Below are 72089 nucleotides of genomic sequence, written 5' to 3'. Positions count from 1 at the left end.
TATCCTTTCCCAGAAGAATGGAAATCCCAGAATTGTGGTGTGCTCCTGTTTTGTATTTCATACTGGAAGAAAAACAAGCAGGTGCCTCAGGTACTGACTGAGTGCGATGAATCTGACCGATATCATGTGAAGTGAAAGAAGTCAGACACTAAAGAGCAGATACTCTATGTCCCCATCTAGATGATGGACAAGAGCAGGCAAAATTGTCCCAAAATGACAGGGGGGTAGAACAGTGGTTACCTTTGATGGGGGAATTAGCTGGGAAGGAACACAGAGAACTTTCTGGAAGAGTAGAAGTATTGCATATGTAGATCATAGTGGTAGTTATTTGGAAAGTGTGTGTGTGTGTGTGTGTGTGCATGTGTGCATGTGTGCATGTGTGCACGTGTGCATTTACACATGCGAATGTACTGTTCTGGAGCTTGAACTAGGCCCTGGACACTGTCCCGAAGCCTTTATGCTCAAGGCTAGGTGCTCTACCACTTGAATTACAGTTCCATTTCAGACTTTCCTGCCTGAGCTGGAAGTGCACTTTAAGATGAGTTTGCTTTATGTAATATGTATCTCAATAAAAAGTAAATTGATGTATGTAATCCCAACATTCTACTGAAGCAGAAGAATCTTAAGTTCAAGACCAACCTGGGCTATCTAACAATACCTTGTAATTAATTAATTAATTAAAAAGTCTTTTCTTTTTCAAGAGTAGAATGGCAGTGATATGTTATTTTCCATAGGAAGACATTTGATACAGGTGGGAGGAAATCATTTGAGAGATATAATATATATATATATATATATATATATATATATATATATATATATCTTTATAAAACTTAGAAAGACTCATCCCACAAGCCAGTATTTTCTCATGTAGAAATTTACCTTAAGGAAGCACAGGTACTTTTTTGAGGATGTTTATCACTTCATGCTTTATAATGACAAAGAAATTTGAAATACTGAGTGTACCACAAGGAAGGACTTATAATACACATTTTGCCACATGTGTGAGACAACCTATAGAAGACTATCATTTAAGATGATGGAAGCAAATAGTTAACATAAAAGGGACTGTGGCAAATGGAAAGTTACAAAAATACTATGCTCCTTATAATCACATTTCAATGAAAAATGGATATAGCAATAAATAGATGCTAGTAGAGAGATGATAGGTACATAATGACAGATGGATAGATAAATACACAGATAACAAACACTAAAAGGCATCCAATCAACGTGACCAATGTTCTCTGTGGACAGTTGATTATGGGTGATGTCTTCATTCATTTTCTGCTGCCATCACAGAATCCTCAAGGCTGGATAATGGTTAAAGAAAGGGAGTTTATTTGGCTGAAAGACCATGATGCAGTGTTGTTCTGGCCTTGACCTTTGGGTGAAAGCCTTAAGTCAGATTCCCAATACCAAGGCAGGAGTGTGTGGAAAAGATCGGAAGGGGAGACAGAGAGCTGGAGAAACTCAGAAACCAGGCTTACTCTCAAAAAAAAAAACCAAAAACAAAAACAAAACAACCTAACTTAATCCTCTAAAAGTGACATTAATCCTTGTAGAAGTATGTTCCCGCACAATGATCTACATATCTCCCATGAGATCTAGCCCAACGTTACCCCATTTCTGAGCATCACCACCCTATAAAACACCTTTCCAGGACACAGACTGCTGAAGGATTCAGGGCTATGTTAGACCACAGGATCTGATGGGAGCTTGGCCGTCCTAGGGGGAATCTTCTCTGCTCCAAGTGATGGCGAGGAACAGGTCACACTAGTCCCTAGGGATGGTGTCAGTTTGAGGTTTTTCCTTCAAAGGCCTTGACTTGAATGGAGATATTTGAGCTTCTTTTTTATTTTTATTACTATTATTTTTTTTGTCACGGTGAAGTACAGAGGGGTTAGTTACATGAATAAGGTAATAAGTACATTTCTTGTCCAACTTGTCACCCCTTCTCTCGTTTTCTCCTACTTGACTTTCTTAAGTGATTCCTTTGGTTCTGGTCTACATGCTTGAGAAGAGTTCTCTTACTCAGAGTGTGGCCAACATTTTGTCCTTCAGGGATTCATTTGGACTTTTTTCTCAATGAGGAGTATCCAACCACAAGGATTCATCTTTAATTCTAGCCACAGATCCCAGGCTGGGACGCTGCGTGGGGCTCTCGGCACCCGTGCGCCTCCATCTTATCAAGAGGGAGAGGGAAAGGCCACAACCACTCCTTGTGTGTCCTTTGTCACCACACAAGCCTTCTAGAGACTCAAGGGAGATCCTGTAGGACTCAAAAAAGTTCTTTGATTTGATATGGGGTTTTTGTTGTTTCATTTTTGTGGGTTGTGGGGCTTGAACTCAAGGCCTGCGCCTGGTCACTGAGCCATTTTGCTCAAGGCTAGAGCTCTACCACTTTGAGCCCATATTCTACTTCTGGTTTTCTGGTGATTAGTTAGAGATAAGAATTCCACGGTCTTTCTTGCCTGGGCTGGCTTCTAACCTCCATCCTCATTTCTCAGCTCCTGAGTAGCTAAGATTATAGGCATGAACCACCAGTGTCCAGCCTTGGATTTGTTTTGGCTTTTGTTTTTCTTTTTCTTTTTCTGCCAGTACTGGAGCTTGAACTTAGGACCTGGGCACTGTCTCTTAGCTTTTTTTGCTCAAGGCTGATGCTCTGCCAGTCCTGGCTTTTTGGTGGCTAACTAGAGGTAAGAATCTCCATGGATTTTCCTTCCCAGGCTGGCTTCAAACCACAATCGTCAGATCTCAGCCTCTGGAGTAACTAGGATCACAGGCGCGAGCCACCATCCTTTGTAAACAAACCTAAAGCATCAGACTCTCACCTTGTCTGTTTTCATCGTTGCCTGTGTCTTGGTCCCATTTGTACCTGCAACACTCTGCCTTCTCCAGCCTTAATGATAAGCTGTAGACTCCGTGTGACCTGAGGTAGAGTTGGCCTCATGCATGGAGATCCTGATCAGTTCTGCGAACAATTCCTGGACCACAGAGCCACCAGGGTAGATACCCTCATCAGACAAGCACAGAGGCCTCTGTGATAGGCCCAGAGACACGGGTGGGTGGGTGTGACAGAGCCACTTGCCTGGACTGGTGATGTCATGTGACATCAAGACATTCCCTTGGTGGGGGGGGAGGGATGAGTTGGGGAGGGGGGGGGGGCCGGTGCTTGTGGCAGAAGGTCACGGAAGTGAACTTGGTACTTTGACAAGAGGCTCGGAAGAGCATCCCAGGCTAGAAGCCATAAGGCCATCCCCTCACACAGCGCTTTTCAAAGCTCAGCACCTAAAGTAATTAATAGGTCTGGTCATGTCTGTAACTCTCCCAAACTAAGACAGATGGAGCTCTGCTCTTCCTCCAGGAGAAATGCTTGCACGTCAGTGTCGAGCCTGGAGAAGCCCCCCAGAAGGCAGCCAATGGTTCAATCACCCACTGTTCGTTCCCTTCTCCCCAGGCCTGGGTTTCAGATTCACTGGGAGACTGGCAGCCATGGTGGTAGACACATGGGCAGAGATTGAGATCTGCTTCCCCCTGGAGGCCATTCTGAAGATAGCAAGCCATTGAACCCACATAAACAATGCATCCAGTAATGGGAAAAAACAGCATTTTTTTTTTCAGCCTGAGGAGTGTCTGGCATGCCCAAGGCTTCTTAAAGAGGGGAAAATATTAACCCAGAGCATCATAATTCCTCTCTCTTTTCAGTCACAACCTAGACAGACTGTGTTGATACTGAGTTAACAAGTTCCATGGACTAATACCTTCCGAATGAAATGAGAGAACTCCCGAATTAATGGATAAATAAAAAAAAAACTCCCCTTCATACATCAGAGAACTAAAGAAAGGTAATTGCCCTCAATATTTATTTTTTTTGATCTGGAAAATCCACAGCAAGAAGGCTTTGAAGAAGTCAAGATCTGATTATAATTCTAGGCTTTGTGCCAATTGGATAAATTGTCTGGCAACTTTTTGCAAAGTTATTGACTCCATTTGCATCTGACGCCAATGGCCCAGCATGGTACAAAGCCTCAGAAAATGCTCAGAAGAAGGGCGACACTCCCACATCAATTATAAAATCCAGTGTCCCCTCTGGTCACAGCCTGTCACCTTAGGGGATTGCTGTCATCTCCCGCCTGGAAGCAGGCTGCTCTCTGCTCCCAAGGCTGTCTGGTGTCTATGGCTGTACGATGACATGTCTAAGGACTTCTTGCCTTAGACAAAAATTTTTGAATAGAGAAATACAGATCCCAAACACACACACACACACACACACACACACACACACACACACACACACACACACACACAATGTATATGTCCCAAGCTATATGTGTTCTATTCATTCCGTGTGTGTGTGTGTGTGTGTGTGTGTGTGTGTGTGTGTGTGTGTGTGTGTGTGTGTACACATGCCAGAAGTGGAACTTGAACTCAGAGCCTGAGCATTGTTCTTTAACTTTTTTACTCATGGCTGGAACACCACCATTTGAGCCACAGCTCCACTTCTGGCTTTCTGGGTGGCTAGGTGGAGATAAGAGTCTTAAGTCTGGTTTCAAATCATGATTCTCAGCCCTCAGCCTCCCGGGGAGCCACCAGTACTTGACTCCCTTTCGCTTTGATACCGTGCCGCACAGGGAGTAATGGAGAACCAGTGGAGAATGAATTTGCCGTGGCTACCAAAGCAGGTTTATGAAATTATCTCCCCTATCCTGGGCTTTATGAGTCCAAGGTGGGGAAGAGCCAAGAACTGGTGCCCTGGCTCAGCTGATCAAATGGACCAGAGCTGATGGGAGAGAAGTCAAATGGTGGTCATTGGGAAACATGGACTGAGTGGGGCATGACTGGCTGGAGTTCCAGCTCTGCTCCCTAGAGCCCAGGTGAGTGAGCCATTAGGCTGGGGAAAAGAATACTGATGGCCAGAGAACCCCAGGAGAAAACCAACAGGGCAGTCCATTCCTAACAAACAGAGCTGCCCTGCCAGTAACCTGCACAGTGGGCAACCGCCACGGGTTAGGTGCTCCCCAGATGTGGATCTGCCGAGGGAGCTACTGGATGACCTTGCTGCAAGGTCATCTGCTTTACCCCACTGATGCCCAGGAAGTCCTCTGTCAGGAGGTCCGGTCTTTAGACAATGCAGCTGCCCGGCGTGGAGCAGGCTGCCCAAAACCACAGGGGGGAAAATCTTCCATCCACCAGTGAAGTGACCCCACCCTGTCTGCAGCCACTCAGAACCCACTGGCCAACCTCCAGGGTGTGGACCAAGGCCGGCTGAAGTCTGTCCAACTTAAATATTCAACTGAAAATGGCAACGAGTCAAGCAAGACAAAGGCCAGGCCCTGCCTGGACAGTAGCTACTGCAGGGCCCTGTCATAGGGGACATGGCTGGATTCCCCACCATCGGGGGAGGAGGGATGGGAGAGGGATCATGACATAAGCAAAACCAGGCCCTGCTCAGGCACTTTTCCTGGGGAAGAGTATTTACAGCCCAGTCCTCAGCCGACAGGTGAGGAAACTGAGACACATGGGGTGGGAGGAATTGCTTCAGGTCCTTCTGTAAATGGAGTTGGAACCCAGGTGTCTGGCTCTTCAATTCTTTTCTTTCTTTCTTTTGTTGGGGTTTGAACTCAGGACTTGGGAGCTGTCCCTGAGCTTTTTCACTCAAGGTTAATGCTTTACCACTTTGAGCCACAGCCCCAACAATTGGTTTTCTGGTGGTCCATTAGAGCTAAGAGTCTCACAGAGACTTTCCATCCCAGGCTGGCTTTGAACTGTGATCCTCAGATCTCGGTCTCCTGAGTAGTTAGGATTATGGGTGTGAGCCACCCAGCTCTGGCTCTTCACTTCTACATGCAATAGTTCTAAGTAGGACGAAAGGCAGAAGGACTAGAAATATTATATGGAGATCATGATGAGAAATGAGAGTTTCAAAGAAGCCACAATAGCTGTCCCAGGTGGTGCTTCTCCGCCAGCCTGGGGTGAGGGGCATGGAGGTGAGGGGGGTGCGTGGGTCCCCCACACCACAGAGTTGGGGGGCTCTATGCCCAAGGCAGGACACAAAGGCCCACAAGTGCCTCTGGGCAGGTTTTCCTTCACTGTAGGACAATCTCAATGTGCTGGGCCCAGAAGAGAGCATGTCCTGAGGGTAGAGATCTTCATGAAGCAGCAGGGCTCGAAGAGCAAGACATGGTGGGAGAGACCTTGATCTTGAAGAAGGAATAGAAGAGTTATGTCCTGCACGTCCCACACCATGAGGAGGAAGGAGATCCCTTCGTGAGACCAGATCTCATTGCCACTCAGAAGGGGAAGGGGCATGGGAGGGACTAGGCGACCCACCCCCTGGGCAGGGAGCACCCTGCTCTGGCCTCTGGCCTACCTGGGCACCCAGTCCCCCTGAACGTTGACTGCATGTGACTGTAGCCCGCATCATAGCCTTGGGGTGAAGCCATATTTCTGAGGTCCAGTGTCCTCAAGACTTGAGGTGGCATCTTGATGAAGCGCCTGTCATGCCGCCTTGCATTTGTTTTTAAGGGATTGGCTCAGACAGGAGACCCTGTGGCCATGAGTGGAGGAGCTCAAGAGGCTCTTGGCCATGTTGACTGGGGCTAGTGTTCCTGTGTGAAAACCTTGGCTTCTTTGACCCTTTGTGTCCTTTAGAAGATGACTACAAAGAGACTAAGCTCCTATACAGATGGCTATCATCTATCATCTATGGCTACCTTGATTTCTATCATCTTTTATCTATCCTATATATCTAGCACCTATATAACATTTATCTGTACTCTATATCAGCCAACGGTCAATAATCTGCCAACATATATATATATTTGTGTCAGTTATAAGACTTGAACTCAGGACCTGAATGCTGTCCCTGAACTTCTTGCCCAAGGCTAGCAGTCTGCCACTTGGAGCCACAGCTCTATTTCCAATTTTCTGGTGTTAATTGGAGATAAGAGTTTGGAGGAATTTCCTGTCTGGGCTGATTTCAAACCTCGATCCTCAGATCTCAGCCTCCCATGTAGCTAGGATTACAGGCGTGAGCCACCAGCACCTGGCTTAATCACCTATCTTTATTTATTATATTTACCTACCATCCAGTTTAGTCATCGTCTCTGTATCTGCAAGTCATCTATCTGCCTACCTCCTTACCTACATACATAGGTATCTCAGACATACAGGCCACGGTGTACTATGTTAATTCAGCAGCCCCTGGCTAATAATCCTGTTTCTAATATCCATTAATTAGGTGAACTTGAAATATATATATATACATACATACATACATATAGATCTCACCTATATATAACATTTATCTGTACCCTATAACAGTTCTTTCCCCTATCTGTCGGTTGGAAGAAAGCTAAGAGTGCCCGTCTACATAGGGGGCAGCCAGAACTAAGCAGGAGATCCACGGGAAGTGGTAACCTGCCAGCCTGGACCTTGTGAGCCTTTTGGGAACCCCACTGCAGCTTCTCCAGCAGTCCAGGTCCCATCTTTACTGTGCTATAGAAAGAGAATGCAAAGCAATCCAGAAAGATTGTTAAGTGGGGCCTCTGGGGAAGAGGCCTGACCTGGGCCTGCTAACCCAAGCTTATTTTTAGTTTTCTCCAAGGGGAGATAAGGCCAGGGCATCAGCTTTGGCTGCAGAAGAGGAAGAACCGAGCAGAGATGACTTCCTCACTCTTCAGAACCCTCGAGGTTCACTCTCAAGCACCATGCCATGGACGGGGACTGGGCGAAGGGGCTAGGAGGCCCCACAGCTGGGCAGCCTGGGTGAGGCTGGACAAGAAGGCAGAGGAGGAAGCGTCGGTGGGAGCCAGCAGAGATCACCTCCTCTCACAGCATTGACAAGGCCCAAGCCTAGGTTATTTCAGAGAGAAGATGCAGGCGTGGACTGTCTTGTCTTCCCAAGGCTCAGGGCCCTGGTGGGACTTTGCTTCCCAGCCCAGCCCGGGGCACATTGCTAAGCACTGAGCAAAAGAAGCTCAACTTTGAAAATCCAGGCACTGGTGGCTCCTAGCTATTTAGGAGCCTGAAATCTGAAGATCATGGTTCAAAACCAGCCTATCAGGAAAGTCCATGACACTTTTACCTCCAATTAACCACTGAAAATCCAGAAGTGGAGATGTGGCTCAAAGTGGGAGAGTACTAGCCTTGAGCAAAAGAGCTGAAGGACAGCACCTGGCCCTGAGTTCAAGCCCTACAACCAACCAAAAAGAAAAAGAAGGCTGGGAATGTGGCTCAGTGTGCTTGCCTAGAATGAATGAAGCCCTGGGTTTGATTCCTCAGTACCATATAAACAGAAAAAGCCAGTACTGGCGCTGTGGCTCAGCAGGTGGAGTGCTAGCCTTGAGCTGCAGGTCTCAGGGACAGCGCCCAGGCTGAGTTCAAGCCCCACAACCAACCAAAAAGAAAAAAAAATCTCAACTTCCTTTCTGTGAAAGCCTCAGTGGGGTGTCTTCCTTGTGGCTCTGAGTTGGAGCTGCTCCTAGCTCAGGGTTTTCAGGAAGAGATATGAATGCATGTTGGATCTTAGGGGGCAATTCCAGACAGAACCGAGCTACCTCCTGGGACCTGAAGGTCCCCTCAAAGATCATCTGGTCTGGAGATCTACCAGGTACAAAGCAGGGAGAGGTGGGATGATGTCACACATTGAATCTTTCATTCAAGGCCTCAAGTACTGTCACGCATTCACTGTGTCTTCAAACGTCATGGGCAGTCTTTGTCCTTTCATGGGGGGGGAGTGTACCCCCATGCTCCTTTTGAGGGAACTTCCCACTGTTTTCACTCAGCCTCCAATGAGCTGAAGTTTGAAAGCAGGGAGCTGAGAGGGTGTGTGGGGCCCTGGGAGGTGCATGTGTGGTCACCACCATCACACGCAGCCACCTGCGGCCCTTGAGCGGCTGATGGGTTTCACTTCACCTCCATGCACTGCTTGATACTACCTCACAGTGCAGAGAGCCTCACGGACAGGCGATCCCCATGACCCAGCCGCCACGCTTCCCGGTGGAAACCAAGACCAGAACTCAGAGTCCACCTCATTCCATCACTCCTTAAACTGGCGGCCATTAAACCCTCTGCCTCTGACACACGTGTGACACTACTGCTGCCCTCGCACTAAGCCACAGGGACTGCACACACACACACACACACACACACACACACACACACACACACCATTCTTGGCATATAGGCAGTGACATGTGATTCAATCACTTGGATCAAAACTGAGGTGATTCAGTTCTTCCTTCACAAGTAAGTGTAAGACAATCCTGGCTGGGTCTCTACCTGTAATAAGGCCACTTCCAATGCTCCCACAAAGCTTTTCACTGATGAGACCTCAAACAGGTCCTTAGGTCTTCTGGTGCCAGCCCTGGCCTCCAGTGGCCGCATTTCTTGGCAGCAATAAACTCTGAACTTACACCATGACCAAAATCAGACAATCGGGCAATGTCAGTCAACTCAATACAAGCTAGAGGGGAAAACTACAAATCTGCAAAATCCTTCAGTGATTATTTTTTGATTTTTTTTTGGTATCTCATGCTTAAGTCAGTCAGACCTGAGATGGCTCTCCAAGCGGAACCCACACCCTGGAAACACTTTGGCTTTGGTGGCAACCATGCCACACAACCACCACATGCCCTCCTTTCCAGTGCTCCCTCCGCCAAGGCCTTGGCTTCGGTGGGATTAGCTCGGGCCTCACATCACCCATCTGAAGAATGCTGTTTCTGTCACAAGACTTAGTGAAAGCGGCTTTTCCTCCTACACCTGGCTGATGAGAGAGTTGGCTTGATCCTGATGCATTAGGCCTCCCGATTCACTGAGTTTAGCTTTGCCTGAGCTATTATCACAACCCAGATCAGCTTTTTCATTGCCACTCACAGAATGCCACAATTCAGAGGTACCCCGTCCCCTTTGACTTCAACAACAACAGAAACAAAAAAATGTCTCCATTTCTGCGGGAAACATCAACAGAATGCGTCCACTTTCCTTGGTTGTCATCATTTGTGAAATATCACACCACTTAACTTGTAACAACTACCCAGTGTATGTTTTAAAATCAGCACGCTTATTGGGGCTGGGAAGGTGGCTCAGTGGTAGAGCGCTTGCCTTGTATGCATGAGGCCCTGGGTTCGATTCCTCAGCACCACATGAGCAAAAAGAAAAAAGCCAGAAGTGGCGCTGTGGCTCTAGTGGTAGAGTGCTAGCCTTGAGCTGAAGAGCTGAGGGACAGCACCCAGGCCCAGAGTTCAGGCCCCACGACTGGACCCAAAATAAAATAAAATAAAATAAAATCAGCACGCTTATTGTAATCGGAAGGCTGTTCTAATCCTGCATCTTGAATTGGAAAACAGATCCAACCTTTGAATCACCAACTCTTGAGGTTCTGGGTTCTGTCCCACGCCCCCTTCGTGTTCATCTGAGGTTTGGTTCTGGTGAGGACTGTGGGTGGTAGCCGTGTCGATGATCATCACATGGCATCTCGTCTCCTCCTCCTCTGCTTGCCATGGTGTCACTACAGCATGTTAACACTGTTGCAACGTGTACACTCACAGCCTGCCTGACCCTGACTGTCCCCTGAGTCACCACAAGGCAGTCAGATGGGCCGCAGGCAGCTGACAAGCAGCATACGTGTCTGTCCTGTCATGTATTTGTATGGGTCCTGTTTATCCAGTAATGGACAGTCCTGGCTTGTCAAAAAACACATTGTTGATACGATTTCCTCCATAGACATTTGTGTTGGTAATGAAAATAAAAGGCTCCTGGATTTATCGAGTTTCCAATCTTACCTGTGGTTGGCTTAGAGGGGTCAGACTCAGTGATTTCCCTCACCTTATCCAGCCCACAGGCCAGACCTTCCCCGTTCCTGGAACCCATATTCCAATGAAATTACCATGAGCGTGGGGAAAGATACAAACGTTGGGGGACACGGCCTGCGCTGGAGGCGGCGGGCCTCGGATGTGGCCTCGGTGACCGTGCAAATCGGTACATTGGGAGATAGTTCACAAAATCAATGCCCACGGCCTCTGACCCAGTCACACGTCTGCCGGGAGACTTGCGAGATGACACCTGTGCAGGATGAGTCCTTGCCCGCTCACCCTGAGGCCAGATATCCATCACGAAAGGCTTAGTTAAATAAAGCACGGACCGTCCAAACAACAAACTACTATGCAGCTATAAAAAGGAACCAGGAAGCTCTCTGTGTACTCATGAGGACAAAGATCCAGGACATTTTGTTAAAGGACTAGAGACAAGAAAGAGGATACTGTGTGTAGAATGATCATGAGAACAGGAGATAAGAATGCAGGTCCTATTGGCCTCTATTGGGACATGTACACTCTAGAACCATATGGAAGAGACTGAAAGGGAGATGTTTATCTGTGGGATGGGAAAGAAGAAAGAAAATCCTTCGAGATAGATATGTATGGGAGCAGTGAGCATAGAGTAGCATTCAATTTGTTTATGGTAACATTATAAAAATACCTATAGAAATAGAAATGATATCAGTAGTTGTCTTCCGAGGAAAAGGTAAGACAGGACCATGGCTGCTTCCTAAGTACAGGGCTTTTGAGGAGGGGATAATAAAATATTCCAGAAATAGCAGTTGGTGATGGCCACACAACACTATGAAGGAAACACATGTCATGGATCAGATGCTCTATATGTTTTCCCACAATCAAATTCAAAATCTCTCTGAGATATTTGCCGCATTTCAAACTTCACTGACCTTCGTTTAGGACTTGCTATCACAATTAACCTAGTGAGAAGTGCTGATTTCAGCCAGGAACCACTAAGGAATATTTCCAAAAATCCTTCTCATTCAAGAAAGCTATACTTTGGGCATAAAGCTTTCTCTTAAACTTTCCAAGTTTCAAACTCCCTCCCAGGAATCCCTCTTTTGCCTACTTTGTGAAAAGCTGAACCCCCACGGCAAAGAGTCTAGAGCAAGCGGGATGTGGTGGCTCAGGGGCTCAGCCAGTCCTATCAGATCCCAGAAAAAGTGAAGACACAAGGCTGGGTGTGTCATGGGGACCTAACGCCTGCCCCCCAGCCCCAGGGCCTGCTGGGAGAGCAGAGGAAAATGTGCTTCTCTGAGAAGAACAGTCCCTAGGCAACCAAACACAGACCTGAAGACAAGACGTTATTTTTAGGATGACTGGCGTCCATCCATCAGAACACTGAGCTCTGATGTCCAAGTCTGTGCCAACAGGGCCTGGCTCTCCAAAACTGGAGGTTCATTGACTAGTTTACCAGGTCACTTGGGCAAACACAGGGTGGTGACTACTTAAACTGTCTGGTGGGTGAGGAACAGAAACAACTCCTGTGAGGTCAGGCAAGAAGATGGGATCCAGGGAGTCTGGGGCTGGGCTGTGGTCCTATGGCCTACTTGTAACACTGGGCTGTGACAAGTGGAGAGTCTGGTTCATAAAGCAAAACTTCTCAACCTGTGATTCCTTATTCCTCGTAACCAGATGGAGGCATTCTCTCTGGTATTGACCACACAACAAATGCTCTCTGTTATTGATCAGGCAACTAATCTCCTAAGAGTTTAAAAGTAGCTTTCCCCAGGGGCTCAGTCTGTCAGAACTCAACCACCAGAGGTGAGCTTAAAAAAAATCTTTATTTCTTTCAAAGGTGTGACTCCAACTCCCACCAGAAACTAATGTGCGTTTACCTGTGAGTGCATCTGTGTGTGTGTGTGTGTGTGTGTGTGTGTGTGTGTGTGTGCATGCATACACAAGTGGGTGACCTAGGCTTCACCTGAGCCACTTGCTTTATGCTTTGATGACATTATTTATGCTCTCTTTGATTCAGTTTGCTCCCCTGTGTGACAGGAGGGTTGTAAGGATTATACAAAAGGTAATCTGTATCACATCAGTCATCGTAACTACTGAGGAGGCTGAGATCTGAGGATCCCAGTTCAAAGCCACCTGGGGTGGGAAAAATCCCACAAAAATCTCTTATCTCCAATTAATCACCAAAAAGTTGGAAGTGGAGCCTTGATGCAAGTGGTAGAGTACCAGACTTGAGGGGAAAAAAATGCTAAGTATCAGATATCCATCAAGAAAGGCTTAGTTAAATAAAGACTGGGTCGTCCAAGCAACAAACCACTGGGCAGCTACACAAAGGAATGAGGAAGCTCTCTGTGAATCCAGGAGGACCAAGTTCCGGACCCTGAGTGCAAGCACCAGTCCTGCCTTCCCCACAAAGGAGGGATAATAACCAAGGATGAACTGAGAACCATAGTAGAATGCTTAAGACTAGGCTAAATCTGTGATCCCTAGTACTATGTCCAAAAGTCAAAGCTGTCACAAGTGCAGAAAATCCTCTCATCCAGGAGGGTTGAAAGTGACATTTATGACTAATAAAAACTCTGATAACTAGGTTTATCGCACATATCACAACTTGTTGATCCTGTCTTGAACACTGAATGCACAATAAAAATACCCTGGAGTGAAATACTAGAGTAGATGTCTTCCTGAATCAGCCAAAAGACCTTCAGGGCCCCAGTGGCACCTTACTGTGAACCCCAGATTAACTTCACGCAGCTACGCAGCCGCACAGCTCTATACCACTGGATGGCAGATGGTTCTGTGGCTTTGTGGATAACGCCCAGCCAATCCCACGGTGTTTGGCATGCTTAGAAGGAGAGACGGGCCTGGGTGAGGCAGGAGCTCATGACTCAACCTTCCCTTACCGCTGCTCGCTGCTTGCTGGACTCTCTTCCAAGTTCAGAGTCAGGCTGAAGTTCTTCTTTCAAAAGAACAGTCCGACCCAAGGAGGCCACTCAAGTGACATGTCTGGCTGTCCTGGGAATACCCTTGTTTCCCAACCTCCTGAGTCATGCCAAAGTGCCCCAGGCTTGTACTGTAGTGCAGCCTCAAAACACTTCTTGCGCATCCTTCCAGACCGAAGCTTTCGAGTCAATCTCTGAGCAATCGATCTGGAATCAACCATCCATTCTTTGCAGCCGCAGAGGCCAGTACTTTTGGGGTCTTCCTGAATGGAAGTTCAGTAACACCTCACCCTCTCCTAAGAGAGGACAAGCTCTCCCCTCAACCCAACCTGTCTTTCCTCTTTATAGAACTCACCAGTCCCATTCCTACCATTAGATGCCATCTCTCACCACCGACCTCCCCAACCTCCCTCCCTCACCCCTGCATCCCCAAGTGTCCCGAAGCCACACTGCCCTTCACCTCTGCATCACTCAAAAGTCCAGTCACGTCCTATCCCACACCTCCAGGCGAAGCTTCCTCTGTGTGTGGCCTGACCCTCTCTCAGCTCCTTGAAGGGAGAATCCCTAGCTGATAAATCACCTAGAATCACCATGGGCATGGGGGAATAGACAGGAGGATGGCTAAAAGAATCAAGTGTGACAGAAATCACTGCTCAGCACTCAAGTCTTGTGAAAAGGATGAAAAATGCTGAATTGTACTTCCCCAAAGACCTGAGCTAGGCACAGTGGCATCCACCTGCAATCCCAGGACTGGAGAGATTGAGGCAGGAGGATTGAGTATTTGAGGCAAGACTGGGCTACACAACAAGTTCTAGGCTAGTCTGGACTACATAACAGGATCCTGTCTCAAAGCAAGGAAGGAAGGAAGGAAGGAAGGAAGAGAGGGAGGGAGGGAGGGAGGGAAGGGAGGAGAGGGAAGGGAGGAGAGGGAAGGGAGGAGAGGGAAAGCAAGCAAGCAAGCAAGCAAGCAAGCAAGCAAGAAAGAAAGAAAGAAAGAAAGAAAGAAAGAAAGAAAGAAAGAAAGAAAGAAAGAAAGAAAGAAAGAAAGAAAGAAAGGAAGGAAGGAAGGAAGGAAAGAATGAAGGAAGGAAGGAAGAAAGAAGAGAAAAAAGAAAGGGAAGGAAGAAAGGAAGGAAGGAAGGAAGGGAGGGAGAGAGGGAGGGAGGGAGGGAGGGAGGGAGGGAGGGAAGGAAGGAAAGAAGGAAGGGAAGGAAGGGAGAAAGAGAGGCACTTGATTTGACATACCATAGACAGTGTTTCTCAAACTCTATCAAGCCTCTGAATTTCCCTGGGGGCTTATTACAATAAGGATTGTACAGTTTTTAATGTAGTAGGTTTGTAACATGGCTTGCGAATTGGCATTTCTAACACGTTCCCCCAGTAACGATGACGGTGGCCCAAGCCCACATTCTGAGAACACCTGCTTAGCTCATGGTCTTTCACAATGAATCAAGAGGTTTGATGGAAAGTTTCAGATCTGCAGCAGGTGAATGAAGTGAGCTGCCTGGCATGCCCTGGACGCGGTGGCGACCTCCGCCCAGGTGCTCAGGCTGCGGGGCCTCCTCTTGAAGAGGTGCTGCAGACATAACAGGCATCGAGCCCACAGCAAGGCAACAGTTTTAACACTAAAAATACTTTAGGGTGTTTTTACCTCTCCATAACATTGCTTTTGTTTTTTTTAATACAAGGTCAACGTGGCTTCGTTTAGGGTTCCTCTTGCAGTCTCAGAAAGACACGCCCGGTTCTTGTAATTTTGGAGGAGAAATGGTGGCTTTTTCCAGCCTACTGCATGTGTTCCCCACCCAACACCATTTCTTCATCGGTCAGGAACTGTCCAGAGGAAGTTCTCCTCTTCTGCCTTTAGTTTCAATTGCTTCTGATGTGAAATAGTGCACACTTACCTTAACACCAGGGAGACAGGGTAATTCTCTTACCTAATGTTCCTTATTTTCATGCCTTTTATGTACATCCTCACTTCTGAGAGCTCAGTAGAAAGGGTCTTTGACAAATGAGAAATTAAAGTTCAACAGAATTCAATGACTTGGCTAAGGCCATATTGTTCTTTATCCAGTCATCTTGACTCATCATTAACTGTCTGGATCCCCAACAGAAAGGGATTGAAGACTTACAGTGTGCTGGTAGGGAATAAAAAGTTCAGATGTAAGATTTGTCTTTAAAGAAGCATCTACGATTGTCATGCACCAGTGGCTCATGGTGGTAATCCTGGGCACTCAGACTGAGATTGAGGACCCTGGCATAAAGTCAACCTGAGGAAGAAAACTCTGTAAGACTCTACTCTCCAATTAACCAGCAAAAAGCCAGAAGTGGAGGTGCAACTCAAGTGGTAGCACACCAGCTTTGAGGGGAAGAGCCACATGAGAGTAAGAGGCCCTGAGTTCAAGCCTCAGTACTGGCACATGTGTGCACACTCGCGCACACACACACACACACACACACACACACATGTGAGCACATACACCCCTACAATTGCTTGGTAAGTTTTCTTTTTTTTCCTTGTAGTGTTGGGAGTTGAACCCTGAACCTCACATCTAGTAGGCAAGCACTCTACCACTGAGCTACATCTCCAGCCCTGTCTAATAACTATAATGGGCACATTCATGTACCAAAATAAATGCATCAACTCCTGAAAGCGTTTGAGTAAGCTCTACCCTTAAGCAAGTTTTCCTATTATCTGAAAAGTTCACTGAACACCATAAACACTGCAGGCTTACTGTGTGCCCCATGAATGAGCCAAATGATTCCAAAACGCTCTGGGTCCAGTTGACCCAAGAGCAACCACATTGGCACCAAAAATCATGTCTACCTAGTTGAAACAATCATTACACACATCTTTTTTCAGGGCCCTGTGACTTGCTCTGCTTACTAAATCTGCACTGCCTTCTGTTCTGTATTTTTATTTTGGGCCTAACAAAGGATGCATTGTTCATTGCTGGAATCTCTTGATTAAAAATCCGAGTGTTGAGTAATCTTGTTGTACCTACCCATGCTAAGCCGTCCGCCTGTTCCTTGTTTCTCATCTGCTGTTTCTGCATGTTTCCGGTGAAGACCGGCTCGGACCGGCGAGCCATGTCTGTCTGGTATTGCTCACATTGTCCACACACACACATAAGGCACCCCAGAAGGGAGAGGGTAGGGAGGAGGCGCGTGGTAGGTGGCTTGCAAAGGCTATTATCCTGATAGTCTCAGTAGCAAATGACCACTCCACGGAAGTTAGCTTCAGGCATTCACCACTAAGCACATTCTTCAGAGTTTGAGATACAAATTTCTTCTGTTCCTGGAGGAAAGAACCAAGACTGGCCAGCTACCACTGAGCAAGCTGGGAAGGATGCTTAGGATGGTAGAGTAAGGACCCAGGTTCTTAGGACAGGAAATCACCCCTGTGCTACCAGCCCCTGATATCAGCTGAACGCTATGAAGGCTTCACTGTAACAAGAGTGCAGCGGGCGCCGGTGGCTCATGCCTGTCATCCTAGCTACTCAGGAGGCTGAGATCTTAGGATCGTGGTTCAAATCCAGCCCTGGCAGAAAAGTCCATGAGATTCTTGTCTCCAATAAACCACCAGAAAACCAGAGGTGGCGCTGTGGCTCAAGTGGTAGAGTGCTTGCCTTGTGCTGAAGAGCTAAGGGACAGCACCCAGGCCCAGAGTTCAAGCCCCACGACCAGTGGAGAAAGAAAAAGAAAAAGAAGAGAGTGTGGTTTTCCAGGGTGAATGGTCCCTGTGTTTGTATAAGCAGAGCCATGAAAGATAGGATTTCCCTTTTTATTTGTGTCACTGCTGTCCAAAAGTTTCTCTTCCTAAAAAGTAGAATCAACCAGGGGCTGGTGGCTCACGCCTGAAGTCCTAGCTACTCAGGAAGCTGAGATCTGAAGCTGAAATCTGAGATCACAGTTCAAAGCCAACCCAGGCAGGAAAGTCGTGAGACTCTTATCTCTGATAAACTATTCAGAAAAAGCCAGAAGTGGTGCTACGGCTCAGTGGTAGAGCGCTAGCCTTGAACACAAAGAGGTTCAGAGATAGCGCCCAGGCCCTGAGTTTGAGCCTCAAGACCAGCAAAAAAAAAAATGTGGAAACATTCTCAGACCTATTTGACATACCAAATAGAAACTCTTTGACAGAAAAGTGATCAGTGATCTCATTTTGATAGGAAGTCTAATCAATTCTCTATCTTCCCAGACAGGACCATCCGAGATGTCTCTGAGAGTTGGTACACAGCTAAGAAATGGGAACACTGGGGAAAATTACATTAAATGAAGTATGTCAGGCCCAAAGAGGCAAAAATTGCATGTTTCTTCTTATACATGGAAGCCAGAATTAGCTCATAAACTTATACTGAGTGGTATACAAGTGTTCACAAATCTATTACTTGAAATATGGCAGATTCAAGGGAGAACTCAATATAATTTTTTAGAAAGGCAAACTCAAAGCCAGGCACCAAGTGGCTCATACCTGTAATCCTAGCTACCCAGAAGGCTGAGATCTGAGGATCATGGTTCATAGCCAGCTGGGCAGGAAAGTCCATGAGACTCATCTCCAATTAACCACCAGAAAACTGGAAGTGGCGCTGTGGCTCAAGTAATAGAGCACTCGTCTTGAGCTGAAGAGCACAGGGCTAGTACCCAGGCCCAGAGTTCAAGCCCCACGACCAACCAAAAAAAGAAAAAAGAAGGCAAAATCAAAGTTCAACAAAATAAACACCAAGGAAATGGGCACTTGAAAGGGGTAGAGTGGCCAAGGGGAGTAGTGTAGATAAAGAGAAGAGGGAAGAACACAATCAAAAATACAATGCATCTGCTACAAGCTTAGGAACAGTGAGGGAGGAGCAAGGATACTGAAAGTGGCCACGTGGACGAAGATAGGTTGTCCTCCTAAACCTCTGTCAGATGACAACTTTAACTCTGTACAAGGTGTGTGTGTGTGTGTGTGTGTGCGTGCGTCTGTCTGTCATGGGGTTTGAACTCTGAGCCTAGGTGCTGTCCCTCAGCTCTTCAGCTCAAAGCAAGCGCTCTACCACTTGAGCCACAGCACCACTTCTGGTTTATCTAGTGGTTTATTGGAGGTAAGAGTCTCACAGACTTTCCTACCCAGGCTGGCTTTGAACCATGATCCTCAGATCTCAGCCTTCTAAGTAGCTAGGATTACAGGTGTGAGCCATCGGCTCCCAGCATATACAATTTCTTAAAAGATATGTTTAATGTAGGGAAAAATAAATAACTAAAGAGATGTCACACCCTCAGTTCAGCTGTTTCAAAATAAAATGCCTGTTTCTTTTTTATTTTTAGCATATATTTTTATTGTAAAGATACTGTACAGAGGGGTTATAGTAACATGAGTAAGGTAATGAGTACATTTCCTATCAAGCATTGTTACCCCCTCCTTTGTTTTTCCCCTGCCATCCCTTCCCTCCCCACTTTCCCATCTCCTCCTGCCCCCACTCCAGAGTTGTACAGTTGTACAGTTCATTTTCAACATCGTGTCTTGTACATTTCATTGTTACAATGGGTCAACCTGTATCCTTATTTCAGCATTTTATTATTTCCCTTCCTCTTCCCAAATTAGGAAAATGTATAAACAAGATGCAGGGCACCGACATCAAATACAGTGAACATAGGGGTTATACCGTGGGAGAAGAACATACAAAGAAACAAAAAAAATCACATAGTACATTATAAGTACATTAAAAACAATAGCGACAAAGAGAAAACCTCTCGTGTCCCTACCACGGGGTTCATTTCACTTAGCCTCATCTTTATGGTCATAGGTACGTAGCTTTTGACCTTTTCTGCTTGTAAAATGACTGTTTCTTTCTGGAAAGTTCTTAAGGCCAAGTCACGTGTGTGCATCTCCGGGTCCTCAGAGGCCACTTCTTCTCGGAGAGAGAAATCCTGTGGTCTGAGAAGGTGCACAGTGTTAAACTGGCTGCATCTCATGCTAATAACCATTCTCAGGGAAACAGCACCTGAGAACAAAACCACACGGCTCCCAGGATATTTATCTTTCAAATTGTCTGTGTGTTGCCAGGGCATACAAACCCACAAATCAGAATCATAAACAATACATTTTATTTTTATTTTTATTTGCTGGTCCTAGGGCTTGAACTCAGGGCCTCGGCACTGTCTCTGAGCTTCTTTGTGCTCAAGGCTAGCCCTCTATCACCTGAGCCACAGCACCACTTGTAGATTTTATTGAGTAGTTTATTGGAGATCAGAGTCTTACCGGAACTTTTCTGCCCAGGCTGGCTTTGAACCGTGGTCCTCAGGTCTCAGCCTCCTGCGTAGCTAGGATTATAGGTGTGAGCCACCAGCGCTGGGCAATAATACTTTGGTTTCACTTTTTAAAAAATGGAATCATGTTATTGACCATCTCTCACCAGGACCTGGTTTTCCCTGCAGAACCACCAAAGCAAACCAACGAAACCAACCAAACCTGAAGACCAGTCACCTGCCGGCTCTTCCCAGTGTGACATGTTCATGATTTACCCAGAAACATGGCCTCTTGTGAGAGTCAAAAATCATGACATTGCTCCCAGGAGAGTATACTGCTCAAAGGGGCCCACAGAGATGGCACAGTGTGAGCCCCAGGGTTGGCCGTAGTAAGCCAGAGCCCTGAGGACTGGTATCTGCCCCTGTGACATGTACCCAGATGACCTCCCCTGGCACAAATAGCCCTGGCTTCCTTCTGGACTCCACACAAGCCCCAGGGCTGCGTTTGGCCTCCACTCTCAACTCAGTGTTTCTAGTTGACACACGTCTCCCTTTCCCCTTGTTTAATCCATGGACTTGTGTGCCCCAGGACAGACCACACAGCCATGAGAAGCTAATCCTTCACCCTCACAGCTCTCGTCGCCTGGCAGGTGGTTCTCTGTTAAAATGGATAATCCAGGAGTTTCCCTGACCAAGACATAGGCCAGAAAAGCCACATCGAGGCATAAAGCTGCCACACAGCCTCTAGTGAATAGCATGAGCGAGCATCAGGAGGCACTCGTACCTTTTGCTTTGTGTTCCTAACCTCCAGCTGACTTGTCTCAGAACTGTTCCTTCTTTCTTGTTTATAGCTATTCGGGTTTGTAAAATCACCTGTAAGTTGTGGTACCGAGGAGTTCCAATTCAGCAGGTCAGTTTGTGAGGATGTCTTTTTTTTTTTTTTTGTCAGTCGTGGGGCTTGAACTCTGGGCCTGGGCGCTGTCCCTCAGCTCTTCAGCTCAAGGCGAGCGCTCTACCACTTGAGCTACAGCGCCACTTCCGGTTTCCTGGTGGTTTTATTGGAGATAGGAGTCTCACGGTCTCTCCTGCCCGGGCTGGCTTTGAACCGCGATCCTCAGATCTCAGCCTCCTGAGTAGCTAGGATTACAGGCGTGAGCCACCGGCGCCCGGCTTGTGAGGATGTCTTGATCTGCGTCATCCCTTTCATCCTCCCCCATCTCTCCCAACTTCTTTTTTTTCCTTTCTAAACCTTTTCTGAAGGCTTCTTTAGAAGCCTTGGCATTCTTGATTATTGCTGTTTATGAACAGCATGAATCTGTATAACTACTTTTGAGGATGAATGCAAGGGAGAGACATCTGTCTACCTTGTACCTGAGACGCTGGGCCACCTGCTCTACAGGAAGCAAAACCGTAACAAAGCATGTCGTTGACCCCGTGCAAAGGAATCCTTCCCTCTGCTCGGCCTTCTCTCACCAGCCTTTGGCAAAATCTGAGTAAGCAGGCACATTTGATGCCAGGACTTGAAGGACCACAAACTCCTGTTTGTCAGTGGAAACTTGGAATCCGATCAAGTGGACATCAGGGGAAATTGTGTGGGGTTTGAACCCATGAACCAGAAAGTCTTGCTGAGAAGATCTGCTGCAGACACCTGATGCCGTGAACTTCTCCAGAGCCACCCGATAGCTTTGGCAATGCCATTTGGTGGAAAACTTTTCTGTATGATCAGACTCTCCAACTCACAGACAGCAAAGAGACATCTACTGGAACTCCCAATCCTCCCATGCCAGCGGGCCTCTCTCTGCATAATTCTCCAAGAAACAAGGGTGGTGGAGCCTAGGAAGGAATGGACTGCCACTCTCATACCTCTGCTGTATTATAGGATGGAAGGATTTGAACACAGGACTCACATTCCTGATCAGTTGACTTGGCTTTATTCTGTGTGGACCTGACTTAACCAGTTGAACTTTAGTGCTTCAAAAAGGAGCCTATTCCAGGTGAGTCTAGGCTAATTAGATGAGGGCTCTCTGTCCATGATGGAAGGAAGCAGAGAGAGTTGAAGCAGCACATTCTCCCGTTGGCATTGAGGAAGCAAACTGTCGCATACAAAGCGAAGCTGCCTGGCAGGGCACAGCAGGTGATCGATCAGAGCTGAGGGCCTTAAACCTACAAGTACAACCCCAGGAAGCTGAACAGGACAGGAAGCTGGCCCTGCTGGGTGCAGAGGGTGACCTGAGTTCTCCTGGCCAGCCTGACTTCACCCCCACTTCAGCTGGGCAAATAGCTCCAGCACCCTTCGGCTCCAAGGAAAAATGAAGGACTCAGCTGCTCTGAGCTCTGAACCCCAATGGTGCCTTCCGCTGCAGTAACAAAATACCATAAGCTGCGTGGCTTTAAAAACAAAAATCAGAAATGGCTTATTCTCTGAAGTTACCACGTCAGCTCCACTCCCTCTGACAGATCTCAGAAGGATGCTTCGTGGCGGCTTCCAGCATTCTGGGGCCACTGCATCCCTTCGTTTCTTTCTTTCTTTTTTTTTTTTTTTTTAAATTGTGAGAATAAGCCGGTGCCGGTGGCTCACGCCTGTAATCCTAGCTACTCAGGAGGCTGAGACCTGAGGATTGCGGTTCAAAGCCAGCTCGGGCAGGAGAGATCGTGAGACTCCTATCTCTAATAAACCACTAGAAAACCGGAAGTGGCGCTGTAGCTCAAGTGGTAGAGTGCTCGCCTTGAGCTGAAGAGCTGAGGGACAGCGCCCAGGCCCAGAGTTCAAGCCCCACAACCGCCAAAAAAAAAAAAAATTTGTGAGAATACCGTCCAGAGGAGTTACAATTACATGGGCAAGATAACGAGTACATTTCTTATCAAGCATTGTTACCTCCTCTTTGTTTCCCCTTCCCAACCCTTCCCATACTCTCCCCCTTCCCCCACCCGATATGTCCCCCACCCCCCACCAAAGTTGTAAAGTTCATTTTTTGACATAACGACTTGTACATCTCATTGTTGCAATGGGTGCCTACTTCCCTAGTCCCTAGTCCCTGTATCCCTAGTTAAACAATTTGCTTTTTCCCTTCCCCTCCACAAATTATACATCAAATACAGTGAAAGCAGGGGTTATACTGTGGGGGAGAGACATACAAAGCAACAAAGAAATAATCTTATAAATGTGTTAGAAACAATCGCATGAAAGAAAAAACATTTGAATCCTTACCTTGGGGTTCATTTCGCCTAACATCAACTTCTCTGACCTTTTCTGCTTGTCACAGACATATACTAGATATTGCAAATAAGGGAAACCATGGGACCTATGTTTCTTTGGGCCTGGCTTACTTCACTTAATATAATTTTTTCCAAGTCTTTCCATTTCCTAACAAATGGGACAATGTCATTCTTTCTGATGGAGGCCTAGAATTCCATTGTGTATATATACCACATATTCTTGATCCATTCATCTACTGAGGGGCATCTGGGTTGGTTCCATATCTTAGCTATGGTAAATAATGCTGCAATAAACATGGTTGTGCTGGTAGCTTTAGCATGATCTTGTTTGTGATCATTTGGGTAAATGCCCAAAAGTGAGATTGCTGGGTCATAGGCGAGCAGCTCTATGTGGAGTCTTTTGAGGAACCTCCATACTGCTTTCCAAAGAGGTTGAACAAGTTTACACTCCCACCAACAATGCAGTAAGGTTCCCTTCTGTCCACATCCCCTCCAGCATCTGTTGTTATTAGAGTTCTTGATTATAGCCATTCTAACTGGAGTGAGGTGGGATCTCAATGTTGTTTAGATTTGCATTTCTTTTATGGCTAGTACATCCCTTAGTTTCTTAACTCTAGCTTCATGCGACCACTTCTCTGTGTATCTGATGATGATGGCGATGATGATAATAACACTAGACACATTGGATATGGATGTGGCTTATCCAGTATAACTGCATCTGAAGTCATTTATACCTGCAAAAGCTCTGGTTCCAAACAAGACGATATTCTGAGGTTCCGGGTGTGAATGCACACACACAGCACTGAGCACACATCCGGGTGTGCTCCCAGCTAACCTCAACCAACTCTCTCTAGAGATACTCTCCATGTGGAAAATGACCAGTGCAGCTTGTTTGTGAGCAGGGAGGGGAGGGGAGACTGGGGGAATGAGAAGGAAGGGGTGATCTCGTCCACAGAGAATTGCGCTCATAACAAGAGGGGTTTTATTCTTTGCTGTTGTTTTTGTTTTCTTTTCTTTGTCTTGTTTGCTCATTTAACGAGGGCCGGAAATGGAGGAACACAGGGTAAACAAGCACAGCTATGTTGAAAATGAACTCTACAATTTGTGGGTGGGGACGAGAGAAAAACTGGGAGTGAGGAAGGAGAGACATTGTCCAAAAAGAGCACTATGTGGTGGACCTGAGAATCATCTATGCCCAGCCCTACCCCTGAGGTTATAATCCAGTTGGCCAGAGGTGTGGCCTGGGCATTGGTAGTATTATAAACTCCCAGACATTTCTAACGTGTGGCCAAGACTGACAGCCCAGGAACCGAATCACCCCTCAATTGGCAGGAGAGGTGAGGCAGATGAACTTTTCCCCGTCCACCTCCCCTCCGCCTCTCTCAAATCTTTCAGCCTGAATTCTCTGGCCAATTGCTCCCCCTAGATAGTGTAAGATACCCCCGGCCCCGAAAATTTCCAGAACAAAGTCTAAATGGCTGCTGTCCTCGTGAGAGAGAAGCTAAAAAGCTCAACCACCCTGGAACCAGATGTCAGCTCCTGATGGCTGCAGCCATGCTGTGGCCCGTTACCATGCACAGCCTTGCCCTCCGGAAGGACGTGACGTTTGCGCAGCCTCGGTGGACTGGAAAGGTACGCTCGGTCTTGTATTGCCTTCTGTGATGGAAGCGTTGTCTCAGAGGCTTGGTGAACGTCCATGGGCGTGCATTTCGCTATTCGGATTTCCCATTGCAACTGCTCACGTTCAAACCTTTTTGTTACTAGTACTGGTGCATTCCATGATCATAGGTTGTGTGTATGTGTGTGTGTGTGTGTGTGTGTGTGTGTGTGTGTGTGTGTGTGTATGTGCATGCATGCGTGCGTGTGTGTGTGCAGGGAAGAAGCAGTTCTGAGACAGAGTCTTGCTCTGTAGCCTAAGTTGGCCTTTCAATCCACATGCCTCAGCATCTGGCTTCTGAGATTACAGGTACACATCACCACGCCCGGCTCCAGCATCATGCCTCCTAGAACAAAATTGTCTTTTCCTTGCCCGAGCAAACAATTACAGCAACAAAGCTGAAGGATGCATCCGAGTGGCCAGCTCTGAATAGTCCTCAAAGTTTTTGTTTTGAACAATACTGGTTTGGAGAACCAATAAGTCATTTAGGAGCTGAAAAAAAAAGTAAGAAGAAAATCCCACAGGCAGCAGCTGATCAGTAGAAGCTATTAAGGCTCAGCACTCACAAACCATTTTCTCTCTTAGCGGCAAATATGGGAGCACAGAAGTTGGGAGGAGGGTGGGTCAGGTGACCGGGCATTGTTCCACACCTCAGCCTGTGACCCATTTAAAACTCAAGAGGCCAAGAACCTGGGTTAAATGAATTACTCCTGTAGTTCATTTTCTGAGCCGGAGACCATGGATGAAGCTTCCTTGACCCACATTTCTGAGGGGTTGTGCTGAAGCCGCCTTCGATGAGAAGAGAGGCTCCAGGACAGCTTTCTGTGCCAAGGAACCCTTCGGGAAGTTGGCCTTTCAAGGATCAGAAAGGAGCCACAAAAAAAAAACTTGGGATGATGAGCTGGCCCCAGCATAGTGATAATACGGTTGTGGTATCTCAATCACTCTGGACTTGCTCCTCCTCCTCCTCCTTCTTCCTCCTCCTCCTCTTCTCTTTTCTCTTCCTCATCCTCTTGTTCTTCCTCCTTTTTCTTCCTCCTTCTCCTCATCTTCTTCCTCTTCCTCCTTCTTCTCCTCTTCTTCCTCCTCTTCTTCCTCCTCTTCCTCCTCTTCTTCCTCCTCCTCCTCATGGAAGTGGTCAGTCCTCGGGACTGCACTCTGCATCCACTGGTGCTCCGTGGGATCTACGTCTCTACTGAAGCAAAAGCTTGTCCTCATCCTTTGACCCTGCATTGTGTGGCCTGTCGCTCCACCGGAGGGGCCTGGCAGCTCGGCCCAGCTCTGGAGTCCCCAGGCAGAGCTCCCCATCCCCCAACACCCTTGTCTGTGTTGGTAAACAGACAATGCATGGGGGGGGGGGGGGGAAGGACGTGAAGACAGCTGGTGTGCACCTTCGCCTGAAGGGAGCTTCTTGCCCTTGGCATCTGCATGACAACACAGAATGCCTCAGGACCAGGTTGAAGTCTCCTGCATAGACCTGGTTAGCACATCACAAAGGACAAGACAACACTTGAACTTGGCTTTTAACCCTGAAGCTGGGCTCCGGCCTGGGGGGGTCGTTTCATGCCTCTCTTCTCTGATTCTGAAAGGTCGCTCTCTGACACCCAGAGGGCCAGGCTGTGACATTGTGAGCCTGTGGCCTCATGGGGCAGTGCAGTCAATCCAAGAAGTGCTTTGAGTTCTGTCATCTAGATGAGGGGAGAGTCAAGTGAGGCTGCCAGGCTTCAGGATATGGCAGAAAGTGCCACCTAGTGGCCAGAGGAGGCACTGACCCAGGAGAGCCTAGAGAAATTGCTTCCGGAAGAGGGTTCACCTGAGTTTAAGCACTTTCCCCTTTCTCAGAGTATAAGATTGTCCAACTGAAAACAGTGACTCCAAGATAAATGAGAGGAATGCCTAGCTAGGCTGCTGGTCCACCATGGAGCCATTCCATTTGGTGCACATGACACACAGCTAGACCAGCTCCATACATTTAGACCATGAATGTAGGAACAGAACTACCATCGCCCAGAGAACATTTGTCATAGGAAGTCGAATTCAGAGTGTAATTCTTTCCAGCCCTATGCAAAGGGTTCAAACTTCTATAAGCTTGTCAATTCAAGCTCTGAGTATTTTCACAACCTTTTTTCTTTTAAAGAGGGTTACCTAATAAGAAGAGTAATTGCCAGAAATATCCATCTGCATGCATCCAGCTACATTGCAGATTTTGCAGAGAACTAACTATACCACCTTTGACATGATTGTGAGGTATTTCCATCACCCTGATGAGAAGAGAAAGGCTCAATAAGTAAAGTCAGGTGCAGGGCCAGACTTAAGACCCAATGCCTGCTGGGAATTTTGTTGTTGATTGTGATTTGGTTTCTTAAACACCATTATTAAAAAAAAAAAAAAAACTTTTCAGGAAGGAGCCAGTAACATGCTTAATTTATTAGCATTCACTACCAGAAAGAGAAATGAAAGTAAATAAGAAGACAAATCTTCAAAAAAATAAAAATAAAAACGCTTCAGGTTATTCAAATACATTCCCTGTTACAAAACCAAGGAACATTTGAATAGAACAAGGCCTGTGCTCTCCTGGGACCTGGTGTTATTCTCAGGTTCATTTAGATCCTGTGGGAATCCAAAAGATTGGGAAGGTCTTACGAGGCTCTGGCAAGTGGTAGTTGTGGATGTAGGAGTTCAGAGATCAGGAAGGGACTTCGGTTTACAGGGGTCATCCACCTGGAAAGACAGATTCACAATAGGATAGAGGCCAGGAAACTGCAGTGAGCCTCGTTCAGCCATGGATAGTCACAGTCCTCCAGGCAGGACACCTGGAACCAACAACCGAAGGGACCAGAGGAAGCGTCAGGAATGGGAGATGCCATCTTAAAATGAAGGTTGGTTAGTGCGGCTGAAATAGGCAGAGGCCCCAGGAGTATGAAGATGTCTGGAGGACATACTGTGTGTGGTCGTCCCCCTAAAAGTCCAAATGAACAGCCCTGCCGCAGCCTTTACTCCTTGAACTGGCTTCCTCCTCCCACATGGGCAGCCTCTCCACCATGACGACCCAAACACCGCACTGGTTTGTGGGTAGGAAATGGCAACTTCAGCTTCTCATTGACTGAATGTCTGATGCTAGGCAAGGATTGCCAGAGGCTTGGGTGGAACTTGCTGAAGGCAAACCAGGCTACTGGGGCAGGTGTTCTCTCTCCTGGGTCCCCAGGCACGCAGCCAACAGAGAAGGCTCTGTGCCCCCCAGGCCCTGGGAGCCAGTGCTGTCCCTTCCTTTGCCACCAAGAGCCAGGTACAACCACCTAGCCCGATAAAGCGGCTATTCCCTGAAAGTTGGCAACACAGAAAACCAGGATTTACAGCTGTATGTCAGAGTTCAGAAGGAAACCACCCTATGTAAAAAGTAGTCCTTCTGCAATGTGAGGAAAACACCCAGGAGGAGCCCTGCGATGTCTGCAAGGTTTTGTGCAGGCTTAGAACGATGCATAGATGGTTCTTATAACTGCAAAATAAAAAGGGGTTGGGCTTACGCATTTTTTTAAAGGGAGGGGAAATTATTTTAAAATGTCTTCCAAAAGCTAATTGTGAACCCTCAGAAGTGAGGACTGAAATGGCATGTTGTGAAGAGTGAGCTGTGAGTCACTACTGCCTGGTGCTAAGAGGAAGCCTGAGCACCACCACGTCTGTGCACACGTGTATGTGTAAGTGTGCTTGTGTGACAGATTGTGAGCACATACGTTTGCCCCCCCCCACACACACACACGGTGTATCTGTTGGGGAGAGGGGTGATATGTTCAATTCCTAAAGACCTGGAGGCTAGAAATTATCTATTGCTTCTTATGGTTTATGCTTACTAGAAGGCCTTTCTCTGGCTAACTTCACTCTATCCTCACAATGTATAACCCCTTAATGTTCTTGCCTTTTTTTCTAGCCTGCTGCTATAGGATAGATGTTGTTGTTTTTTCTAACTCTTCTTTTGTGGTGGTACTGTGGCTTGAACTCAGGGGCTCATGGACTATGCAGGTGGTTTACCACTTGAGTCATGCCCAAAGCCCTGTTTGGCGTTAGTCAGGAGCCATCATGAACGATGACCCTCTTACCTGTGTCTCCTGCGTAGCTGAGGTCACAGACACACCATCACGGCTGACTTTCTGGTTAAGATGGAGTCTCACTAACTTCTGTCTAGGCTGGCCTCTAACCACAATCCTCCTTATTTCCACCTCCTAAGCAATCTAGGATTCCAGGCATGAATCACCACACTGAGCCTTTATCAGGCCTCTTGAGTGACTATGAGCAAGAATGGAACCCTGTTGTCCTGAGACCCCTTCACATCACCGGCACCAGCCTCCAAAAAGGAAGTCAGTCTCCATCCACATTTATGTTCTGTACTTGCGTCTGGGGAACAAATAAGTTATACTTCCAAAACCCTGTGCTATAAGCTGAGCCCTAGGGGATCATGCATAGCTATTCAGAAGGTAGAGAGAGAGGGAGGACTGAGTTTAGAAGACAATAGTTCACAAGATTCTCATCTCAACCAGTAGCTGTGCCTGGCGGGAAGTATAAAATAGGAGAAGCACAGCAGAGACATGGGCCCAGACAGGAAGGGAGACTCCATCCGTTGGCTCACGCCTGGAATCCTAGCTACTCAGAAGGCTGAGATCCAAGGATCCCACTTCTTTGCAGGTAGGAAAGTCTTTGACTCTTATCTCCAATTAACCACCAGAAACCCGGAAGTGGCGCTGTGGCTCCAAGTGGTGAGCGCTTGCCTTGAGTGCAAAGGCTCAGGGACAGCGCCCAAGCCTTGAGTTCAAGCCCTGTGACCAACAAAAATAGATACATAAGTAAGTAATCAGTACAAAGAAAGGTTGAAGTTGGAGCTCAATGGTACATACCTGTCTAGCAAATGTGAAGTCCTGAGTTCAAACTCAAAGCATTTTGAGGCTGTTCTGTTAGCCTCCACCCCCCCCACCACCACATAAAAGGAGAGAGGAAGAGTAGGGTGGGGGCGGGGATGGGGACAAGCAGCAAGGCTGGGGAAGGCTTCTCTGCCCAATTCTGCTTTTCTACAACCACATGTACAGGTGGAACAGCCTAGAAGGCCTCCTTCTTAGTCCATCTGCCCAGAGACAGGACGCTAGGCTTCTTTCAGGCCCCGGTAAATAGCTTTGTGATTCATGATTCAAATAGGGATCATCTCTAGCTCACATAATTTAAAAAGAAGCCCATAAACTTCATTCTATTTTCTCTTTCTTTTTTGTGCTGGGACCTGGGCTTGAACTCAGTCCCTCCTGTTGGCTTAGCTTGCTTGATTCATGACTGGCACTCTACAAATTGAACCATGCCTTGAGTCTGGCATTTTGTCCATTACTTTGGAGACAGTTTTGTAAACCTTTGCACCTGGATTGTCTTCTAGTTTTTATCCTGATCTCAGCCTCCTAAGTAGCTAGGATTATGAGCATGAGCCCCCAGCATTCATTGTATTTCTTTACATCTAAAAGTGAATGAAAAGATTTTTTTTTAATTAAAGAGATAGGTTCCATTTCAAAGATTTTATAATCTGTTTAATGTTTAAGGCACACAGTGTATGATCATCTCAACATCTGAAAGTACAAAGGCATCTCTAGTAAGGTCTGGGAGTCTACTCATTTACCAAGTTCAAATGTAACATTGTAAAACTAAATTAAAAATCTTCAGGAGAAGAGAAAACAATTGAGAAGGTTATTCTGAACAAAATACAATATATGCACATCTGAAATACCCCCCCAAAAAATCAGACTCCTAAAGAGATATTAAATAATTCTCACAATAGTGACAAAAACGCATGGATGATAAACATCTGGGACAGAAGCCCAGCATCCTGTGATCAAGGAAAAAACATGAACGTGGCCAGCAAATCCCAGGAGTGCGGCTATTCATGCATTTGACTCTCTTTCAAATAGGTCACTGATAGTGCAGATGTATGGAGAATACGCATTTTATAAAAGCATCCACGGCCAGCTCCTCAAGATGCATTTTCTCTAGGATGCATGGGACTGTCAAGAAACAAACCTTTGAAACTTGTAGATATCTACGCAGCCTCACACTCTTTCTCCCTTGCTGGGGCTAGAACCTAGTTGCTCACCCCTACACAAAGCTAAGTTGTGGGGGGACAGGGGTACTAGGAGGAATGGAGGAGGAAAATACAGATAGACTTGAACCATTCTGTCAATCATTCCCACTTCCTCTCTAACTGGACCATTTACCAGAACTGCCCAAGAGGGCGGGACTCCCTTGGTTTTAATCTGGAATGTAATTGCTTCGGGTTTTCCCTGCCTGACCTCAGAGTGAGAGATAAAAAAGGGCACAGCAGCAGCAACGGCTGCGCCAGCCACCACCAATCAGCTGCCTGGAAGGGAGGCCACGGCGGGCCTTAGCGAGCAGCCATGAGGGAGGCTTGGTTCCCATTTCAGTGTGTGAGGGGAGGGTGAGCTAACCTGAAGAGTCCTCCTCGAAAGCACAGTCCCCTTGAGAGGGGTGGGGGCAGCGGAGAGTATCAGACAAGGAGCTGGAACCAACGGCACAGATGCGTGCTCTCCTCTACCACCCAGGCCTGTGCTGGAGTCAGAGGTAGCATCACCGTAGAGCCAGGAACAAGGCAGGCTGGGGTTCAGACACCCTGGCCCCTGCTGACCCTGCTAGCTCCACACATTCCGCTGTCTGCCACCTCTCTACAGCCAACCCAACATTCCCTCTCTACCTTTTCAGGCCCAAACCTTTGTGTTTGTGTCCTCTATGATAATTTTCAAGACACCATGCAGTCCTCTCACCAATCCTTTACACAAACACAAGGCTGTAAGTACATGAAACCTGTGTGTGTGTGTCTGTGTCTGTGTCTGTGTCTGTGTGTCTGTGTGGGGCCATACATCACATGTCTGCTCTCAGGAGCTCAGGAGATTCGTCCTGTTTTTGAAGATTCAGGAGACGGCCACCAATGCATTATCAAGTAGAATGAAAAATGCTTAGGTACAGCTTTTTCTTCCTTCTTTATACACTTTGATACTGTTTTTAAAGTACTAAAAATCAGTGTTATTTTATAATTATAAAAACAGTTGAAAACAATTGAATATTTAAGAGGATAAAGTAGACAGTATCTGATTACAAAAAGTACCAAACAACAATAACTAAATCTGAGCCTGGTACCAGTGGCTCAAGCCTATAATCCTGGCTTCTCAAGCGGCTGAGATCTTAAGATTGTGGTTCAAAGTCCGCCTGGGCAGAACAATCTATGAGACTCTAATCTCCAATGAACTATTCAGAAAAAGCTGGATGTAGCACTGTGGCTCAAGTGGTAGAGCACTAAGTTTGAGTACAGAGAGGCTCAGAGACAGTGCCCAAGCACTGAGTTCAAGCCCCAGGACTGGCACACACACACACACACACACACACACACACAAAGAAACATTAAATTCGAAAAAATTAAGGGACTTGAACTCAAAGTCAATTTGCTTTGAAACTTTAACTGCAAAACATATGCCCTAAATATCAGCTATTATGATGTCGGTGTGTGCCAGTTATAAGTGAACACACACTGGACACCTGTGTGTGTGTAAGAGGTGATGTTATGCTAGATAGAAAAGGCCATATGTCATGGGGTAGTGACCTGCGGGTCACACCATTGGCATTATTTTACAAAAGGAGGTCACTGGGGCAAGTGCATCCAACACTCTTTTTGAAGTCTAGCTCACTCAATGAGAAACGAATAGAAAGGGCAGCCAGATTCACTTCATTCTTTTTGCAACATCTGAATACGCATGCTCAATCTCCTGGTCTGCTGGACAGGTATTAGTGAACTCATCTCTAGCGTAAGCATTGTTCAAGTATCTCCAGACGCCAGTCATTTCAGAAGGGAATTCAAAATCTCTGTATTTCTTGGCCACAATCTGCAAACAAAGAGGAAATGATCAGTAAAGGGGAAAGTCCACCATCCTTGATCAAATCAGACCGTCCATTCTTCTGAGGCTCTTAACCAGCTCCTGAGGTCACAGCACATCATGTGGGCTGCCCACAGTGGCATTTGACTTTTATCAGGGCATCTTGGGGAGAAGGTAACATGGTCCTGGACTCAGAGCAGCCACTCCGTGTGGTCCTGCCCAAGGCCACAGACCATCCTTGGGATGGCCCAAATTCAGTGAATTTCTCCTTGCTTATTGCAGTTACCTTTCCATGTATTCCATCACTAAAGATTCATGATAGATCTTGGCTTGAATTGTGCCAAGATCACCATAAAGTACCCATTCTTGTCTTGTGTGTGTGTGTGTGTGTGTGTGTGTGTGTGTGTGTGTGTGTGTGTGCATGCGTGCATGCGCATGTGAGCATGCATGTGTATGTGTGTATGTTTATATGTATATATGTATGTTTGCCAAGACTAGGGCTTGAACTCAGGACCTGAGTATATTCCCTTAGTTTTTTGTTGTTGTATAACTGGAGCCACAGTTCTGCTGCTGGCTTTTTGGTGGTTAAGTGGAGATGAGAGTCTCACAAACCTTCCTGCCTGGTCTGGCTTGGAACTATAATCCTCAGATCTCAGCCTTCTTTGTAGCTAGTATTACAGGCATGAGCCACCAGGCCCTGGCTTAGAGTGCCCATCCTTTATTCTTCTTGTTGCAATCCCAAGTATTGTGCATGTTATTCAGACAGATGTCCATCATTCTGCTCCTGAGCAGAACCTTTGATTGTGGGCCTGCCATGTGCAGAGGTCCAACGCACAAGCAGAACAGCATATTCCTCATTATCATGGAAACAGTGCTTGCAAAGAAAGGATAATTCACAGTGAGCATCATGAGAAACGCAGCAGGGTAAGGTGTTTCCTTGGGTGGAGAGGTCCAGGGAGGGAATTCATCACAAAGGGCAGTGCATAACAGTGACCAATGTATCTGTTTGGTGGGGCTGCTCTAACAAAATACCAATCACCAGATAGTTTAGAACAAGAAAATGTATTTGCTCATAGTCCTGAAAGCCAGAAGTCCAAAATCAAGACTAAGGTAGAGTCCTTCTCTCACAGCAGGTTCTAGGAAAGGATCTGTCTTGGACCCATCTCCCAGCTTCTTGTCATAACTCCAATTTCCCATGCCTATCTCCCGGTATACATGTCTCTGTTTCACTGCAGGGGTATCAGCCTTATTGGAGCCAACAGGTCAGGCCAACTCCAACCTGACTTTATCTTCACTAAAAGCATCTACAAAGATCCAGTTGCTAGATGAGGCTGTGTTCTGAGGCCTTGGTGGGCCGAGCAGCAGATAGGAATCTGGGCTGGGAGAATTCAACAATCCAATATGCAATGCAGACCAGGGATTTCTGCCTTGTCATCTCCAATCTCCTATGACTTCAATATCTAAGCCAAGTCACCATGGAATTCACCACAAATTAGATCTTCAGCGCTTATTTCTTTGTAATTGGAGATCAGCAGCCATCAATACAATGTGACAGCAAATTAGGACCAAATGACTTTTAGAAAGCCTCTAAAATGGTTTAGCCTCTCTTGCTTCAATTCAAATGTATCAATGGGCTTGTTAAGAATTCTACTTTCCTTGTCTTGTTTCCGTTTCTCTTCAGGGTAAATCTGAAAAGTCTATGCCTTTTATGAATAGCATCTTGCTTTAATATTTTTTAATATGTAATACCTTTGTGCCTTTCTAAGTGTAAGCATGCATTCATGTGTGAGAAACCTTCTGATAACTTAGAAGAATTTAGTTTATCTGTTTCAATGGTTTCCTTTAACACACTGAATTACAGGAATTCTCTTTGAAACATGGCTCAAGCTTTGAGTTCGTCCCCTAATACTGTTAATTAGTAAATAAATAGAATTCTTCATTTCTTGATATATCAACTCTGACTTCTCATGGCAACAAATGAGGTTAATCAATTTGTATATCTTAACATTTCTTCTCTCTCATCTCCCTTCCAGTGACTATAACAGCATTCAGCTTTGTTACACTGTGACTTTGTGGTGTCCCTGTCCCTGTTGATGGGCCTTCATCCTTGTTTAGATTTAAATCTTTGCTTATCCCCTGTCTTTTTGTCAATACATCTTCTCTGTTCCTAGAATTTTTTTCCCTTTTTCTGGGGAAAGAGTTTGAACTCAGGGCCCCATGTTAGCTCTGCTTCACTTGCTCACCAGGTGATCTAACACTTGGGCCATCTTCCAGTTCAGACTTTTGAGAATTAGTTTGGAGACCAAATCTTACGGACTTGTCTGCCCAAGCTGGCTACAAACAACAATCCTCAGATCTCAGCCTCCTACATAGGTAAAATTACACTTGTGAACTAACAAGTTCCTGTCTTGTTTCAAGATTCTTATTTTGATTATCATTTTATTATTTCATCATAGAGCAATTTTTAAAAGCTTAAGAATGCTTATTTTAGTAAGATTAGGAGTCCAGGTAGAAATTACAAATTTCAGGGATATAAAATCCTTGCATTGTACATCATACAGCCTTTCCTTTAATTCTCTCCAGATGTTAAATCACTATTTTTTTATTTTTAATGTGATGAAGACACCTGATGTCTGTCTGAATTTCTTCCCCATGTAGATAGCTTTACTATTTTATTATTATAATGATCATAATCATTATCATTATTATTATTGTTGCTGCTATTATGATTATTATTACCTAGCTAGCTGCTACATGTAGACAAGATTTTTTTTCTTTTCCCTTATAATTTCTTTGTTGTCATAAAATGATAAGCCATGTTAAGGAGTAACATTTAGTACAACTCAGGCATTCATAATGTTGGGTGATCTCTTCCACTAACTGTCTCTTTCCAGAGCCCATACCCACGAAGCTGTCACCCCCAACTTCCCTCCTGCTAGCTCCCTGTCAATCATTAATCTACCCTATATAAAACCCACTGATAGCAGCACATTCTCTGTGCACTAACCAGGCCCCAAAGGCTGAGCCCCAAAGCCCTCCCCCCACCCCGGCCTGCAGACTCCAGTCTCTCCCCTCCCGTCCACCCTCTCCACAGCAAGGACACAGTGTGAGTGCATCCCTCGAAGGTAAAGTGCTGGAAGTCTGGGACTGAGTGGGACAACACGGGAGGCAGTGGAACTTCTGACCTAGTAGGGGGTTGTTGGAGTGGTCTCTCAGAGGAGACTGAGGGAGGATACGTGAGACCCTGGTGAGTACTTGCAATGTGGTTGTTACAAGCGAGCAAGCCCAGCCCTTCCCCTCTGTGGTGTCCTGCCTCACTATGTCTCACGATGTTTCCCATGTCCGCAGGAGAGCGCGGCCTCCTTCCCTGAGGTCCTCACCAGCGCTGCCAACACCTGCACCAGGCCACACTAACACCACGAGCCAAAGCAGCTCGGATCTCTTCTTTACATAATACCTAGCCTCGGGTCTTTCATGATAGCAATGGAAAACGAATTGCTAAAATGCCAACGTGTTCGTGAAAATCTCAAGAGGGATGGGGAGAATGGTGGAAGGGGTGGCACTGGTCAAGATGCACTGTGCTCATCAACTGACATGTTGAATGGCACTGGTCAAGATGCACTGTGCTCATCAACTGACATGTTGAATGGCACTGGTCAAGATGCACTGTGCTCATCAACTGACATGTTGAATGGCGCTGGTCAAGATGCACTGTGCTCATCAACTGACATGTTGAATGGCACTGGTCAAGATGCACTGTGCTCATCAACTGACATGTTGAATGGCGCTGGTCAAGATGCACTGTGCTCATCAACTGACATGTTGAATGGCACTGGTCAAGATGCACTGTGCTCATCAACTGACATGTTGAATGGCACTGGTCAAGATGCACTGTGCTCATCAACTGACATGTTGAATGGCAAACCCTTTGTACAACTACTCAAAGATAATTAAAAATTAGAGTTTGAAAACAAAACTAAAAATCCAAAAGGCTGATACTCTCATTTCTTGAGCATACAGAAAAGCTTGGAACATTCTTGAATTTGCTGGACCAAATCTTCATTATATTTTTTCATCTGCCCTTTTTGTTGTTTTTTTTTTTCCTTGCCATTTTCCTTCCTCCCCTCTTTCATTAGCTCTAGTCCCACAGAAGTCCTCCTTGGATTTGCAGTTGTCTTTTAATGAGGCAGATACACTGAAGCTTTAAAACAATGTAGAAAACGAGGACAAAGTGGGGGCGGTAGAGTAGCCTGAATGCTCTTGCTCAAGCACACACTCAGCAAATACTATCTACCCTTCTCCAGAGATATAGTAGAGTTGGGATCCCATTACATTATGGTTAGGGTAAAGATAAGTGTGAGATTCTGCGTGCCTGTGGCTCATGCCTGTTAATTCTAACTACTCACAAGGCTGAGATCTTAGAATTGTGGTTCAAAGCCAGCAAGAAAGTCCATAAGACTCTTATCTCCAATTAACCAGTGAGAAGACAGAAGGAGAGCTGTGGCTCAAGTGGTTGAGTGAGAGCCTTGAACAGAAAAAGCCAAACGGAAGTCAGATGTCCTGAGTATCAAGCCCTAGTATGGCATCCACATGCACACAGCACATGAATGCGTGTGCACACATGCACATGAATGCGTGTGCGCACACACACACACACACTATTAGTGCTACCATTGGAGGTCCTCCACTATTAAACTCACAGATGAAACCTGAGGTCACCATGGCTGAAAAGGTTGGACAATTTACAGTCTCGACCTGTTGGGAGGCTATTTCTTTTCTCTGCTTAGCATCCACCAAACAAAAGGCCACCTCTCTTCTCTTCTCCTGCTCCATTTCCCCTTCGAGCTGTTCCTTTGGATGAGAGGTGATAAGCTGTACAGATGGTGAATCTTCACAGCCCTCCTTCAATTCAGCCTCCGCAGAAATCTCAACTTAGAGGTGATTTCTGCAGAGATGTGCTCTGCCTCCTATCTGGCCCTCAAACACCGAAGTCTGACTTGGATGTTGAGGGATTTTTATTATGAAACAGTGGATCACATCCTTTTTGGGGATGCTGAACTTGGCTAAAAATATGGAGACACGAGACTCAGCCCTGGGCCAGTGCACTCTGGTGCAGTTCCTGTCCCTTCGGGTTGGTGATGTCATTCTTTTGCAGTTTCATAAAAAATGATGCTAACACTCTATTTTTATGTGGTTGCTACTGGGTTTCAGGAAGGGGCATTAATTATAAATCCCCTCACTCTCTCGTCTTTTACCATAATTCCCTCAGACTGAGCCTCATTTCCTTTCAGAATTACCCTATCCTGGAAGGTCATTAAGCAGTTTGGGATCTTGAGTACTAAATGGCTTTGAAATTTTTGCTTCTTGGTCTTACACTGGAATTCTGGACTGCTTTATCTCACTTTGAAGTTTCTCCCTTCCCCTGACACGTAAAATAACTTCCTCTTCCCTTTTTGTGCTGACATTGGGGCTTTAACTCTGAGCCTCATGTTGTCTCTTGACTTTTTCACTCAAGGCTAGCACTATACCGCTTGAACCACACCTCCACTTCTGGGTTTTTTGCTGGTTAACTGGAGACAGGAGTCTCTTGGATTTGTCTACCTGGGCTGGCTTTGAACCTGGATCCTCATATCTCAGCTTCCTGAGTAGGTAGGATTATAGGAGTGAGCCATCACCACCCCCCCCTCCACACCCTTCTTATAAAGAGTGCTAAATAAGTAGCAATTAATACTGCCCGGCAGGGATTCTTAAGCTCACACTGGAGAACTACTGGTCCAAGAAGTCTCTCATCCCTGACAGTATGTGACTCGTGATTCTCTTGGAGTCATCCACTATCCAGGAAGACAGAGGCCAAGCCGAGGAGATGTCTGCTGCTTTTAGCTGCTGAGGGTTTGGGGTTGTGTTTGAGTTTGAATACCAGTATTAGAGCTTGTCCCTGGGCACCATCCTTTAGCTTTTTCACTCAGGGTTGGTACTCTACCATGTGACCACACTTTTGACTTTGGCTAGTTAATTGGAAATAATAATCTGCTGAGGCTGGCTTCCAACTTCAATCCTCAGATCTCAGCCTCCTGGGTAACTAGGATCACAGGCTTGAGCCACCAGCACCTGGCTTGAGAGTCAATATGAAGAGCCAATAGAACTCTCCTTGGACATATCTAGAAAAAGCTAAAGATCCTTAGCTTCTCCTACTATTATTAACAACACATCACCTCCCAGCCTCAAGTGTGAAATGCCAAGCCAGTCCTGCATTCCTCGGATCATCGCTTTCATATAACCTCAGGCTGTGGACGGTAGGCTAAGCAGTTTGGAAGAGCAGTGGGGCAGAAGGACAGGGGTCAAGGTCACACTACCTCAGGGGAACCTCCGGAGCCCATCCTCCCATGAAGGTTGGCATTTGACTGCCTCAAACAGAAATGAGCTAGTTTGTCATTCAAATTCACATTGCAGGTTGTTTCAATGTTTGGCCCAAGGACAAGTGAAAACAAAGTCACACAAAGCCTCATTCATGCAGTCAGCACAGATGTCAGGAGGAAAGACAAACCTTAATAATGTGGAGCTTGGGTAAGAGGTTGCAGTCTGCCAGGGTGAGCTCATTCCCATCCAGAAACTTCCTTCCAGAAACAGCAACATCTTCGGCGATCTGGGCATCTATTTCATCTGGCAAAGGGCTGTTCAAGTAATTATCCAGCTTCTTCAGGGCCCGTAACAGGTTCTTTTCATAAACTCAAACGCAAAGGCAAGAAATTGCTATGTTAGGCCGTGTAGGTTCACGTCACTTACTTTTTTCCCTTTTTTTTTTTTTAGGTCTGAGATTGAGACTTGAAATAGGTACCTGATGCTTTCGCTCACTGGCTAGCACTCTACCCACTGAGCCATGCATCCACCCCTCACATCACTTATCTCTAACGAGGATGGAGAGAGCTTGAGATCCTTCCTGAGACCTGGCCAGCCAACAATTGGTGTCAGAAAGAAAGAACATGGCTGTAGATGTCTGAATAAGGACTCGCTCCACCCTGGAGAATTATTGTGCTGAATATACAGAAGTGGAGCTGTGGCTCAAATAATAGTGTGCTTGCCTTACGTGAAAAAGCTAAGGGATAATGCCCAGGCCCGTGATTTCAAGCCCCAATACTGGCACACACACACAAAAAAGAAGTGTGAAAAGGCTGTAACAAGGTAAGCACTGGCCAAAGTAACATTTAAGCAGTGACAAACTCCTTGAAGGTGTTTATTTTACTCTAATAATGCCAATTTCTGCTTCCCAATTCCAAGACCACCTCAATGTCTTCGAAGTCATGTGCAGAGTCTACACTGGAAATATATCGGGATAATAATGGCTCACATCTATAATCCTATCTTCTCAAGAAGCTGAGATCTGAGCAGGAAAGTCCATGAGACTCTTATCTCCAACTAACTACCAAAGATGCAGGAAGTGGAGCTGTGACTCAAGTGGTAGAGTACCAGACTTGAGTCAAAAAAAGCTAAGGGATACTCAGGAGGCTGAGATCTGAGGATCACAGTTCAAAGCCAGCCCAGGCAAGAAAGGCTGTGAGACTCTTATCTCCAATAAACTACCAGGAAACCGGAAGTGGCACTGTGGCTCAAGTGGTAGAGCACTAGCCTTGAGCTGAAGAGCCTAGGGACAGCGCCCAGGCCCAGAGTTCAAGCCCCATGACCGACAAAAAAAAAAGGCTAAGGGACAGTGCCCAGGCTCTGAGTTCAAGATCCAGTACGGGCACAATTTTTTAAAGCTACATTCTTCCCATATTTCCAGACTCTTATCATGACTCTCTCTAAAATCAGTGTGAGTTCCTAGGATTGTATGTGCCACAGAGACCACATAGAGAGAGAGAGAACAGGAAGAGCAGAGGTACTCACTGTCGTTTGTGTCCTTCTTGGTGTTTTTAATAAATGCTGAGAATTTGGCAAATACATCATTTCCAGCAGAGTTAGATTCGGGGTGCTGAGTTCCCAGTTTAGGGTACCTTGAAAAGTTCAAAATCGGAGGATCACAGAAAAGTCATGTTGGAGTTAGAATAACGCAAAGAGAAAAAAGATATCTCTTTCTGTGGGTGGATACAAAACAGAGAGACTCCCTTTGTATTCCCAATCTTCATCTCCAAAGTTGGGTAGAGGCTCAATATGGGAGAACCACCTTAGGGCCAAAGATTTGTTTTTTCCTGACAATCATCAGTTCCAGGACAATCATTGCTGGTCTAAGCTCCCTAGCTAGTTGAATGAAGGGAATGGACTAAAACATTTCTTCTAGCCCAAAACTCCATGGCCCTGAATCCTAGCACTAACTCCTTACCTCCCCATAAAGCACCTGAGAAATGGCCACACACACACACACACACACACACACACACACACACACACACACACACACACCCTGGACAGGTCATCACCTCCTAATATCCCACCCCCTCCACCTCCACCAGATGTGGGTGCAGTCACTAAACCCAGGCCACTGGAACTTATGGTGTCTAATCTGCTTGGTTTTTCCTGTGTCAGACCATGGGATAATGAAAGGATGATGTCCCACAGCCACAGTGAACCAAGCCACGCACAGACAAGAGCTTTGCAATGGTCTGTTCACGCTGGTTTTATCAGCCTACCTCGGGGGAGCTAACTTCTCCTCTAAGAATTCTTCGATCTTATTCACATCTGTCTGGACTTCACCATCAAAAGTCATAAAAGGAGGGTTTGTGCCGGGAGCCAGATTCTGCAGGTCTGCGGGTTTCCTGAGTAGAAAGGAATAGCAGTCCTTTAGGATTTGCATTGACTGCCAAGGTCTAGCTATATCCTCCCCAGTCTGGAAATTAAGAGCCTGGAGAAAATCAGTTTTCCTGGTGGCATATCCAGCAATGGTGTTGGGATGGACTTCAGGGAGATCCTCAGCTGGCCCGTCATGGGGACAGCAGGGGCCAGGGCCTCCAACTTCACAGTCAAACCATTCATCCCACATCTGGACTACACTTCAGGCTCCTGGAACTGACATGCCCATCTTACCATGAGTCCTGACTTGTGCGTGCACATGTGTGTATGTGTGTGTGAGCCATGCGCGTGGGAAATGCAGGGCAAGCTACTTGGAAGGCCCGTACACCCTTGTCTTACCTCTTCAGATCCACAGTTGTCACATTAAATATCACACCTTTGAGCCAGAGGATCATAAAGAGACGCTGTGAAAATGGACAGTTTCCGATACTCTCCCCGTCATAGCCAGCCTGCAGATGGGAACAAAAAAAAAAAAGATCTTTATCTGAGCCAGTCTCCATGAGCTATCCGCGCCAGATACCACAGTGCGCACACACAGCCAGTGTGAATTTTTATGAATGGTCATAAAACCATAAATAGCCTGCCGAGACCATGCAACTCGGGTCTGTGCCAAGTTGTGGGTGGGTGTGGGGAGAGAGAGAGCACTCACACGTCCACATATACGCATGTGTACATGAACACACACACACACACACACACACACACAGTGCAATGCACACACACACACACACAGTGCAATGCACACACACACACACACACACACAGTGCAATGCACACACACACACACAGTGCAACGCACACACACACACACACACATACACACACACACACATACACACACACACACAGTGCAATGCACACACACACACACAGTGCAATGCACACACACACACACACACAGTGCAATGCACACACACACACACAGTGCAATGCACACACACACACACAGTGCAATACACACACACAGTGCAATGCACACACACACACACACAGTGCAATGCACACACACACACAGTGCAATGCACACACACACACACAGTGCAATGCACACACACACACACACACAGTGCAATACACACACACACACACAGTGCAATGCACACACACACACACACACAGTGCAATACACACACACACACACACAGTGCAATGCACACACACACACACACACAGTGCAATGCACACACACACACAGTGCAATGCACACACACACACACACACAGTGCAATGCACACACACACACACACACAGTGCAATGCACACACACACAGTGCAATGCACACACACACACACAGTGCAATGCACACACACACACACACACAGTGCAATGCACACACACACACACACACAGTGCAATGCACACACACACAGTGCAATGCACACACACACACACACAGTGCAATGCACACACACACACACACACAGTGCAATGCACACACACACACACAGTGCAATGCACACACACACACACACACAGTGCAATGCACACACACACACACAGTGCAATGCACACACACACACACACACACACACACACAGTGCAATGCACACAGGCTTTTCTTCCTTCCCTGTCACCCACCACTTCCAGTCATGTTGGGCCTTGGAGTACAAGTTCACAGAAAGAAAGAACAGAAAGCAGGAACTCTTCTCTTTTCCAAAGGCAAAAAAAAGAACAACTTCTTTCTTTCCATCTTCAGATCTGAGAGAGGCAGCAAGGCCCTCCACCCAAAATGATCGCGTTTAAAAACACCTTGCCTGGCTTGTGCACTGACACACCATCTCGTGCCATGTACAGGATGTATGTTTTGGATGATATAAACTGGACATGAGAAATTCTATTCCCCTCCTCTGATTCGCAGAGGAGTGACGAGGAATACGTGTAGATTACTACACAGCTGGCTTCCATGCAAAATAATTGCTTCCGAAATCCCTCAAAGCAGTTCATGTCCTCTCATAACCCAAATGCAGACACAGATAACAACTCACTGAACACAGCAATCTTCTTTGGGTTTGTGGTAGAGTAGAAAGACAAGCCGGGTGTCAGCGGCTCATGCCTAGCTACTCAGGCAGCTCAGATCTGAGGATCGTAGCCAACTGAGGCAGGAAAGTTCATGAGATTCTTGTCTATAACAAACTAGCAAGAAGCCAAAAATGGAGCTGTGGCTCAAGGGATAGAGTACTAGCTTTGAGCAATAAAGCAAAGGGACAACATTTGGGCCCTGAGTGCAAGTCCTAGTACCGGCAGGAGAGAAAAGAAGAGGGGAGAGAAAGAGGTGTTGGGGACATAAGAGAGCTTCCTGTGGAGCTTCATAACCCCAAGTCAAACAAATGCTGGCTCCAAGTCTAACCAAGGCAGTTCAGAAAATTTTCTTCCCATTCCATCTTTGCTATCCCATGAATCTTTGGCATGGCCAGGGTGCTAATAGCTACTCTCATGCTGCTGAAAGGTGGCTTACACATGCTCCTAACATCCTGCTATTCTTTAGGTGAGTGTGTCACCCAGAAGGTCTGGAGGCAGAAGCCTATTGCCCAGTGAAGTGGCATTGAGAGGTGGTGCGGGCCCTTTAAGAGGTGGCACCTAGTAGATGGTGTTAAGTTACTGAGGTCACAACCTTCAGAAGAATTAGTGTTGGTGTCAGTGAGCCTCATAAGAGCAAGGTGTTGTAAAAAGAACAAGGCCAGGCCCTTCCCACCACCGCCTCCCTGTGTCACCACGAGATCTCTATATGAACTCCTGCCCTGTGTCTCGGTCCCCGGGAGAAGCACACAGAACCCTGGGTTCAATGGACCTCTTTTCTTTGTACACTGCTCAGTCTCAGGTATTTTGTGACCGACACGGGAAATAGACTGATACACATCCTCAGGTTTCCTGTAACACAACCACACTAAGGGGACGTGAGCACCGCCACGTGCAAGCCACAAAGTCCACAAAGATAGAAGAAAGTGAAGAAAGCTGAGAAGATTCAGAACGGTGGAGGAATGCAAGGCACAAGGTGAAGAAAAGAAAGAAAACGTGGCTCAAGAAAACTGAGTGAAAACTTGTTCAACCTCTTTGGAAAGCAGTATGGAGGTTCCTCAAAAGACTCCACATAGAGCTCCCCTAGGACCCAGCAATCCCACTTTTGGGCATTTACCCAAATGATCACAAACAAGACCACACTAAAGCTACCAGCACAACTATGTTTCTTGCAGCATTATTTACCATAGCTAAGATATGGAACCAACCCAGATGCCCCTCAGTAGATGAATAGATCAAGAAAATGTGGTATATATACACAATGGAATTCTAGGCCTCCATCGGAAAGAATGACATCGCCTCATTTGTTAGGAAATGGAAAGACTTGGAAAAAATTATATTAAGTGAAGTAAGCCAGGCCCAAAGAAACATAGGTCCCATGGTTTCCCTTATTTGCAATATCTAGTATATGTCTGTGACAAGCAGAAAAGGTCAGATAAGTTAATGTTAGATGAAATGAACCCCAAGATAAGGATTCAAATGTTTCTTCTTTCTTGCAATTGTTTCTAACATATTTATTTGGGGGGGGGGGATGTCTAGTCGTGGGGCCTGAACTCTGGGCCTGGGCACTGTCCCTCAGCACTTCAGCTCAAGGCTAGCACTCTACCACTTGAGCCACAGCATCACTTCCGGCTTTTTTCTTTTTGCTTATGTGGTGCTGAGGAATCGAACCCAGGGCTTCAGGCATGCAAGGCAAGCGCTCTACCACTGAGCCACCTTCCCAGCCCCTCTAACATATTGATAAGATGATTTCTTTGTTGCTTTGTATGTCCCTCCCCCACAGTATAATCCCTCTTTCACTGTATTTGATGTTGGTATAATTTGTGGAGGGGAAGGGAAAAAGCAAATCATTTAAATAGGGATACAGGTGGACCCATTGTAACAATGAGAGGTACAAGACGTTATGTTGAAAAAACGAACTTTACAACTTTGGCCGAATGGGGGGAGGGAGGTACAGGCGGGGGGATGGGAAGGGGAAACAAAGGAGGAGGCAACAATGCTTGATAAGAAATGACTCGTTACCTTGCCCATGTAATTGCAACCCCTCTGTACAGTATTTTCACAATTAAAAAAAAAGAAAACTGAGCCAAGAGTTTCCTGGAGGTGACCCTGACTTCTGTGACCTGAAGGGAACCCCCTGTAGGACAAAAGACCACTCGCTAGAGGACGTTCTGACAGAGGATAAATGACAGACAACCGTGTTTTAAGAGACCTGATAAACTCCTTCATAGAAAAGGAAAGCCATTTTCTTATTGTTGTTGTACTGGAAATCAAACGCAGGGCCTCACAAATGCTAGATCAGGGCTCTACCAGTGAGCTAACTCCCCACCCCAAAGGAAATCAAGTGGCCAATAGAAAGCTTTATTAGCCAACGAGACAATGCAACAGAAACCACAAGGAGACACTACCACAGACCCACCAGAATGGCGAACAGGTTTGACAACACCAAGTGTGAACAAGAGCTCAAATTCAGGCAACCACTCTGGAAATCCAGCAGTTCTCTGCCAAAGCTAAGCATCCCTTTACCCGAAGATGCAGAAATGCTACTTCCTACAGAAATATGTGCACCAAGACACATTTAAGCAAAGCTTCTTCATAGCTTTAGAATGGAAGGCTGAACCTGAAAACAACCCAGACACCATCACCACCGAATGTGTTGTGTTCACACCTTGAAATACTACACCACAGTGAAAAAGAATCAACTACAATTGAAACAACAGTGTGAATGCATTACACACACACACACACACACAATGTGGAGAGACCGAGTCAAAAGAGTCCCAGCACAACTCAGTGTAGGTGCTCAAACTCAGGGAAACATGTATGTGGACACAAGTCAGAAGAATACCAGACAAAAGGGAAAGACCTAGAAATGTCAGGAAGGACCCTTTCTAGTGGAAGAGCTATTCTGTGCTGGGACATGGCTTCTTGGGTATATTCAACTGATGAATTCTTAAGATTCCAGTGTTTGGTCAAATATAAAGTTTATCTCAATCCAGAAGTGTCTGGATTCAGAGGGGTCTCAGATGAGGCCCAGGAATTTGAATTTTTTAATTACAACTTCCCCAATATGATAGAACAGGTGGTCAGGGCCACAGTTTGGGAAACACAGCCCTAACCTAATGTCAAGCAATAGCCAAGATGGTACGCTAGTGCTAGCCATGTTTGAGCCTGACCCATGGGGAGACAAGAAGATTTACACGGCTTTCTAATTCATAAATAGCAGAATAAGCATGGAGATGGTGACTGAGCTTCATTTGTTAAAAATAATAAACAATAAAGACACCAATAAAGCCAGAGCACTGAATTTAGAGTCTCCTATGCTCTGAGCCTAGCTTCTACACATCCTCCAACCAGACTTCTCTCTGTCTCCAGCTGGCATCTATTTGTCTGTCTGCCTATAGTGGGGAGGGTGTGAGAAGTCCCCAAGGTAGCCTTTATAAAGCTCTCTGCTGTAGATGAATCCCAAAGTATCACCCAGCCTCACCCCCCCCCCCCACGGCCGGCCATTCCAGCCTAGAGGTCACACAACATCCCTGCTGGCCTTGAGCAAGGGCGAAGGCAGGGCTGGGCTATGGGAGACCCAGGGCTGGCTGCCTGGGAACGTGGCCCATTGGCCCATAGCACATCCTTGCCTGCTGCAGCTCTGTGGACAGTCAAGCCAGGCACAGAAGGGAGAGGGAACCTAGGGACCCAGAGTCACACTGTTGGGCTGGTCCTGACTTGTCCTGCAATTTAAACCTCTTATTTTTATAATAGCTGCACCTAAGTACAGTAAAGTCTAGAATAGGGTCTGGTAGAGCCTGGCAATTGTTCATTTGTCTTCCCCCTGCCTCTCTAGCCTTTGGAAGCCTGCCATTGCTCCTTTTGAGTGTGGCAAATCCCTGTGGAGACCCCCCCTGGTCCTGATCAAGCTCACCTTGACAATGAGCTCTGTGTCTGGAAGGAGCCACAGCAATTGGAGAACCACCGGGTGACTCCACCCAGCTCCCCACTCCAACACTCTCCAACTCAAATCTGTGTTTTCTTGCCATTTCCTGAATCCCAGAGCTCTCTCTTTAAGAGGAACAAAGACTCCAACAACCTTTCTTTCTTTTCTTCTCTTCTTTCCTTTTCTTTTTGCCTTTTTTCATTCCTCCTTCCTTTTTCCCCTTCATCTTTTTCCCTTTCTTTCTGCCCCTCTTTCCCCCTCTCCCTTCTTTCTTTCCTTCCTTCCTCCCTTCTTTGCTTCTTTCCTTCCTCCCTCTCTTCCTTCCTTCCTTCCTTTCTCCCTCTCTTCCTACCTTCCTTTCTTCCTTCCTTCCTCCCTCCCTCTCTTCCTTCCTTCCTCCCTCTTCCTTCTTTCCTTCCTTCCTTTCTTTCTTCCTTTGCTTTGGTCATACAGAAAAATCACTATGTAGCTTTGAACTCACAATCCTCCAGCCTCTGCCTTTTGTCATTTTTTTTGGGGGGGGGGGTTCCTTTGTGGAGCCTGAACTCTGGGCCTGGGCGCTGTCCCTCAGCTCTTCAGCTCAAGGCTAGCGCTCTACCACTTGAGCCACAGCGCCACTTCCGGCTTTTTTCTTTTTGTTTATGTGGTGCTGAGGAATCGAACTCAGGGCCTCAGGCATGCAAGGCAAGCACTCTACCACTGAGCCACCTTCCCAGCCCCTGGCCTCTGCCTTTTAAAAGCTGGGATTGCAGGTATTTACCACCATCTGGCTCACCAGACATTTCTTTAAAAATAAACAAAAATCGCCTTTGTCATTCAATGCCGTGAAAATGCAGACTTCACATGCTCCTTTCTGCTCTGCAACTGGAGGCACACATGGTGCGGGCAGCGGAAGACCAAGCCACAGGCCACAACACAGCCCGGATGGACGCTGCAGAAGATAATGAGGAAAGCTCCTGTGTGCGCTTCCCCCCAACACTACACTCTTCCAACACCATGTGGCCAGGGAACTGAAGGCCGCTAAGCATGTTAGAGGAATTAGCTAGCTGCCCCAACTGCCAATAAAACAGGATTTACATATCCAGTGTTGCTTCATCTTAAATTGCTCTAAAACTTTTTACTTTTTTTCCTGTCTTAGTCTGTTGTAAATGAGGGGGTTACGGGAACACGGCGGGAGTGACAGGACGCCTAGCTGCCTAACTTTATTACTTTAATGTGCTTCAGCGCTGAGACAGTGCCAGCAAACATAAAGGCGAAGATATGCCATCTCCATAGCGATTATTGAGCAATAATGGGAAGGGATGGTCCTGATCGCACTCATTAGCCAGACAAGATGATAGGATAAATACCTCGACGTGAGGAGAGAATAACTGACAGTTGCCATAATTAGCATGCTCGTTGTATGTATGAAGTTTTATTTTTCCAATGCTGATAATTCTCTCCAGCTAATTGCAACTCTGATTCAAACTTTCTCAGCAGGGCTCTCAGCCTGCAGGGGGAGTTTTCATATTGTACATATTTCTGGTTAAAAAAGAAAAAAAAAAAATCAGATGAAGTAGTTTCAGAGATCAAGAGTGTTTCTTTTCTGTTTTTGTTTTTTGTTGTTGTGACTGTTGGTCATGGGGCTTGAACTCAGGGCCTGGGAGCTGTCCCTGAGCTCAAGACTAGAGTGCTCTACCACTTCGAGTCACAGCACCACTTCCGGATTGTGGGATTTCCATACCCAGGCTGGCTTTGAACCATGATCCTCAGATCTCAGCCGCCTGAGTAGCTAGAATGATAGGCGTGAGCCACCAGCACTGGGCTGAGAGAAGCTTTTATTTCCAGTGAAGACCTAGGTGCCTGGGATAACCCAGAACTGCACATTTGCCTTTCCAATTCTTTTTTTTTTATTATCTACCATAGCAATTATCAAGTGAACACCCACGCTTTTGATGTGTTCCAAGAAACTCCTTTCCCAAGCGACCCTTGCTGTGGCTTTGGGGATGCCCGTGGCTCGATCAGCTCCTCTACTGCCCCCTGCAGCCCCTCCAAGGGGCCTCCCAGGCCCAGCTGGGCACAGTCCCAGCAGGAACGTGGAGGGGACAGCTCTTCACCCTGGTCCTCTTGAACGGACACCCATCCTCTCACTTCTGCACTTACTCCATCCAGCATTTCTGGAAAAGATGTTTGCTTTCCTTTTCTAGTTTAGCTCCTTCTAAGTATTTTGAGCTTCTGGCAAATGACCTTTCTGAGGCTCTGGAGGACAGACCACACATCGTCTTTCAGGAACGCCGCTCCAGCTACCACCACCTTGGACAGGCCCTGGCTTCCTGGTGCCACCTTGACAAGGGTAGAACCCTCGGGATGATAGCAGGGGCTCCTCAACACCCCACCCTCCGACTTCAGCCCCCCCCCCCACCTCCATCACCCTCGCTCCCTCTCTTCTTTGGCTCTACCTTCTTTCAAGAAAATTCTCAGTGTTCCTAAATGGTAGACGCATACTGTGAAGTAAGCACTTTATTCTTGCCAAATACAATGCAAAACAATTGCGGGGGAGAAAAAAATAAAGGAAGAGGCCGTCACTAATAGTCTAGCTCTTTTTTGTGTTTTTTTAAAGACTAGATCCCAGCTGAGAAGGTAGAGGTATGTCCTGGGAACCCAGAAGTCTTCCACGGCAAAGGTTGGGAGGAAGTGTGGTGTGGGAGAATGAGTCAGTACTCAGAGAGGAGCAAAGTGGCCAAAAGAATGAGCCAGAAACAACTAGCTTCATCCGTTTCAGATGCTCTAGCAGAATGCCAGGCTGGCTCATTCATTCATTCATTTACTATTCTATGGTGGCGATGAAAATCAAGGCCTGTACCTGTCAGAAGGTGCTTTACCACTTGCACCAAGCCCCAGCCCTTTGGTTTGCATTGTGTCTCTGAGATAGGGGCTTACTAACTTTGCCTAGACCCAACTCAAGATCCTCCCAGTAGCTGGGATTGACAGATATGTGCCACCCTACCTGGACTGAGTAATTAATAGTGAAAATAAATTGGCTTCCTGTAGGTCTGGAGGCTAGGAAATCCACTATCAAGGTGCCGGCCTTTGATCAGGGCTTTGATGCCACATGGTAATGTGGTACAGGGTACCACATGGCCAGGGAGAGAGAGAAAGTGGAAAATGGTGAATACATTTCCGACAACGCCACGGAGGGCTCCCAGAACCAGGGCATCGATCCTGGCATAATGGTGGGACCCTGAGCAACTGATTTGATCTTCTTCGTCCTCGGTTTCTCCATTTTAAAAACCAGGGATCATGTGAGTGATCATGTTACTGATCTACTCCAACATCCTGGGCGCCTATTACAGGTAGCTATTATTGTCATTATCATCATCAGTATCATTACTCCTCAACCTAATCACAGCAGGACAATTATGAAAGCCAGGGTCGTTTTTTTTAACAAGCCTCAATTAGAATGATTTTCACACCCAACTCCACCGTTCTTAAGGAACCCCTGACTTTTTAGTCCTTAGACCTCGTCCAAGTGGAAATTAAGAACTGGAGTCCTTTTCTTTAATTACAAAGAGAGCCGATCTTCAGCCAGAAAGCCAAAGGGGAAGACCTTGCCCTGGCACTCACTCATACTGGAGTCACATAACTCTCTCTGTAAAGAGTCCGGAAGAAAGAGCGTGTGAAGGGCTATGCCCCTCCTGACCACGGCAGGGCTGACAGGTCCAAGGGAGAAAGTGAGATTCAACCCTCTGCTTCTACAAGGAGACGGGCTGGTCTCCTTGTGAATGGCTCCGCCGCAGGGACTGCTTCCCTCTGTCCAACCCTCTGCCTCCTCCCAGGCCCAATCTAAGTTCTGCACTGTGTCTGCGGCCTCAGCCCTGCCACAAGTGCTGAAGTGTCGCTCACAGCCTCCTGCTGGTGAGCTTCCCTCAGGGCGGGCCCTGCAGCCTGCTATCAGGAAAGGAGCTAGTGTCTTCCAGCTGCTCCTCTGATAGCTTCCTTTCCTTCAGAAACACTCCAGAAAACCCATCCATCAGGTAATGGCCACTCTTCTTGAACGTTCTAGGAAGGACCCTGACACACGAGAGGCCACTGCTCTTCCCTCAGGAGAACTGCTGAAGGCCCAGCAGTATTCTTGGTCTTCAAATATCTCCCCAACCTGCTGATCAGGGCCCCCTTCCCCAACACCCAAAATGACAATCACAAGTGATCAGCTCATGCTAGTTCACCCCAGACTGTTCTCATTTTAAACCAGTAAGCCGTAAAAACACAAGCGACTCAGGAGGCAGGGATAGGAGGATCACAGATCCACGCTGACCCCTCCTCAACACATACACCATTTATTAACTGCAAAGGGTATGGAGGAATGGCTCAAGTGGGAGAGCACCCACCTATAAAGTATGAGACCCTGAATTCAAACCCCAGTACTGACAAAAACCAAACTAATGAGAAACCACTGTAAGTCTGTCACCTCCCGGGCAACCCTCTTGGCTGCTCAGATAAGATCCTTCGTTTTAAAGAGGAAACTAACATTAAAGACCTCCTGGGTTACCTGGGAGAGGTTCTGGGCTCTCGACACCAGAACATCAGCACAAGTAAACCTGTCAAACTGAACCCTGAATACTAAGGTGGCCCCAAGATAAGGACACCTCAGCTGCCCGGGAGGGACAGCAGACGGAGAGGGAGATTTGCAGAGGGGCAGGAAGGAGTCTGGAACTTTAGATACAGCTTGGCAAACACCCCACGTCTACACAGAGCCAGCTAACTCAGGGGCAGTTCTGTGGGGCAGTGAACTCCACCGGAGAGTCAGAGAAGCCAGGGTATGACAGACAATACCCCCAAGGGCTCCCCACAAGTGGCCAGAACTAGGACTTCCTCATTTTTTAAACTTTTAAACCACTCTCCACAAAGGTCTCGATTTCGCTGTGATCCTTCACAGGGCTCCTTGGATGAAAAAGAACTAAACTTGAACCTTGGTCTGAGTCAAGGGGAGGGGGGGGGAGGGATGAGATACCTTTAAAATGCCAGACACACGTGATTAGGAATGGAAAAAAACAACGGCTGTGTTGTGAAATATTAATGGTGACGGTGATGATGATCCCGATCAGAGCAGCAGCGAACACATATACAGCCCTTACTTTGTCCTGCTAGATTGTTAATGGGGCGAGAACAGATTGACTGAGAGCCATCCACTCAAAACTTCAGCAGAGCACAGACTCACGTCTTCATCGCAACGGCATGAAGGGTGGCTGCCCTGGGCACTTGCTCTGCTTTTTATTCTAGATCCCTTGGCTTCCCCAGCGGGCTCTCCAATGTTAAACTGTGGAAACCATTTCAAGAGGCCATCGGCGCCCCCTAGTGGTCCTGGGATGTATCTTGCGCTTGACGCCGCTGATTTCATCCGTCCCTAATTAGGTTCATATGGAAAACATTTCTTAGTTTTGTGCACCCTCCTCTACCGGATGGAACCATCCAGATCTCACTTCAGTGTTAGGCTCCCTGAGACATACGGTTTTCATTTTTAAAAAAACACACAACAAGAAGGTTTGGGAAAGCTAGTTGATCCCCTATCCCTGACAACCCTTCTACCTTACATAGGAAAACAAAACAAAACAAAACAAAAAGCAGTTCAATATCATTTTGAATTTCCTCCTAAAGAGCAGAATCCTTACAAGTTCAAGGGTTCAATTTGCTAAACTTGAAATTTGTCAGTGAATACAGCATCACCCTGTAAATGAGGACAGTTTAAAAACAGAGAGCACATAGAGAGCTCTTTGGCTACTACAAACATTATAGAATTATCTGGAAGCTTCACCCTCCCACATGTCTCATTCTGGCCTGCCTTGACCTATACATAGGAAGGCCCCTGGCCCAGGGCCAAACGTTCTCCAAACAAAGAGAAACACAACAGGTTGGCTAAGGCTAACACTCCGGCTTTATTAGAAGGAAGTCTTGCCTGTGTCACATGCTTTCTTTGGCAAATCTTAGAGTTCCCTCCTATGCTCACTCCTGGGAAAAGAGAAGGCAGGGGAGGGACTGTTTCATGACTCCCCAGCTCTAGACCAGCCTGAGATTATAGACACATAATTGTCCCAACCCAGTCAAGGAGTAAACCACACAAAGGCTCCTGTTTTCCAAGGAGGGCCAGGAATGCCAAGTAACCAGAAACCAAGATCCCTAATTTGTGGCAAATTGTACAGTGATCATAGTAATACAATGTTGGTGGCAATGGGTCAATTCTTCTGCTTCAGGTGAACAGATACCAGATACGCTGATAAACAGAGGGCTGGGATTTCCAAAATACATTCATTTATAATCCCCCGTGCAGCTATATCAACAGTGGCAATGTTTTCAGATTTCTGTTAAGGATCAAAGCTAAGTAAGGATGGGAAAAACTAGAATTCAAAGAGGAAGCAGCCAACTTGCTTTCATGGTTTAAATGTGAAATGCCTCTCACAGGCTCAGGTAGCTGGGACTTGGTTGCTCACCTATGCGCTCTTTGGAAGGGATTGGATCATAAAGGCCTGACCTCATCAATGATCTAATTCCGTGATGGATTCATAATAGGTCAGCCTGAGTAGGAGCTGGAGCCTAGTAATGGTTAGTTAGGTCTCTAGGGATGAGTCCTAGAAGGACTTAGTTAGGTCTCCAGGGATGGGTCCTAGAAAGATATACCTTGTCTCTCTGCCTCTTTTCCACTTCCTCTGCCTCTTGTCTACCATGAGGTCAGCTGCTCCGCACTATCACATGCTCCCTCTCACCTCATCCCGGAAACCATGGAGCCAGCCAATCATGGACTGAAACTCCTGAAAACATGAGCCAAAACATGGTGAGGGTGCTCCGTGTTAAGTCGCTTCTCCCAGGCATTACATCAGCAATGGTAAGGGTAACACATTTTCTCTACAAGACTCGCTCCAATTCAGAAACAAAGCATTGATGATCGCCTGGCTGTGCACTGGGGTGCTGCAGCCACCTCTACAGAGGCCTGTGGAGGAACAGGTGCCCTGCCAGAGCCTCACAACAAACTCTTGTGGTCCTTCAGCAAGAAACACCCTGGGAAATGACCAGAACAGCCTTCCACAATGAGATACAGAAGCAGAAATTCATCTCAATCTTAAGACCAAAGAGCTAGACTGGATGCCCCAAAGGAGCTAGAAGATCTGCGTGGATATAGAGAACAGACTTTCATGCTGTACTGAAGATGAAATTTTTAAAAAATGGAAAGCTCAGAGCCAACAAGGTAAGGAGTTGTCTGAAAGCTTTTGCTAAATCCAAGTGAATTCAAAAGAAAAAGAACCTTTAATAGACACCAAGCACTGATGGCTCATGCCTGAAATGCTAGCTACTCAGGAGGCTGAGATCTGAGGATCAAGTGTGAAAACCAGACCAAGCAGAAAAGCCAGTGAAATTCTTATCTCCAAATAACCAGCAAAATGCCAGGGAGGAACGGTAGTTCAAGCGGCAGAGTGCTAGCCTTGATAAAAAAGCCAAGCGAGAGCACAAGCCCTGAGTTCAAGACCCAATATTAGAAGAAAAAAAAAAACAGGCTAAAAAGGCTAAGTGCGTGAGGAAGAACAAATACGATAAACCAGACATGGGAGGATGGGCAGAGTCGTCCTCAGGTGAAGGAGGAGGAAGAGAAGAAACCCTGTGTACTGCCTCTGAATGCCGAGACTAACCCACACTCAGCCTACCCCACTTTGTAGACATGCCTGAAGCTACCAGAGAGAAACATTCTATTGCAATAAAAGCAAGTCACTGGCCCTCAGACCCCTGTGAGAGTTCTTGTCCACTGGTGGCTGAAGGCATGTGGACCAGGTGGTGAGGGCCTGGGTGGGGCTGGGAAGGATGGAGGAGAACAACTCAAGAGGGGTCATACATGGTACTCGTAAACTGGTACGTTGAATTAAGACCCCTTTGTATAAAGATGGTATTTTTTTTAATTTAAAAGAATAAAGGCATCCCTACAGGTTGGAAAGTAAGAGAGTTCAGGGAATTGAAAGGTGGAGGGTGGCTATGAACTGTTTCTGACTCTACGTGTGTTTTAGGTCATCTAGCCCAACCTCGGCCATCACTTCATCGAATCCAGTCATGGGCTGGTTGTCTGATCCATCTCTGTCCAAAACCACTGTAACAGCGCCACCTGTGGGACACGGTCACAGACACACCCGTGCTGACAGGGAGTCCAGGTAGGCTCAGCATCACCTGGCCCAGAAGTCTCTGATGACAGGAAGATCTACTCAAGAAAACAAGTCATCACAAGGGGGAAAAAATGGGTACTGGGTGTCCCCAGCTAAAGCCAGTTCCCTATTCTGCAGCATAAAATGGCCCCCAAAACATTTTATTGTATAGCCTCTGGAATGCTTAATCATGCTATCAATAAAGGAAGCCACGAACCAATCAGCCATCCAGTGGTCCCCAAAACACACTGCCAACAGCACCCAGGGAGTGGGGGAGAAGCATGGGGTGTCTGACCCAGCCACACACCCTCAAGGTGGAGGCGGCCATGACAGTGGGTAAGAAGCAAGGGCTCCCCACACCAGCCTCCACGTCCGGCATTTGTCACAGCTAGTTTTGAGGTCTCCCAGTGTTGATTCCACCTGGAATCCCACCGACAGCGGGAGGTGACAGAGACATGAAGAACCAGGAACTCACTTCACAAATGGCTCCTTGTAAAGAAGTGAATTTCCAGAGCGTTTAACTATTTCCATTGATTGTGCCATTTTTAAAAATTCAGATGTGTCCACAGCAAAAACTGAATACGTACCTCCCAACAAACTCCCCAAAACAGCTTCACCAGAGTGAGGTTTTAGAGTCCTGAAAATCTGAACTAGAGACTTGAAAGATTGCTGATATTACCCACAGACATTCGGGAGGGAGGAGACAATCCCGGGAAAGGGGCTGAGGATGGAATTTATGCACTGGCTGATTTTTTTTTTTTCCACAGAGTCAAGGTTGCCATTGTGGATGGTTTTCTTTGCCAAAGACCAAAGAGACAACTTCGGTGGAAATCTCCACATCATCACCGAACTGGAGGGAATGACCTGAGGTCAAAAGAAAAAAAAAAAAAAAAACCTACAATCTTCACCCAGACTACCAATTCATCTTATCTAAAGTCATAACTAACCATTTCCACAAGGCACCGCAGAAGACAGGAAGTCATCTTTCTTGGAGGAGATTCTGGGTTCTCGGCTCTCAACTCAAATTCTAGAATTCCTGTGTAGGAGGATCACTGCACATCCCCCTGCGACTCGCCACCAAGATGCAATCTTGTTTCTCTCTGTGCCTTCTGCCCAAGCCTTGCTCAACTCTGGGTGTGAGCTTCTCACACTTCAGAGCTAGTTTTGAGCCAGAAAACTAAGTCTTATTCCCAGCACCTGCTTGAGTGAAGAATAGAGCCATGAGGGTGGGCCAGAAGCAGCCTCCAGGGGCAAGAACACAGACCACAGAAGGCTTCAGGGAACACAAGTGCACTGGACACGGGCTTGCCTGCCTTCCCTATCTGCCATCTTGTTCTGCCTTCCCTCCTCTGCCCTCTAGTGGGGAAAAAAGGAAACAGAAAGGATTGCAACGACCAGCCCTGTGCTTCTTTGCTGAATACCACTAGAAAGCTTGGCAAAGTGCTATCTCTTGCACATTTAGGACTAAAATGGACGACTGTGGTGGCTGCATCACCCTGTGTTTGTCACTAGTGGTCACTGTTGTGTTAGATAATGTCATGGCACAAATACTAGGCAATACGCTTCTCAAGAATGTTCTAATAAGTATAGCAAGTGTGTGTGTGTGTGTGTGTGTGTGTGTGTGTGTGTGTGTGTGTGTGTATACTGGGATTTGAACTCAGAGCCTTGTGCTCTTACTCAGCTTTTGGCTTACACTTGAGCCAAGCCTCTAGTCCGGCATTTTGCTGGTTAGAAAAAGAGAAATTGAGCATTATTTTCTCTAATAAATAAAAGTCCAGCTGGGAGCTAATGGCTCACGCCTATAATCCTAGCTACTCAGGAGGCTGAAATCTGAGAATCATAGTTCAAAGCCAACTTGGTAAGGAAAGTCCATGAGACTCTTATCTGTAATTAACCCCCAGAGAAACAGAGGTGGTGCTATGGCTCAAAATGGTAAAGTGCTAGTCTTCAGCAAAAAAGAGCTCAGGGAAACTGTCCAAGCGCTGAGGTCAAGCTCCATGACCAACAACGAAAAAAAGGAGTCTACACAGCGCATAACATTGTCTACCACGACCTTGACCTTGACCAAAACAGTGCTCTAGGCAGTGGGTGAACAACATTCCTCATCTGATCACTGTTGGTATAAATGTGACATTGGTGGTTCGTGTGTGCCAAGCTGTTGCTCTTCATGTCCGGAAAACTTAGAAATGCTCCATTCACCATTGCATCTAAGTCCTAAGAAATGCATGTTAGATCTCAAAAACTTACAAGTGTAAACCTCTGAACTTTTCTATAAAGCCTACTAACCCCAGGTATATATAACACTTTCCAACTGTTGTAACAGTTACTTATCAGATGGGCTACGGGATTGACCCACACAGCTCTTAACTTCCAATCCCAGATCTTAGTGATGCTTGCTACAGCAGGTGGACCCAACTCACCAAATGACATGAACTAACAAAATTGCACTTGCTGGTGGTTTTTTCCTCATATATGAATTGTTCTTGAACACGTCAGGTCTCATTTTAATCCTTATTTAATCATATGGCCTGATACCAACTGAAGCTTTTATGTGGCAATGCAAAGCTTATTTTCCTTGTGAAATTCTCACAGGGAATTATTATTATAACAAAGGAATGTCTTGTTCTGGAAAGCCTGCTTAATAACACAGCCTGTGGTTATACACCCTGGTGGCTCACATTCTTTCAATGAAAAAGAATTCCAATCTCTACAGTGACTCCAAAGGGAAGCAATGCTGGAACCCAGTGGCAGGACTGATGACAGCCACCTCAGAACTGCTTTATACCACCCTCATACCTCCCACGTTGGTCTTTGTATCTATGTTCCATCAGCCCAGAGGAGGAATAAGCTATGTGTCTTGGTCATCTGTTGCTGCATCACAAACTACCCAATGTTTAGGAACCTAAAATGATTTTACTGTATCCCTTGAGCAAAACTTTCCCAAATGATCCTTCCATTTCTATGTGGCATTAACAAAGGTCACTCGGTGGTATGCAGCTGGTCAGGAACATGATAGCTTCACCCTGAGGGATCTAGAGTCTTCCAGGGATAGCTGGAAGGACTCGGCTAGGACCTCTACAGTACGGTCACCTAAAGATGGCCAGTGGACAAGGTAGAGACTCTGATGGCCTGTGTGACCAAAAAAATTCAGCCTGTAGCATCTCATCTACTGTATTCTATTGATAAGTAACAGCATTCAAGGTCAGCCCGGATTGAAAGGAAAGAAATCAGATCCTCTTCTCAATGGAAGGCACATCAAAGAACATGCGGCCATCTTTAATCCATCACACCCTGATATTCTAAGTTGTACCAAGAGGCTCAAGACATTTATTAACTGACTCCACTCTTTACTAAGTTGAACTTGAAGAAAACCTTAGCAAAGGCAAAGGAGATCCTTTCTTATATCCCTTGATAGAGTTGCATATCTGTCATTCTCCACAATGCATTAGCAAATCAGCCGTGACCAAAGAATGTCGGCTCCATATCTGATTCCAGAGGACCTCTGAGCTTTCTTAAGTATTGAGTTCTTAACAGCTAAATAACACCTAGGAGACACGGAGCGCAACCCAATACTTTATCCAGTTGGACCACTCATGGGAACAGAGTTTAAGGAATCCAACCTGGAGTTCAAACAAAGAAAACAAAGTTGGGGAAGAGATTCCATCTTTCCAGGGCTCTTTGAACTTGTCTCCAAGGCCCTGACACCAAAGGCACCAGGAAAGTGTTGATTTTCCTCAATTTGAGAGAGAGCCTGGTACCCCTGGATTCCAGACCAATAACACCTTTGTTCTGTGTACTTTCTAAAGCACATGACAGCCATGGGGAGCCCAGGGTCTCCAACACACCCATGTGACCGCTGCCCCCAGAGACCACGTCAGAACACTCTGGGTACCCCCAACATGGGAAGGAAACCCACACCCTGCTCCCCTTCTTCATTCTAGGAGTCTGTTGTACCTAGAGGTGGGACAGAGGTACACTGGGGACCCAACTAGGGGGTGCATAAGCACTACACTGCAGCATCCTAAGCCCCAAAGGCTGAAAGCCCGGAACTCGATGGTTGTCGGCACTTGACCACCACCCTCCTTCATACGGTCTCCACTGAAGAGCAGGCATGGATCAAGCAGTAGAGCCTCAGCCTTTTACAGGAAAGGTCAAAGCAAGAACTCAGTTGGCCTCAAGTTCAAAAAAATAATACAGTGACTAAAGAAATAAGAAATCTTCTTTTGCTATGGTTTGGATCATAAACATCTCCCACACACACACACCTTGCCCCCCCCCCCAAAAAAAGCCAGTGTAAAAGGCTCCTGGGAGGCCTACAGGAGATCCTCGGGCCATCAAAGTGGTACCCTAGCTCGTCCTCATCCCAGGCATGAGGCAGAGTTGGGACCCTCATGCTTTCCCCTCTCCAAGGGCCCCAGGGCTTCAAGGCCAAGTGGCCACAGACCGAAGCCTTCAAACCCACGGAATGACAGGAACTTCCTCACACCGATAGTCACTGGCTCCAGCCACAGATGGCCACACACCTGGCTGGTGGGCACTGCTCAGCTCCCAGCCTGCCCAGCTGCGGCTCCTCACACCTCTTTCCTCACTGCTGCATGGATCTGTTTCTTTCTGGATCTGTTTCTCTCTGGAATAAATGTTCCAGAAAAGTAGCAGCTGCATTGGTCCAAATCACTGTGGTCCCTCCCAACCCCCCCAGGCTCAGTGTCTACTACCTGGAAGGTCATCGGTCTTGCCTTTAAATATACGCATGCACCTAAACTCCACATGGGAGTTTGGGAAACTGGCACCGTTTTCACCTCTCCTGACCCACCAAGAGATTCAGATTTTTACACAAGCCACTGAGAAAGGAGGAGAAGTGCCGAGTTGGGAGAAATTCACAAATCCAGTAAAGAAAAAATAAAAGCCTGGAATTAGAAATATTTTAATCTAGAGCCAGGCAATCCCAGCACTTGGAGAGGCTGAGGCAGGAGAATCACAAGGTCCAGTCCAGTCTGGGTTAAAAATAAGACCCTATCTCAATAATTATTATTTTTTTTAAACTTTAACCAGGTGCCAGTGGCTCATGCCTGCAATCGTGACTACTTAGCAGGCTGAGATCTAGAGGATCTTGGTTCAAGACTATCCTGTACAGAAAGGTTTGCTAGACTCCATCTCTCAAATAATGAGCAAAATGCAGGGTTGGAAGTGTTACTCAAATGGTAGGACATCATTCTAGCACAAGGCCCTGAGTTCAAACCCCAGTACAGTTTTTTAAAAGAAATTAACCTGATGATTTTTTTCACATATATAAAGCTTGCAGACTGACTGTGTAACATTACAGTCCATGTTTTCAACTGAACCACGGATGGAAGCTGACAAAGGAGCTTCCCAATGGTGTCTGATGGTTCCATATTCAGTTCTCTTACTGCCCGTTAGACACCAGCAGAGGCATCAATCACAGTTCTCCACAAGGCAGAGGAGTTGTTACTATTCTCCATGATCTTTGGACAATTCCTTCAGCAGATAAAAGCATACACAGAACATCTGACTGGAAGACACCGCTTGGAGATAGTATTTTGGCATTACTGCATCACAGATGGCTTTTGTTTTGTTTTACAGATGTTTTCGCAGTCATCTTGCTTTGTGGAGTCAAGATGGCACCCCAGGACCAAAGCCATCCACCTCCCATGACCAGATGGTATGAGGCAGTTGCAAAATGACCCAACCAACTTTATCAGCTTAAACACCCCTGGAACAGTACTTCTCCCTATGCAGGAGAGAGTCCAATTCTGAAAGCACATGCACTTAAAAACAAAACCATACCTGCTAATGAAAGGGGACAAAGGCAGGGCAGGGAACAACGGCTCCCTCGGGATTGAAGACGTTATCGAATATGAAGCACAACACAGCATTTCTGGATTCCAGTAAATGAAGTCGAAGGCTGCCAGCCTACTGCAGCAGTCCACCCTTGCTCTGTCCATCTATCAATTATCAATTATGAAAATCACCAAGCTTAAGAAGACAGGCCACCCAGCAGAGGCAGCCAGGACACTCCAACGAAAACATGTAATACATGAGACACAGCTTTATACAAAGACGAGAAAGAATAAAGCCAAATGCTTATTTGAAAACTAGACAAAGGATCCAGGAGCCACAGAAAAGAGAGGTCAACAGTTTTCAAATATCTGAAAATATCCTCAGAACTCTAGGAAATGGAAACACGAGGGTATTTTCCTTTGTTGTTCTTTTTGTTTCCTTTTTTTGTCTTGTTCATTTATCTGGCTTTGGGAAGGTCATAGGACACAGCAATGGAGAGACAAAAGGTGAACAGATGTAGTAGCGGTACTCACTAGATACTATGCTGAAAATGAACTATACAACTTGTGGGTGGGGAAAGGAGGGAAAACCTGGAAGAGAGCCAGGGAAAGGGTGACATTGTGCAAAAAGAAATGTACTCTACCTGACTTGTGTAACTGTAACCCTGCTGCACATCACCTTTATAATAACAAGAATAAATAAAAATTTAACTTAAAAAATATCCCCGACCTCATCACAATTACAGAAACCTGAATGAAATGATCAACGGGCCTCACTTTCCCCCACTCAGATTTTAAATGTTTGATAGAACAGGAGTGGAGAAGATGGGGGAAACCACACAGCACAGAGATGCAGGGTGTGAACTAGCTTTGTGAAGAAGAAATCTGGTGAGAGTTATCACAATATTGAGTGCGGAGATCCTTTCCCCTAGCAATGCTATTTCTAAAAATTACACTTTCCTATATTATTGTACATCTGTGAAGATCCACCATTGTTTAATGGATTAAAAAGAAGAATGTGATGGGTTCTAATGGTTCACTTCTGTAATCGTAGCTACTCAAGGAAACTAAGATCCAAAAGATCAAGGTTGAAAGGCAGCCTGGGCAGAAAAGTCCAAAAGACTCCATCTCCAAAATAACCAGTAAGAAAAAAAAACAGCAGGGCTGGTGGCATGGCTCAAGTGGTAGAGCATCAGCCAGGCAAGCTGAGAGACCACAAGGCTTTGAGTTCAGACTCAGATACCAGCAACTAAAAAAAATCCCAACAATTTCATGGATGGTATAAACATATTGTTCAAAATTGTATATAAACATATTCAATGTACATTTTACTTTGACTTTACTGAAAACTGAAGTCATGGACTTCATAAGCAAAATACATTGCTAAGAGTTTAGTGTCTTAAGGATTTCTTACTCGGAGCCTTTAGGTTTTTTATTCCACAGGTGCCAGTTTTGCACAGATGGAAAAAATACTCAGCCTCAGGGAATCAATCCAAGCTAGTCTTCCTAAGGGACTCAGCAATAAATAGCATAGGCTTTGTAGCCCACAGTTTCTGGCATAACTTCATAAAAGTAGTGATAATAATTGTGGGAGTAAATACAGCTGGGTTTAGAAGAAGTGTGTATTCAAAGGCATCGACATTTGAATTTCATCTATTTTTCCTGGGTTATATAGTATTTTTTTGATGTTTTGCATTGCTCAAGTGACAGTGCACAAACCAGTATGGACAAGGCCCTGGGTATCATCACAAAAAAATGTATAAGCCTTTCTTATATTTCAGACATATAAAAAAACAAATGGCAGGCTAGATACAACCTAGAAGCCATGGTTTGCTGACTCCTGGTCCAAATCTATCTTGTAACACCTCTCCTTGGTGCATGGGACAGGTCTGGAAAAAGACAGAACATGACTGTCAGTTCCTGCCAGTAGGATGGAAGGCCCAGCATGCTAGGGAGCCCTCCTGCCCTGCAGGCAGGAGAAAGAAGAAAGCCCTTTCCCTGCCCACCTGCTTCAGATTGGTGGGGACCAGCTGAGGCTGAAGGCAAAAGAAGCCCACTTTGATGTAAAGAGAGAAAGAACAAAGCCCAGTCTGGGCCTTTGGTGACAAGTCCTATGGCTTGTATGACATAATTTGCTATTGAAACCATTTGTTCTTGGCTAAACTACTAACCACAACTGAATATCCTCATGATGACGACTTTCTTCCCACCATTAAATATCATAGTATAGCATCATCAGGGCAAAAGTATTCTTAATAAAGCACTTATAAAATGAGTCAAATTGTTAACCCACTTTTCAACTAACAAGAGCTATCATTTGAAACATAGCCAAGAAAAAGGTAGAACAGGAGCTCTCTCTCACTCAGTCTCTCTCTGTCTGTCTCTGTGTCTCTGTCTCTGCCTCTATCTCTGCCTCTCTCTCTCTCCTAAATTCAAGATGGGAAAAACTATGCCAGCTTTAGTGAAATGGACTTAATTCCTAAGTACAACATCTGTGGATGGCAATGTTTCTTTAAGAAGGATGAGGGGGCTCTCACTGGCTGCACAGAATCGGCAGAAGTTGGAGCCCAGTTCTGCCTTCCTCCTAGATGGAAGAAAGCACAGCAGTGTCCAGAAGGAACCACCTTCGGCTGCTCCGGGACTCTGGGTCCAGCCCGTGAGTCAACACTCAGCAAGAAAATTAATGCTGCAAAGGAAGAGTTTAAGAGATTAAATTATTTACTTCCCCAGCAAAACCTTTTCTTTGTTGGTTAATCTTAAAGAATTTGTAAGCCTGGCACTGGTGGCTCAACCCTGTAATCCTAGCTACTCAGGAGGCTGAGATCTGAGGATCACAGTTCAAAGCCAGCCTGGGCAAGAAAGACCATGAGACTCTTATTTCCAATGAACCACCAGAAAATCACAAGTGGAACTGTGGTACAGCACTAGCCTTGAGCAAAGAGCTTAGAGACAGTGCCCAGGCCCTGAGTTCAAGCCCCCCCCCCACACACACACACACACACACACGAATTTGTACCAGGAATTATCAGATTATCAAAGGTTCCATTCTTATGGAGAAGGAAAATGACAATATCTTCCCAAAGACAATTAAATCCATATGTGATTGATCAGCCCTGTGTGTTCAAGTCCTCCTGTGTGTGCAGGTCCTCCTGTGTTCATCATGTGCCAAACACTGCGCCAAAGCCTGAGAGAGCAGTGGGCCAAGATACACAAGTGGTCCTCGGCCTGCCAGCTTCCAGCCAGAGGAGATGCCGCGCATGCGCAGGCCTGCCAGCTGCCTTAGTCCACGGTTCCACCCAAGGTAAACCGGCGAGAGAAGGACAAGGCTCTGCTCCTTCCGGCCAGTTGCTGCAGTGCGACTGTCCCCCAAAGCTCCCATGCTGCAAGTTAATCTCAAAGCCCACACGTTAATGGCATTTGGAGCTGGTGCTCACGGGAGATTATTAGAATAAGATGAGGTCGTAAGGGTGAGGCCCCACGGTGGTTTTAATGGAAGAGGAAAAGGAGGAGGAGGAGGAGGGGGAAGGGGAGGAGGGGGAGGGGCGGGGGAGGGGGAAGAGGGGGGGGGGAGGGGGAGAAACCAGAGCTAACATGCCTATTCATACAGAAAGAAGGCTTTCCCCAGAGACCCGAACATAAGCCTCCTCTGAAACCATGCATAGCTCAAATGAACTTTCATTCTTTACAAATCATCTAGCCTCAAGTGTTTGTTACAGCAACAAAATGGACTAAGATGCCTGCCAACGTGCCCTCCAATTCTACAACAGCATCCAACAAATAATAGTTCATGTGTGCCAAATTAACAGATTAACATATCGGAGCCTGGACTTCTCTATGTCCCTTCAAATCGTAGTGTTTTGTCTCGATATCTAACATGAAAGGATTAAATGGCATCCTGAAAGACCCAAGGTAGTATTTCCAAAGAGGCTGTGAAAGTCCAGCGGCTTGAGAAGATGGGCTGGCTGAGTACAGCCCTGGAGAGGTACCCAGAGGCTCCACACAAGCTCATGGACAGCTCCACACGCATGTGCACACACACGTGCGTGCACACCCACACACACACACTCATGGAAGCCACATCTGTGTATGGCAGATCACAGACACTCACAGCCTACCTACTTCTGCAGTGTCATTTCCAATCAGGTGTTTATAAGATGCTCAGAAAACATACTATGAAATTAAAAACCATCATTTCTCAGAGAAAATTGAAGTTGCAGAAGTACATGGTCAAAACACATAGCACCTACATAATGAGGAAAATCACATCTCCCTCACAAGCTCCTTGGAGACCAAGTGCACAGAACAGGTTTTAACCTGTTTTCTCCCAATACACAGGGAGCTACTGGTCTACCAGAAGTTTCTCAGAGACTGCTCTGGCACATTCCAGTCCTCACGAATAGCATAATAATGCTTGGGGCTGTGTTGTTGTAGCTCCTATTGCTATACTATTATTATTGTTATTATTATTATTTGCATTTGCATTTCTGGGCAACCATATCTATTCAAAGTCTAGGCCTTTCTTGAATTTTTCTTTGCTCCATTAAATTTCACTTTCGCTGCTTTGGAGAATCTAAATGCAGTGGCAAATGCCAGCTCAAGGGCCTATGCTCAGGAACCTATACTCAGTTACATAAGCAGTGTCCAAAACACAGCTCAAGGATCCCTGGTCATGTGGTAGTTTAGACTATCTCAGCTTATCCACCCTAAACCTTTCCCAGAAGAAAATAGGCTGGAGCCAGAAGCAAAGCTGTAGAGAAGACTTCCTCTCTTAGAGAATGATTACTATGATCAGAAGAAACTTTATCAACCTCAGGCAGACCTTGTGACCCTCAGAAGCTACTCAATCTCACTGTTTGGATATCTAGTTGTTTCCTTCAGAGAAAACAGGACACCATATCAACCATCCAAGTCTGACCTCACGATACTCTGCCAAGATGTACTGCTGGCCTTGGCCTACAGGAACTGCTACCAAGCAGTATCTGAGAAAGCCAGTTGTTTCTACCTTCCCTAATGCTCTCATCCCCAGAGACTGGAAGTAATTCAATGCCTATAGGGATGTTTCCCTGAAAGAAGAAATAGAAGGAAGCCAAGTATAGTAACTTTCAACTACACCTGCTATTTGGGAAGCTAAAATCAAGAGGATCATGCTCAGAAAAGTAACAAACCAAAAAAAGTTAGGAATATAGCTCAAGTGGCAAAGTTCCTGCTTAGAAAGCACAAGTTACTGAGTTCAAACCCCAGTATTGCCAAGTAAATAGATAGATGATGATGAAGATGAAGGTAGATATAGATAGATAGATAGATAGATAGATAGATAGATAGATAGATAGATAGATAGATAGATAGATAGATAGATAGATGTAGCGGAGTGGGGAGGAAACTTTGTGGGCAGAATCAACAAAAGCTGTAACTGAATAATGCTTATTTTAAGCGAGGCACTGTTCTAAATGTCTTATGAGAACTATTCTTGAGCCCTCTCAATAACCTCGGAACAGTTCTTATTATTGGTTCCCCTTTCATCTATGAGATTAATGAAGGCACAAAACAGTAAAGTAACTTTCCAAGGTCACAAGCAAGAAGGCAGCAGAGCTAGGGCTGCATGCCAGACCTCTTGAGTCAACAATCTGTGTTCTGGCTCCATGAGCAGGCAGGACCCTCATTTAAACCTTCAACACACACCATGCCTGACATCTGCACTAGAGATCCCATGCTTGCCCTTCCCATACCCCAAGGAAGAGATGCACTTCAGAGGCATGTCCTTCTCTGAACTATCAACCTGGAAGGTGGCTGCAAAAATCTCCCCAATAGGGATGGCCTCCATGCCGAGAATCTTGAACATGCAGCAAACACAGCAGGGGGCAGAAGAGAGGCAATGGTAGAGAAGATCTCAGTCAGAGGGTGAAGCAGGTGCAAAACTCTCAATGCAGGAAGAAGGTACTTGGTTATGGCTAGCATGGTGCCTATTACCATATGTGACCAAGAGTGAGGACCCCCAGCAAAGACAAGAGCTGAGAAAAAGGAGACTGGAATAACATCACAGAGGGCTTGGACCTCGAAAAATCAGCAAATCTACAAGGAAAAAATGAAGAACTTTACACTGAGAAACAAGCGATCAGATCTTCTCCTGGTTCCCTGGCAATTTAGAAGGAACTGGACTGCAAAGGGCCGGGCCTGAAAGCAGCGAGACTAGAGATGAAGCTACGACTGCAATGCGATGGCTTTCAGATTGTGGGGGATACTCTAAGCAGGTGTATCTGGAGCCCCTTAGCCCGATGATGTGCCGCAGGCCATCCCAGGACTTCCCTTTGGCATTCCACCATCCTGCCCTCAGGTGATGCCCCCCAGTGTGTCCCTTTACACCTGTCCTAGGACATGTTAAAATCCTAGCAGAGCGCCTTCTCACCAGGAAGGAAACACACACATCATCTCTCTCCCCTCAGACCCTTGGCACCAAACACTTCTTAAAATCCTGATGCTAATCACTTGGATGTGTTTCTTTACTTATTAGATTTGCCTACATTTTGGCCAGAGAGGTTTCTGCAAGCCTGAAAGTATTTCTGAGGATTATGATTTCACATGCAATGCACATTCTTTACCTTATTATCTCCAGCTTCCCTGGGCCCTGGCTAAAGGTCTTTTAGAAAGGGCTTTTGTCTTTTACTTTATTGTTTAAAAAAAATGCTCTTTGTATAAGTAGCTCCTGGATTTTGTCCATGTATTTTGGATATCTTGTACAATTGCCTATTTAAAGTCAAAACTTCCTTGTGGCCAGAGTTTCCTATAATGATAGCTACTCAGGAGGCTGAGATCTGAGGATCACAGTTCAAAACCAGTCTGGGCAAGAAAAGTTTATGAGATTTTTTTTTTTCTAATTAACCACAGAAAAGCTGGCAGTGGAACTGTGGCTCAAGTGGAAGAGTGCTAGCCTTGAGTTAGAAACACTCAGAGACAGAGTGCCAAGCCCTGAATCCAAGTTCCAGTGCCAGCAGGGACTTCCACAAGATAAATCAGAGCTGTCTTCCCAATGGAGGAACTGTTGGGAATATGACACTAGGTAGATGAAATTCAAGCCTTCGGGCATCCTGAATCCCAATGTTACAATGCTCCAGAAACATGACAATAGATAAGTAAGATCCCACTTTCTACTCCAATGTATTATTTTCAGTTCCAACAAAATGGAATAGTTTCTTGGCGCTAAAAACACTGGCCAGCTCCAGGCCTCTGAGATGTACAACCTGGGAATTCTTCCATGGAACCTACCTGTTGACCTTCCTTCCTTCCTTCCTTCCTTCCTTCTTTCCTTCCTTCCTTTCTCCCTCCCTCCTCCTCCCTCCTTCCCTCTCTCCTTCCCTCCCTCCTTCCTCCCGCCTGCCTGCCTTCCTTCCCTCCTTCCTTCCTTCCTTCCTTCCTTCCTTCCTTCCTTCCTTCCTTCCTTCCTTCCTTCCTTCCTTCCCTCCTTCCTCCCTTCCTCCCTTGCTTCCCCCATTCTTTCCTGTCTGTCTTTCTGTCTTTCTAAACCTCATTTGGCACAAGTCATTAAGGCACGAACAGCACCTGTAGCTTTTTGGTTTTCCCTTAATCCTTGTAATAACCTCTGCTGGGAAGGGCCGGTCAGGATTTTCAGGACAAAGGACAGTGAAATGCCGGCTCAGAACTCTCGACCTTCTCCATCCCAGACTCCAGGCTTTTTTTTTGGGGGGGGGGGGGGGGCATGGTCAAGACCTTCCCCAGCAAATGTTCCAGAAACTTCTAACTTCACCCTCGTCCCACCTCCCCCCGGCCGCCTGCGGACGCGCGGGGCCCTGGGGCGCGCGCGCCCTTCCTGCGCGTCCTCAGAGGAACCGAGAGTGCGGACGCGCCGGCCCGGACGGTACCTTGACGAAGAGGGTGATGTCGTGCTCCGGGCCCTGGCCGCCGTCCTCGCCCTCGCCGCGGCCGTTCACCGGCGCCGCCCCGCCGCCCCGCGCGCTGGGCAGCTCGGCCAGGTGGTTGGTGAGCGGGGCGCCCCCGGCCTCCCCCTCGGGGCCGCCTCCGGGGGACCCCTCCGTGGGCTCCCGCCTCTCGGGCTCGCCCTCCGCTTGCCCGGGATCCCGGCCCTGCGCCCCGTGCTCCCCGCCGGCGCCGCCAGCGCCCGGCCCCGCCGCCGCCTCCCCCTCCCCGGGGGCCGCCGCCTCCCCGCGCTCCTCCGTCCCCGGGCCCGCCGCGGGGACCCCGGCGAGCTCTCCCGGGCCGGGCTCCCCAGACGCCGCCCCGGCGACCGCCGCGACCTGGGACGGCTGCGCGCTGGGGTCCTCTCCGCCTTGGGCCGCGCCCGCGTCCGCGTCCGCGCCGGGCCCGGCGGGCGCGCGGCCATCCACGCGGAGCCCTGCGGGTGCCCCGCCATCCACGCCGGCCCCCGGGGGCCCCTGGGCGCCTGCGGGGTCCCCGGGCACCGCGGGCTGCGGCTCCGCCTCCCGCTGCGCCTCAAGGGCGGCGGGTCCCCCCGGCTGCCCCGGCGCGTCTCCCGCAGTCCCGCCCGGGGTGCTGACCTCGCCGACCGCGGGGCCGCCCCCCTCCGCCTCCCTCTGCGCCCCCGCGCCCCCGCCCTGCAGCTCAGCCCCCGGCTCACAGCCCGCGCCCGGTCCCCACCCGCCACCTCCTTCCCCGTCCGTTACAACCGCGGCGACTCCGGCGCCCTCCTCCTCCTCCTCCTGGTCCTCCTCCTCCTCCTCAGGCCCCGGGGCCGTCGCCGCGCCCTCCAACGCAGCCTCCTCCTCCTTCTCCCAGGTCACGGCAGCCTCACTCGGTCCCTCGGGGCCCTCCGACAGAATCGCCGGCCCGACGGGCAGCTCCTCGGGGCCCGGAGCGCCCCGGTCCGGCTCTGCGGCCTCGGTCATGGCCACCGATCGCTGCCCCAACGGGAGGGGGACTTGAGTTCCCTGCCCTGCCCTGCCCTGTCCTCCCCTGCCCTGTGCACCGCGCAGGGGCTGGTGCTCCGGGTGGGACCCTCGGTGCCGGGGCCCCCACGTCCCCTCTGGGTCGCCCCACGCCGGGCTCCCTGGTTTTTACACCGCTCCCCCCCCCCGCCCCGCCAGGTGAAGTCCAATCAGCCCAAGACTCTGTCCTCCCAGGGTGAAGGCCTTTGGGGTCTTCCTCCGCCCGCCACGCTTCTTCTCAGTTCGCACCCAGACCCCAGGCCGGAGGCGCGCCCACGGGTGCGAGGCCGGAGAACTCAGCCCGGGAAGCGGAGCGCTGGGGCTCTGTCCCCTGCCCCAGGTTGACCAGAAGTGCTCGGTGCCAACTCCATCCCCCGAGGGCTGGGCGGGGCGTGTCCTCGCTGCCTCCGCCCCCCTCTGTTTGGGTGGCCTGGGAACCCGGCCAATGATAGCCTTCCTGTGGCCCCGGTGTATGGTGTATTTTAATGAGAAGACTGGTTTTACTGGCCTGGGGGAGCAGGAACAGCCTCAAGTTCCAGAGCCATTTAAATCAACAATTCTTCCCCCCCCCCCCAACACACACACACACACACACACACACCAGGAAGGGGGGGGCCCTCACTTAATTTCCACTCTGCCCAGAAGTGAAACCTGTAAGCATCTCTGGGCCTTTATGCCTCGTGTGTAACAGCCAGGACACGAATAAAAAGATTGGGAAGGCCATGCTCACTGCTTTCCCGTCTTTATTTTCCTCTTTCTTCTTCTTCTTCTCTTTGTGCATGTCCTGGGGCTTGAACTCCGAGTCTGGTTCTGTCCCTGAAGTTTTTGTGTGCAAGGCTAGTACTCTAGCACTTGGGATGCAGCTCCCATTGGCTTTGGGTGACTAATTGAAGATAAGAGTCTCAAGACTTTTCCTGACAAGAATGGCTTAGAACCCCCTGGATCCTCAGATCTCAGCTTCCTGAATAGCTGGGATTAAAAGTGTGAGCTATCAGTGCCGGGCTAATAATGCTTTTAATGAAAGACTAAATGACAATTCATCATACACACCAAAAAAAAGTGGCAAGAAGACAGCAAAAGGTAAAAAGAGTTCCCAGGTCCATAGACTGGAGAATCCGTGTTGTTAAAATATCCATACTCCCTAGGAGGGATCTACAGATTCAAAATATCACAGTTGATCCTCACATAAACATATAAATGCAAAAAAGAAAGCAATCTTGGGGGGAGGGACCGCAAAACTGGAGATGTCATACTTCCTCACTTTGAGACATACTACAGAGCCATAATAACCAAAATGGCAGGGAATAGCATAGAGCCCCAGAATAAACCCTGTCACAAAGGATGCTGCGACACTGGAGCCACGGGCAGTAAGCCTCTCTCCTTCTCTCACTTTGTACAAAAATGTCTACTCAGAATGGATGCCAGACCCACATAGAAGATTGAAAAGTATTAGAAAAATCACTAGGGGAAATACTTGAAGACGCTGGTACAAATAATGATTTTTTTAATTCTCCAGACACAAGAAACCAAAGCAAAAATTGACAGATGAGACTGTACGTTAGATCATTTTAGACTTTGCCAGAGACCCACGCAGACATCCAGGTACAGAGAACAAAGAAAGGTTTATTGCCAGGAAAGGGACCGGCAAGACTCCTTCTCACAAGGGAGAAGTGAGAAGCACCACCAGCTATTTATCTGAGGTGACCCATATAACCTAGGAGGTTTAGGAGGGGCTGGAAGGGGCTAGGAGGTGGAGA

The 72089-nt window shown here is 47.0% G+C and overlaps 1 protein-coding gene across 1 annotated transcript; it reads right to left on the bottom strand.

Moving 5' to 3' along the window:
- Positions 1-32236: 32236 nt before the first annotated feature.
- Positions 32237-69495, bottom strand: Clic6 (chloride intracellular channel 6). The gene is made up of 6 exons (XM_042687302.1): positions 69292-69495; positions 41855-41964; positions 41356-41481; positions 40616-40722; positions 39279-39460; positions 32237-32743 (listed from the first exon to the last, which is right to left on the bottom strand). Exons 2-6 carry the CDS (start codon positions 41908-41910, stop codon positions 32582-32584), a joined length of 633 nt encoding a protein of 210 aa, XP_042543236.1. The 5' UTR covers positions 41911-41964; positions 69292-69495; the 3' UTR covers positions 32237-32581.
- Positions 69496-72089: the final 2594 nt, after the last annotated feature.

Source organism: Dipodomys spectabilis, unplaced genomic scaffold (assembly GCF_019054845.1).
Source record: "Dipodomys spectabilis isolate Male_0828 unplaced genomic scaffold, ASM1905484v1 ptg000107l, whole genome shotgun sequence".
NCBI classification, from domain to species: Eukaryota; Metazoa; Chordata; class Mammalia; order Rodentia; family Heteromyidae; genus Dipodomys; species Dipodomys spectabilis.
Note: the sequence above shows the minus strand (reverse complement) of the source record. Positions and strands in the feature narration are given on the sequence as shown.

Bases quoted from the DNA above. Each gene is read 5' to 3' on its own strand.
- Clic6 (XM_042687302.1), bottom strand. From the start codon at position 41,910: ATGATCCTCTGGCTCAAAGGTGTGATATTTAATGTGACAACTGTGGAT. The intron at 41,482-41,854 runs GTAAGACAAGGG...CTTTCTACTCAG, and splicing joins ACAACTGTGGATCTGAAGAG to GAAACCCGCAGACCTGCAGA. The intron at 39,461-40,615 runs GTGAGTACCTCT...TTTGCGTTTGAG, and splicing joins CAAGAAGGACACAAACGACA to TTTATGAAAAGAACCTGTTA.